Genomic DNA, 71,740 nt, shown 5'->3' with positions numbered 1-71,740 from the left:
TAAGTGTCAAAAACCACACTCAGGTATACCAAAGGTGAGGGAAAAATCCTGGAAGAATCTAGAGGAAAGAAACAGCCTATGTATAGATGAGCAAAAATTCACCTTCTCGTACCCCATACTAGTGAGACAAGTGTATAGTGAAATATTTAAAGGATTAAGAAAACAATCACCAACCTAGAATTTTGTATTCAGTGAAATTAACCCCAAAATAAAGAAGAAGTGAAGAGTTTCTTAGACAGCCAAATAAGGAAGACCTTTATTGCTGATGGGCCTGCCTAGAGAGAAACATTAAAGAAGCTGTTCAGAGAGAAGGAAAAAGGTATAGATCAGAAACTTGGATTCTCATAAAGACTGAAAAAGCATCAAAGAATGAGTAAGTGAAGGCAATATAAAAAGTATTTTCTTAGTTTTAATTGATCTAGCAGATAATTATTTGCTCCCAATAAAAACAGCAATGGTGTATATGATAATATATACCAATGTATATAATTCTGATAAAGGTAAAATAATAAAATGTGTCTTCCCCTTTTAAAAAATGTGCTGTAACAGGATGTCAAAGTATCATTTTCTCAATTTCCCACCAAAAAACTAAAATTGATGGAAAATATGAGATACTACATCAATAAAATATTGAGAGTAGTATTCAAGATATTGCTAGAGTCTTGGGTAGCTAAGCACTGTCCACAATTCCTGTGGAGCCTGCAGTAGTCAGCTCTTGGCAAATCTCACTTCTCCATGCTCTTGAGTCCTCCCTTCAGGTCAAAGTTCACCACAGGTCATGGCTGAACTATGCAGCTCTGTTTCTGTGGCCATGATTAATTGATGTAGTGTGATCCTTAGTCTTTCATCATTGTGGACTGGCTTTTTAGCCACATACATATTTGCACTCATATAATACCAACAATTGCATTATAGTCAACTCTTTCAATATTTTTATAGCTTTGCTGTCATAATTGGAAAACTTTTTCCCAACCCAGAGTTTTGTGGTTTTACATATGTATTCACCTATTGTGATTCTAGTATTTATGCTTGAAATGCATAAATACAAGTCAGTGTATAACATTGACTATTGGTTTGATGGCAATTGCTGAAACAGATCAAGAAAATAGGTTTTCACTTTTTGTTGAAAGCATTTATTGGAAAACATTTTAAGGATAATATAAAACTTGAAGCTTTATTGAATCAAATTGGCTGAATAAAAAAGTAATAACCTATAAAATCAACTTTAGGGGAATTTGATTATGAACTGGATGTTAAGCAATTTGAATATGGGATGTGGGCGTCTTAGTTGCTAGGTCAAGCACCCGATCAGTGTTATCTGTTTTTGCTTTGCTCTCAACGTGTGCTTTCTCAGGCTGGAAGCGATTGATTCAACCATTTACATATTAGTGTATCTTCTGAAAAAATACAACATTTTGTTTATTATTTTGTTTTAAGATTTAATTTTTAATTTATTTGAAAGGCAGAGTTACAGAGAGATCCACACACACACACACACACACACACACACACACAGATCCTCCATCCACTGGTTCACTCCCCAAATGATCACAGGCTGAATCCAGGAGCCCGGAGTTTCCTCTGGGTCTCCCACATGGGTGTAGGGGCCGAAGCACTTCGGCCATCTTTCATTACTCTCCCACACCCATTAGCAAAGAGCTGGATGGGAAGTTGAGTGACTGGGTCTCGAACTGGCACCCATATGGAAATGTAGGAGGTGGCTTAACACACTACGCCACAGTGCAGTCCCTCCCAAAAAAGCCACAGTCTTAATTACCTCCATCTTCTACTACAGAAGAAGGGTAAATGGAAGGAAGTAAAAGGAAAGAAGGCAGAAAGCAAAGAGCAAAGGAATTAGTAATAAATCAAGACACAGGAAAAGAATTCATGTACAAATTCTTTTTTAAAAGATTTTATTGATTTATTTGAAGGGCAGAGTTACAGACAGAAACAGGTAGAGACTGAGAGAAAGGTCTTCCAGCCACTGGTTCGCTCCCCAAATGGCTGCAACTGCCTGAGCTGAGCTGACCTGCAGCTAAGAGCCAGGAGCTTCTTCTGGGTCTCCCATGCTAGTGCAGAGTCAAGAACTTGGACCATTTTCTACTGCTTTCCCAGGCCACAGCAGAGAGCTGGATCGGAAGAGGAGCAGCCAGGACATGAATGGGTGACCATATGGGATGCTAGCATCACAGGTGGAGGCTTAGCTGACAAACCACAGCGCTGTTCCCAGTGTACAATTCTTGAAATCTTTGACTAGTTTTTTAAAACACTAAGAGGGGCCGGCGCCATGGCTCACTTGGCTAATCCTCCGCCTGTGGTGCCGGAATCCCACTGGGCCCTGGGTTCTAGTCCCGGTTGCTCCTCTTCCAGTCCAGCTCTCTGCTGTGGCCGGGGAAGGCAGTGGAGGAAGGCCCAAGTGCTTGGGTGCCTGTACCTGCGTGGGAGACCAGGAAGAAGCACCTGGCTCCTGGCTTCGGATCGGCGTAGTTCTGGCTGTAGCGGCCATTTAGTGGGTGAACAAATGGAAGGAAGACCTTTCTCTCTTTCTCTCCCTCTCACTGTCTGCAACTCTACCTGTCAAATAAATAAATAAAAAAATCTTAAAAAAAAAACACTAAGAAAATTCTTTAGGGGCCAGTGCTGTGGCATAGCAGGTAAAGCTACCTCCTGAAGTGCCGGCATCCCATATGGGCACCAGTTCAAGTCCCGGCTGCTGCACTTCCAATCAAGCTCTCTCTGGGAAAGCAGTAGGAGATGGCCCAAGTCCTTGGGCCCCTGTACCAGCGTGGGAGACCCGAAAGAAGCTCCTGGCTCCTGGCTTCCGATCAGCGCAGCTCTGGCCATTGCTGCCAATTGGGGAGTGAACCAGCAGATGGAAGACCTCTCTCTCTCTTTCTGCCTCTCCTTCTCTCTCTGTGTAACTCTGGCTTTCAAATAAATAAATAAATCTTTTTAAAAAAAGAAAGTTCTTTAAATTTCTGACAAGTTTAATCCTAAAATTAAGGAAGCATGCATGCAAAATTTTAGAAATTAGAAAACAGGCCCAGTCAATGATATGGAGACATTAAAATTATAAATGAATTCCATGTGTAAAAATATTATGCTATTTGGAAAATCTGATTGGTATGAATGATTTTTGATAATATTGATGACTAAAATCAACTATAGGTAATTATAAGGTCAAATAAATAAATAACACTTAAAATGAATGATGATTGATGTTCTATAATGAAATCCAAGACCAGTTTTATAAGAAAATATTACCAAACATTAGAAATTCAAGGATAATTCAGAATTTGAAAATATTCCATTGTAGGGAGCTGGAGTCAGAAGCTGGAGCTAGGCATTGAACCCAGGTACTCTGATGTGAGACACAGGTGTCTTAACCAGCACCTTAACTTCTAGGCTAAACACTTACCTCTAAAAACACTTTGCATTGAAAAACCATCATAAACGAATTAAAGGGAAAATGACTAGGAAGATATTTTCAACCACCATAATAATATGTGTAGTCATGAACCTCCATAAGAAAAGATGAATATAATAGTCAAGATTGGATTTAGTTGCAAGAAACAGCAAAATGTACCACATGGCTTAAGAGATAAAAAGACTGTTTCACTTGGGTCACGAGAAGTCATCTGGGAATCAGTCCTGGGCTGATAGACTGACTCCAAATATCACTCATGTCCCAAGCCTTGGTGCATGCATTCTTAGTCAAGCTTTTACATTTTTTGTTTCAAAATAACTGCGGCATCTCTTGGCAATTGAGGTGGGAAGAAGGCAGAATGGGAGAAGAATGCATCAGAAAACTTATTTCTCATGTCAGCAAGGGAGGGTGAAACATAGAAACTTAAGTTGCACACTCTATAGAATCAAGTGAGTGGGAATCATGTTTCGTGACCAGGTTGGTCAAAAACACAGTGTTGGGGCCAGCACTGTGGCACAGCAGGTGAGGCCGCTGCCTGCAGTGCTGGCGTCCCATTTGAACAACTGGTTCATGTCTTGGCTACTCCACTTCTGATCCAGCTCTCTGCTAATGTGCCCGGGAAATCAGAAGAGGTTGCCCAAGTCTTGGGCTCCTGCACTCATGTGGGAGACCCAGAAGAACCTTCTGGCTTTGGACTGGCCCAGCCCCGGCCATTGCAGCCATTTGGGGAGTGAACCAGTGGATGGAAGACTTCTCTCTCTGTAACTCTGCCTTTCAAATAAATTAAACAAATCTTTAAAAAAAAAAACAGTATCTGTCCATAGACATAGAAGAAAAAAGTCAGGAGATGAGCGATTAAAAGATATAAAAATCATACAAAAGTCGCTCTCCATAGGAATTAAAGTAATTTATGAAGAATTATTTGAAAAGTCCTTTATTCTTTGACCTGTCAGTTTTAATTTCAAGACTCAATTCTAATACAATAAAAACACAAGAGCCAAAGTTGTTGTGTAGCAGGTTAATCCGTTGCTTGTGACACCTGCATGCCATATCGGAGTGCTGGTTCACATTCTGGCTCTTTTGCTTCCGATCCAGCTTCCTCTTAATGTGTCTGGGAAGTCAGCACAAAAAAACCAAAGTACTTGGGCCCCTGCCACCCATGTGGGAGATTGGAATGCAGTTCCTGGCTCCTGGCTTTGGCCTCGCCCACACTAGGCTGTTGAGGCTATTTGGGGAGTGAAAACAGTGGAATGGAAGATCTATCTCTCTGTCTCTCTCTCTCTCTCTGACTTTCAAATAAATAAATACATTTTAAGAAAGAAAAAGAAAACACTGACAAACATTTACTTTAGGCTGGTTATGAATGTTTTTTGTTTTAATTTTATTGGATAGAAAACTTGTATGATTATTTGTCTATGCCAGTTAGCTTCCTTTGGGTTGCAAGGAACAGAAACATCTTCAGGTTGCCTCAGTCTGTGGTTTCTGTTCTAAGACCATACAAAGTAGAGAAAGAGTAAAATAAACTCATCAGCCACAGAGCTGAGAACAGGCAGCTGGGCCTCTCTGAGCACTGAACAGCTGTTCTGAGAAGAGGCGGCTCCCTCCCTCTTGTTGCCTTGGCCCTTAAGAGCCAATGTCTGCTCAGCACAAGGCTCTGCATTCTTGATCGTCAGCTTGGCTTTGCTTCTGCCCTTCTTCCACTTCCAGTTCCACTTCTCTTTCCACTGTGGCTAGCTCAGTGTTTCAGACCATTAGCTTTCCACAGCATTCTACCTCACTGGTCTCTGCTCATTAAAAAAAAAAAAAAAAAAAAAAAAAAAAAAAAAAAAAAAAAAAAAGTGAGAGAGAGCAAGAGCAAGCGAGATAGAAGAAAAACAGACACATATACACCCACACATAGAGCTCTCCTCCACTGGTCCACTCCCCAAATGCCTACAATGGCCTGGGCAGGGCCAGGGCTGAAACTGGGGGCCTGGAACTCATTCCAGGTCTCCCATGTGGGTGGTAGGGATCCAGTTACTGGAACTACCACTGTTTAGCAGGAAGCTGCTTTAGTGGGAAGCTGGATGGAGCTGGGAGCTGGAGCTAGGTATGGAAGCAAGGCACTCCAATGTGGGATGCCGGCATCTGCGCTGCCAGGTGAAAGCCCACTCCTCTCACTCTGATTCAAGGATTGTGTGAAGCTAACACAATAGAGATTGAAATTAACCATGAACAATATTGAAGTGCTTATAAAAGTGCTTACTTCTTATGCATTACAATAAAAAGGAACATTTTAGGCTAAACCAGCCAGAATGATGTAGCAAGATTCTTTATAATTTTATTTCAGTTTGTTCTTAAAGAAGCAGGGTAGGTTAATTGTAGAGCACTTGTGAAATACAGAAAAAGATACAAAGGAATACAATCACCAACACTTTCACAGTCCAAAGGTAACCATTATTTACACTTTAGTGTTTTTCTTAGGACTTTTTATCTGGGATAGTTCTGTTTTCTCCTCCCCACCCCCAATTTTAGGGTGGAAAAACTTCTGTTATTTGAGTAACCAAAGATTAGAGAGAGTATTTATAACCAAATATAAAAATGAAGTAAGTTACATATTTTAGTTGATGCCCAGTGTGTGAGACCAAATATGAACAAAACTCAAACATCAGGTACTGCTAAGTTCTCTCCATTTAAGGCAAAACCTCAGAAATTCAGTCAAGTGCTTTTTATTATTTCTCCATAAGCTGATCTGAAACTTAGCTCTGAAATGCAAATGAAAAAAGGTTGCCAGGCAAATTCCTGGTGTAAACAAAATGACCAAGGACATGTTTGACCTGTGTGAGAGCTCTTAAGGATTTTTAAATAGCTTAACAGAAGTCGTAAGTGCTTCTAGGCACATTAATTACTGGTTTTCAATGAGTCTCATCTGTTCACTAAAGTTTGTCAACTAGAATGGAGAATAGTGAGAGAGGAAATAGGTTTATGTTCCAAAATATGCTTTGAAATCCAAAACCAAAACGTGTAATCCAGCATTTTGTTCCCATTTCTAAGCAGTCCAAATGGTGTCCACCATTACTAAATAAATGTTTGTCCAGTGAAAACAGGCCTTTGAATGTTGGAAGTCACACTTAACAAGAATATAACACATGATTTACCACTTCGGTCTTTTCCTTTAAGGAAAATTTTACATCCCTTGACCATATTTCTCATGTCACCATAGTGACCATAGTCCATTACTTTACTTTTCCTGTAAGCTCTATTCTTACTGCTTTTTCAACTTCTGGCATAATGTTCAGCCCCTACCCAATATTTTTCCAGGAATATTTGTTGGTTGAGTGCATGCACCAACACAGTTTCATGGATACATTACATTTGTTGAGACCCTGTTCTTTGATGCTCAGCTTCCTCAGCACTTACTGATCCCCTTAGAAGAGACGATGATTAGTCTAATGATTATGTAAAGTCACTGAAACAGGCGTAGCAAGAGATTAAAAAGGTCTTAATAGGGAGATATATATGCATATATATATATATGAGTTCTAGAATTTTTTTTTAACTTTTATTTAATGAATATAAATTTCCAAAGTACAGCTTATGGATTACAATGGCTCCCCCCGCCATAACTTCCCTCCCACCCGCAACCCTCCCCTTTCCCACTCCCTCTCCCCTTCCATTCACATCAAGATTCATTTTCGATTCTCTTTATATACAGAAGATCAGTTTAGTACATACTAAGTAAAGATTTCAACAGTTTGCACCCACATAGAAACACAAAGTGAAAAATACTGTTTGAGTACTCGTTATAGCATTAAGTCTCAATGTACAGAACATTAAGGACAGAGATCCTACATGAGGAGTAAGTGCACAGTGACTCCTGTTGTTGATTTTACAAATTGACACTCTTGTTTATGGCCTCAGTAATCTCCCCATGCTCCAGTCATGAGTTTCCAAGGCTATGGAAGCCCCTTGAGTTCACTGACTGATCATATTTATACAAGGTCATAGTCAAAGTGTTGAAACTTAACTGAAAAGTGATCCCTGTTAAATATAAGAGTGGGAATAAGAGAGGGAGGAGATGTACAATTTGGAACATGCTCAAGCTGACTTGCCCCAAACGGTAGAGTTAGAAACATACCAGGGGATTCCAATTCAATCCCATCAAGGTGGCATGTACCAATGCCATCTCACTAGTCCAAGTGATCAATTTCTGTTCACAATTGATCATAATGATAGGACTAAGAGTCAAAGGGATCACATAAACAAGACCAGTGTCTGAAAATACTAACCGATAGAATAAAAAAGGGAGAGAAAGATCCAACATGGGAAGCGGGATACACAGCAGACTCGTAGAATGGCGGATATCCTAAACAGCACTCTGGCCTCAGAATCAGCCCTTAAGGCATTCGGATCCAGCTGAAAAGCCCATGAGAGTATTTCAGGCATGGAAAGCCAAGACACTCTGGAAAAAAAAAAAAAAAAAAAAAAAAAACCCTAAATGAAAGATCTCCACGAGTGAGATCCCAGTGGAAAGAACAGGTCATCAAAGAAGGAGGCACCTTTCTCTGAAGGGAGGAGAGAACTTCCACTTTGACTATGACCTTGTCTAAATATGATCAGAGTCAGTGAGTTCTAGAATTTAAAGGCTGTGTAAGGCAGGAATTTGGTGTAGCAGTTAAGATGCCATTTCTGGTGCCCGTATGCCATATTGGAGTGGTTGGGTTCTAGTCCTGGCTCCAACCCTGATTCCAGCTTCCTATTGATGTACATGCTGGAAGTTGATGGCTCAAGTGGTTGGATCGCTGATGCCCATGTGGGAGGCTTGCATTGTGTTCCAGGCTCCTGGCTTCAACCTTTTCCAGTTCTGGCTGTTGCAGGCATTTAGAGAGTGAACCAGTGGATGAGAGATCTCTTTCTGTCAGTTTGTTTGTCTGTCTCTCTCTCTGCCCATCAAACAAATAAGATACATAAATACAAATTAAAAATATATAAATTGGGAGCCAGCACTGTGGCGTAGTAGGTTAAACCTCCATCTGTGATAGGTATGCTGTATGAGCTCCTTTTCGTGTCCCAGCTGCTCCTCTTCTGACCCAGCTCTCTGCTATGGACTGGGAAAGTAGTAGAAGAAGGTCCAAGCACTTGGGTTCCTGTACCCTGGGAGACCTGGAAGAAGCTCCTGGCTCCTGGATTTGGATCAGCCCAGCTCAGGCCATTGTGATCATTTGGGGCATGAACCAGCAGATGCAAAACCTTTCTCTCTCTGCCTCTGCCTCTTTGTAGTCTGCCTTTCAAATAAATACATAAATCTAAATATGTACATATAAATGGGAAACTGTGAACAAGCTAAAGAAAACCCACATTGTGTCAGTGTTCATTGGCAAAATAGTTTACCATAAGTAAGATTTTAATCTATTTTAAAATATTTTATAAGAAAGACTTATTCTTACTTATAATACTTTTCAATATTTCCTACTGGTAGAATCTTTATGAAGTCAGAAATATAGATTTTTAACAAAGATCTAGCATCTGATAATTTTTTTTTACCATCTAGTCCTTAAATTTTCAATCCATTTCATACTTTTTATTTGGCAGAAACATCATTCTTGCCCTCTCACCTATTTAACTACTTTTTGCTCGAAAGACACCAGAGCCTTCTGGTCCTATAATCTGCAAACTTCCTCAGAGAAATGTTAGGCAGGTCACAAAGCTCCCTGGCTCATAGTGTTCTCGTCTATAAAACAGGAGACCCTTATGTGATCTTTCTGGTTTCTCACAACAATCTCGGCAAGTAACCTTGGCTCCCACTTCCCCAGGAGCTGTTGCTGGACAAGAAGACCTCAACTTCCTGTTTCCGAACCCATATGTTAACCGCATCAACTTGACCTCTTTAGCTGAATTCTACTAAAATTATTCAACCAATCTGGAATGGAAAAACATGGAGTTGGCATGCTCTTCAACAAGGTCTTCAGCCTTACTGGCAAAGTCAAAAGTATGGGGCAAATAGGATTGCCAAAAAAACCCAGCAAGTGCAAGGTTAACTTTTAAACTTCAGTTAAGTTCTAAGAATGCATTCCTAATTTTTATGAAAATCACACCCTTAGGAGCACTGTCCATATTTAAATTAGATAGTAATTGAAGAATGAATACAGATAAATTACATTCATAAACACATATTAATTGTAATTAAACATCTTTGCCCCAAAACAAAAACAGAAAAACAGCTGCATGCTATTAGAACTGAACTGACTAGTCAGTGTACAAATTAGCAAAGAAATGATTATAGTTGACTTGGTTCAAATTCCTTTTTAATGTACTACCACGATGGAACTCTGAATTATGTAGGTTTGAATTCTCTCTGATTTGGGAAAGTCATTTGTAGCACAAAACTATATAATCATCCACCAAATTTTCAGTTTCAGATAGTTGGTTACTCTTCTATTCATATTGAGTATGGATATTATGCAATGTTTTGGTTTAGATTAAATGGTCTGTCAATGATTTCACAAATTTAGAAAGATTCCTAAGACCAGTACAACAACAGCTCTACTTTATCATAGGTATCCAGTAACAGCACAATCACAAAATCATAGCATTTTAAAGCTGGAAGGAACTAGCAAAAACCATTTACTTAGGGCTTGAGTTGTGGCATAGCAGTCAATCTCCCACCTAGGATGCTTGCATCTATATAGACTGCCTGGGTTCAAGTCCCACCTCCGCTTCCAATCAAGGCTCCTACTAACACCCACCCTGGGAAGTAGCACGTGAAGCCTCAAGTACTTGGGTCCCTTCCACCCTTGTGGGAAACCTGGACTGAGTTACTGGCTTCTAGTTTTGTCTTGACCCAGCACTAGTTCTTGTGGACATTTGTGCATTTGTGTAGTGTACCAGCAGTTGGAAGATCTCCCTCTCCCTCTCTCTCTCTCTTTGTATCTCTCTCTTTCTCTGCCTTCACATAAATAAAGCATAAAAAAACCATATACTGTTGTTTCCTTGTTATGAGAAAAGAGAACTGAACTCTAAATTATTTTAGGGAATAGGATCCACTTGCAGTGCAGTGAACTACCTCCTCAATTAGGTGAGTCTGTGACAGGGAGAGTTGGGAAATCCATTAGAATGATGTGGATAAAGTTGTTCTTGGGATCATGGGTGAAAGGAATATCACACATGGCAGTGTGGTGAAGTTGTACACAACTCTCTCCAGTAAAGAGACAGTGGAAGACACTCTCAAACAATACACTGGAAGAAGTTAGAGAGAGAGAGCCAGAGTCTGACCACAGAAATGAGAGTGGACAAGAGGTCTTCAGCTTATTGGCAAAGTCAAAAGTAGAGGCAACATCTAGCAAGCAAGCAGAAAACACAGGTGCAGGTTAACAATGGGTGCACTGGTGGAGGGTTGATTGCTACACAAGGCCATGACTGCAAGGCATTGGCCAGTTTTAATTATTATTATTATTTTACTCACCAGTATTTGGAACTACTTCTTACTTCTGAGTCTTTCCAATCACTCGAGTCTTCATCTCCGGAAACTGAAAAGAACACCTACTCTCTTTCCGAACCCTGTGACAACTCCAGTCTGAACACATGACCCTGCTCTAATTTGTATTTCTTTTTAAAGCAAATCTCTTTGTAAAACATGTCAGCAAAATCTTGGGTTGAGAATTTAAGTGGATGAGGGAGTCATCTTGTGACTACAAACCAGTGTCATGGTTCCTGCTCTACTGCAAAGATCTTCTGAACTCACTCAGGGATTGAGTGGGTCACAGCCTTGCCATGAAGAGGAGGGATTTTTCTAAAACAATACTTCCAGCTCTTCATTTCTCTGACTCCTCACTTGCTTCTCTCAGAGGCTGTGTGTAGGCTTAGCCCCTTGCCATCTCTTGTGGGGATGTGCTGTGTGCAGACAGTGTGTTCTTCCTAGCTCTTGTTCATGCAGTGAGCCAGGGAGCCTGGGACCAATGTTTTGGGAAAAGTCGGTCTATAAGAAGTAGGCAGAAGATTCAGAGATACTGAAGAGAGGCAGACAAACCTGGAATTTTTGATTTCTTGTGATGGGCTGTGTGATTTCTTGGGTGGATTTATGGACAGAAGCATTATCTTGGGCAGCCTGAATGGATCTCCACAGCGATTAGTAAGGGGTATTGTGTATTAAGGTAGACAAAGGTGGCCCATGGCTAACTTAGGTGCATCTGGGCTTTCTCAAGAAATAGTAGCAGTAGATAAGGGCCATTCCAGGGTCTGCCCAGTGACACAAGCCTGGTAGGTTATCTTAATGACTTTGTTTATCCCATAAGGTCTGGGGTAACCATCAGGGTCACCTAAAGGCCATGATGTTTGTCGCAACCAGTATGGCTGGGATTACAACAGGCTCAATCCCTACACCCTGGCTTTGCCTCTGAGTGGTTATTTTAGAAAGGTAACCCAGTTCATTCAATTCAGAGCAGAATTAGCAGGCCCACCAGGCCTGATTTTTAAGGTACTTTCTCTAAATAGTCTCATCAGTATTAAGTGTGATATTTTGATCACCATATTCTCATATATTAATTCTTTTTTGAATTCCGACAGGCAAAGGACATGTTGTACCAATCTATCAACATTTCAACATCTTTGCTAGGTGCACTTTGTATTATTTAAAGTCAGGCATTAGAGTTTTTTCCTGCTTTTGAATGTGTTTCTCAGCTGAACCTGCAGGTGGCAGCTATAAGTTGTACAGGGAGCCACAGTACAGTAAACTAGTTACCGAAAGGCAGTCCTGTAGGAGACCTCCACCGATATCTCCCCAGATCTTCGCATACCGATCTGCATTTTTAACAAGTTCTCCAGGTAGATCTATGTGTGCTATGAGAAGCACAGATTGTGGGACATTTTGTATGAGTTCTTGCACACTGTTCCTAGAGATTGATTCTTCAAACTCTGAGTTGACATCCAAACAACTGCCTTGTCAGTAACATCTGTTGATTCATCAAGAGTCCAGTAAAGCCACTCACTTCACTTGTCTTGGCTTTTAAAATTTTTAATTAATTCATTTGAGAGAGAGAGAGACAGACAAAGATCTCCATATCCAGGTTCTCCAGATATCTCTAGGGATAGGCTGAAACCAGGAGCCAGAAACTCAATCCAAGTCTCCCAAGTTGGTGGCAGGGATCAGCTACTTGAGCCATCATTGCTGCCTTCCATGGTCTGCATTAGCAGGGTACTGGGACTGGGATCTGGACCCAGGTACTCCAGTACTGGGCAGACCCTGGAATGGCCCTTATCTAATGCCTAGAATGATAATATTTCTTGAGAAAGCCCAGATGCACCTAGGTTAGCCATGGGCTACCTTTGTCTACCTTAATACATAATACTGGTATACCAACTTGGCATCTTAACCTCTAGGCCAAACACCTGTTCCTGTGATTCAGTATTGCTCCCAGTGTCCTCAATTCTCCAACGACTATAACCACTGAAAGGCTAATACGCCAAAGGAAGCTTTAATACTCCAAAGGAAGCTTTTTCTTTGGACACGTTTGTTTGATTGCTGCAAGCACATACTATTTAATTTACTCACCATTGGTGAATGGCTCTTCTTGTTTGGTTAACAAATGAGTAACTCAGAAACTGACTTTTAATCTCATTTTCATGTTATATTTTATAAAGGAACTCTGCTGTGATGAGTTATTTCATACTAAATGTTCTCATTTTTTCCTGACCATTGCTTTCCTGAGTTGGAACACCATGATGAGTGCTGAGGATGATAATGTTGATGGATGGTATATTCTTTCAGCTCGGCTATAATGTTGTATTTATTTTTTATTTTTTATTTTTTATTTTTTTGACAGGCAGAGTGGACAGTGAGAGAGAGAGACAGGTGAGAAAGGTCTTCCTTTGCCGTTGGTTCACCCTCCAATGGCCGCCGCGGCCGGCGCGCTGCGGCCGGCGCACCGCGCCGATCCGATGGCAGGAGCCAGGAGCCAGGTGCTTTTCCTGGTCTCCCATGGGGTGCAGGGCCCAAGCACCTGGGCCATCCTCCACTGCACTCCCTGGCCACAGCAGAGGGCTGGCCTGGAAGAGGGGCAACCGGGACAGAATCTGGCGCCCCGACCGGGACTAGAACCCGGGGTGCCGGCGCCGCTAGGCGGAGGATTAGCCTAGTGAGCCGCGGCGCCGGCCCTATAATGTTGTATTAAATACTCTTTGCTACCTAGCAACAATGTGTTAATCCTCACTCCATGAACCTTAGAAGTGTGGTATTTGTTGAACACAGTGGTTAAGACATTACATGGGGCCGGCGCCGCGGCTCAATAGGCTAATCCTCCACCTTGCAGTGCCGGCACACTGGGTTCTAGTCCCAGTCGGGGCACTGGATTCTGTCCCGGTTGCCCCTCTTCCAGGCCAGCTCTCTGCTATGGCCCTGGAGTGCAGTGGAGGATGGCCCAAGTGCTTGGGCCCTGCACCCCATGGGAGACCAGGAGGAAGTACCTGGCTCCTGCCTTCGGATCAGCATGGTGCGCCAGCCGCGGCGGCCATTGGAGGGTGAACCAACGGCAAAGGAAGACCTTTCTCTCTGTCTCTCTCTCTCACTGTCCACTCTGCCTGTCAAAAAAATAAACAAAACAAGACAAAACAAAACAACAACAACAAAAAACGACATTACATGGGATGCTCGGGCCCATATTGGGGTTTGAGTCCTGGCTTCATTTCTGATTCAAGGCTCCTGCTGATGTGCACCCTGGGATGGAGGAGGTGAGGGCTCAGGTAGTTGGGATTCCTACTACCCACATGGGAGACCAGGATTGAATTGTTGGATCCTTGATTCAGCCTGGCCCAGCCTTGGGAAAGCAGGCATTTGGAAAGTGATTCAGCAGATAGAAGCTCTCTGTGTGCCTTTCTCTCTGACTTTCAAATAAATAAAAATAAGTGAATAGCACAATTTTAAAAAAAGATTTATTGATATATTTGAAAGGCAGAGTTACAGAGAGGCAGAGGCAGTGGCAGAGAGAGAGAGAGAAAGAGAGAGGAGAGAGGAGAGAGGAGAGAGGTCTTCCATCTGCTGATTCATTCCCCAAATGGCCACAATGGCAGGAGCTGGGCCAATCCAAAGCCAGGATCCAGAAGCTTCTTCTAGGTCTCTCATTTGGGTTCAGGGGCACAAGGACTTGGGCCATCTTCTTTTGCTTTCGCAGGCCATAGCAGGGAGCTGGATCAGAAGTGGTGGAGCCGGGACTTGAACTGGCACTCATATGGGATCCGGGCACTGCAGGAAGTGCCAGCCCCAATAGCACATTTAAAAAGAAAAAGAAAAATGGAAGCTTTTAAAAGGTGTTCTTTTTTTCTTCTCTTTCTTGTTTTGACATGGGTATGCACCAGTATTTAAAATAAAATAAAATGTCATGGTTTGGTACTATGTGTAGCCCTCAAAACACTGTCCAGTTTTAGCTGTGACACTGAGATCTACAGTGCACTGAATAGTAGTGTGGAGTGATGAGAGTACCCCGTAGAATCTGTCACAACTGCTCCACTCTGTGGGTATAGTTCCAAAGAAACCACAGAGGCTGGTGCCTTTGGTGCAGTGAGTTAGGCCACTGCTTGGGACATCTGCATCCCATATCAGAGTGCCTGGGATCAAGTCCTGTCTCCACATACAATCCAGCTCCAAGCTAACATGCCTGGGAGGTACAAGTACTTGGGTTCCTGCCACCCAGACAATTTTGCAGCCATCTGAGTGGTAAACCAGTGGTCGAAAGGTCTCTCTGTGTCTCTGTCACTCTGCCTTTCAAATAAACAAATAAATCTTTAAAAAAAAATCTGCTTTCCTTCTCTACTAACCAGGCCGCAACACCTATAAAAGGAACTGCAATGGACAAATCCCAACTGAATGTCTATGTTTTCTCTAGAGTGGCGCCAAGATCCAAGGCGTGGCTCTGTTCCGGGATGCTCTTTAGCGAGCTGACACTCATGGCAAGATTCTTTTTTTGACTCTTAAGCAAAAATGGCAACTTATTGTCTCCTTCCTGTTTAAGAGAGTTTTTTGAGGTCCAGACTTTGTAAACATGCTAAGCCTGCCCTCTCCTCCTATGCCTCAGTGGTGGTTTATTCTCTCAATATTACATCCACAGACTCTTTCTACAGCAAGGACAAAAACCCACACAGTTTCCCAGAAGTTGTAGTCCTAGACATTTATCCAAATGGACTGAAAGCTTGTGTTCACACAAAAACCTGCACGTAAATGTTTACAGCAGCTTTATTCATAATCTCTAAAACCTGGAAGCAACCAAAATGTCCTTCAGTAGGTGAATGCATAAACAAATTGTATATTATCTGTTCAGTGGAATACTGTGCAGCTACAAAAAGAATGTACTATTGATTCACGCAAGATGGTTGATCTTAAAGGCACTTCGCTAAGTGAGAGAAATCAGACCCCAAAGGCTACATATTCTATGAGTCCATCCATACAACATTCCAGAAAGAACAACACTATAGCGATGGAAATCTGGTGTCAGGAGTTGCTGGAGGAGGGTGGTAGTGGTTGTAAGTGGTGGATGCAAAGAGGATTCATGGAGTACTTTCGGGGTGATGGAACTGTTCTGTGTGATAATGGGATGCTGGGTGTATAGTTCTGTATTTGTCAAAATCCATAGGACCACATATCACAAAGAGGGAAATTAATGGTATACAATTTAAAAAATCAACTGGAATGTTGGGGTATATTAGAGTGGAATGCAGATTTTGACAAATGTCTCTAATTGTATGGCATAACACCACTGAAGAGCAGTGGGGAGAACACTTGGAAACTATTGCTTTGACTTGTAATTATAAAGCTAAAGACAAAAGGAACTGAACATTACAATGAGCACCAATTGGTAAATTTTTTTCTCATGAGGATACAGGTTCACAGTTCTGAAGCTGCTTTACACATACAGTGTGTAGTAATTGGCAAACAAATCAATGGATGGTGAATAGTGGGGGCAGGCCTTCTGTTGTTGGGGAGGAAAGTTACAGATAAGCACAGGGAGATGGCTAGAAGGAAGCCTTTGGTGCTGGCTTAGAGTCAAAGACATCAGCATGAATTCTTACTTAACCAGATAGCTACACAGCTGGCCCTCTACTTCCATGGTTCTAGGACCTCTGAGGATACCAAACTCTGCAGATGCTCAAGTCCCCGTATAAAATGATACAGTGTGTACATATATCCTATCTACCTATATATTTAAGTCTTCTCTATATTACTTGTGACACGTAATACAATGTAAACACTGTGTAAACAGTTATATCATTTAGGGAATAATGACAAGAAAAAAACCTGTACCTGTTCAATGTGGACACCATTTTTCTTTTCCTTGCTTGATGGAATTGGTGGACATGGAACCCCTAGGTATGGAGGGCTAATTACCTCTCTGTCTATCTATGTAATTATAGATATCTCTCTATATAATTATAGATATGTGTGTTTTCATAAATCTAAATGTGTTGGGACAGGTGATGTAGTAGAACAGGCTAAGCTGCTACTTGCCATGCCGGCATCCTATATCAGAGAACTGGTTTGGGTCCTGGGGAGCTTCAATAACCTGCTAATGTGCCTGGGAAGGCAGCAGAAGATGGCTCAAGTACCGGGGGCCCCTGTAACCACATGAAAGACCTGGATGAAATTGCTGGCTCCTGTCTTTGGCCTGGCCCAGCTCTGGCTGTTTGCAGCCATCTGGGGATTGAACCATCAGATGCAGGATGTCTCTGTCTCTCCCTCTCTCCATCACTCTGCATTCCAAATAAATCTTTTAAAAAATAGATGTGTTTACATAAACATACACACACATGTATCTCCTAGCTCTGTCTTACAGCCTGGAAACACAGACACCCAGTTTAAGGTTTCCACAAGATGTACACAAGATGTACAGTTAACTCTACACACACAACACACCCGCAAGCCTACAACTGAGTAAACTCTTTACAAGAGTACTTAAGAAAGGTGGGGCGAGGTGGCCCTGGGGTGGGAGAAGATTCACTTTCATCATGTACCCTCGCACTGTGTTTCCTATTCATAGAGTAAGAGTAAACTTCTTAACAGAAATTAGAAAGTAAAACCCTGTATTAACTTAGTAAGTCCAAATATTTTGCAGGAATAGGTGAAAGGTCAGGTCTGAACAACTTTGTAAAATATCACTGCCTTTTAGCAAAACCGTTTGCACGTCAAATGGTTGTTTGATCTCCAAACAGAGATGGTTCTCCAGGAGCAGGTCCCGTCTGCCTTCTGCTGGACAGCTGGGGTCCCAGGGGACCCGTACAATTCTCCCCTCCCTCTTCTTCCATGTGTGGGGGAAGGGATACTTAGGTACTGTCTGGGAGGAGGAACAAGAGGATGTACTCCCGGGAACAATGGCTGCTTCTCATTTTAGTCAAAGTCTCCTGCATCAGAGAAGTGAGATTGTCTTTCTCTGCTGTGACACAAGAAAATCCTTTAATTAAATCTAGTCTGTGTCCATCATCTCCAGGCCAGCCCGAGAGAGATGCTCTAAATGATTAAGAGAAAACTTAAAAAAAGTTTAAACGGAGGCGATAATTAACTTGTGCAATTCACTTGTAAATGCATTCAGTCTTCATCTGCGTGAGAATGGTCCCCACAACAATGCAGCCGGCTGAAGCTTCCCAGGTCTCTGAAGGCAAAGGGTAATTGGCAAAGAATGCTGAAGTCCGGAAGGAATTCCTCCCACTGAGCTGGTGCAAGACAATGCTGGATGGGAGCCCTGGGAGAAGTGGCAGGGAACCTTGGGCTGTCACCAGCTACACTGATAAGAGAGAGTGAATAGCACAACAAAACTTCTCTTTTGGTTTAGCTTTGGCCAAGATAAAAAACCCAGCTTTGGCTCTTGTCTACAGAACTGATGGGTCTGGGACGTCATAGGGAGACGAAGTAGGACAGCCCAGCTCTCTCTCCTGGTCTAGATCACTGGATGTGGAGCATGGTTCTTGCTTTCTTTCTGCCTGGAAGGGACCCATGCTGTCCTGGTGAGAGACTTCTATGGGAGGACAACAGCTTGAGTGTGCTAGGGAAGGCTGGAGAGCATCAGTCACACTTCCTTACCACCGCCTGGTTTCCTGAACTGCAGACATAACGGCGAAAGAGTGAACTTCATGAAGGCTTTGGGAAATGTTTTAGATATCATTTTCCGCAGTGACGACTCCCTCCTTTGCTCTCTTATGTGAACAGACAGCTTCCTAATTGCGTGGTCAGATCCAACTATCGTGATAAGGGTGAGTAAATCCACATCCTTCTTTACTTTGCAGATAAGAAGAAAAACGTGAGAAAGAAAACTCTCTCCCCGTGTAGCTCACATATCTCTCATCTGCACTATCGCTTGGTATTCGGCATAGTGGTTAACCCACCGATGCTGATATGGGTGCTGCAAGGCAGCAGTGATGGCTCAAGTGACTGAGTCCTTGCCATCCATGTGGGAGCCTGGGTTAGGATCCTGGCTCCTGGCATTTGGAGAGTGAACCAGCAGATGGGAGTTCTGTCCGTATGTCTATCTCTGCCTTTCAGGTAAATTTTTGTACAACTTGAAAACAATTAAAACAAAAAGAGCAAGTTGTTGACACTGTGGTGAGCTTGAGCCTAAGTCCTAAGTTGTATTTCTCTGGTTTGGGCTGGGGAGAAGGAAGGTTGCCCTGTAGTCACTGTATTGCCTTTCTTAGTGCAGCTCTGTGTCATGGCTTTCATCTGATTTTCCTTTCACTTGTTATGGATCAGGGAAATCATGCAGCATTGCACTATTGGTAGCAAGTGATGGTTCTACTGTGCAGTTCCCTAGGAGATGCTTCTGTGTCAGGTGAAAAAGAAATGACAGGGGCCTGTGTTGTAGTGTAGTATGTAAAGCCATAGCCTGCATCACTGGCATCCCATGTTGGCGCCAGTTTGTGTCCTGGCTACTCCACTTCCAACCCAACTCCTGCTAATGGCATGGGAAATCAGTGGAAGATGGTCCAAGTGTTTGGGCTCCTGCCACTTATGTGGAAGACACAGATGGAGTTTCCAGCTCTTGGCTTTGGCCTTGGTCCAGCCTCAGACATTATGGCCATTTTAGTGAACCAGTGGATGGTGGATCTCTCTCTCCCCCTCTTTCTGTAACTGGTAGCTTTGGGATCCGCATGGAGGAAAGGCCTATACTTCCGGGAATGGAAAATCCCTACCTGTACTTCTGGGGAAGAAAAGTCCTTGTCAAGGTCCCTGCGGGTGCCTAAAGGTCAACCAATGGGGGTCAGACCCACCTCAACCTTTAACCCCCATGCCCTGAATCTATAAAAGGAGCTCTCCCAATCTCTGACGCGCGACTCCCCGGCCCCTGCTCTGTTGCTCTGTTGGGACTGGGGAACCTCGCCCGGGAGCGGAACCCCAATAAAAGCCTGTGAATTAATTGATTCGTCTGCCTGGGAAGATTTGTTACGCGCCAGACACTTTGCAGTAACTCTTTCAAATAAATAAATCAATTTAAAAAAAAGTAGTAGAAGCTGGGCAGGGGCAGAAGATGATCCAAGTCCTTGGGCCCCTGCACCCATGTGGGAGACCCAGATGAAGCTCCTGGCTCCTGGCTTTGGCCTGACACAGTCCAGCCCATGTGGCCCTGTGGGGAGTGAACCAGTGGAGGGAAGGCACCTATCTCTCTCTCTCTCTCACTCTTTTTCTCTCTCTCTCACTCTGCCTTTCAAATAAATGAATCTTAAAAAGAAATGGTAAGCATAATTGGGGGAGGACAAAGAACAGCTTTAAGGAAGATGGAGGGAGCTGTCCCGTAGCTTCATGATGACTCACCTGTGAGTGTGTCTACCTTCCATGCGAAGACTTAGTCAATCACGCATGATCCCTCCAGGATGTGCTGCAAAGAACTGCACTTGAAATCAAGTGATCTGGCTTTGAGTTCTTGCTTTGCCACTGAATTATGAGTACAAGTTACTTAATGCATTAAGATTTTGTTTTATTATCTATAAAATATTATTAATACAATTATTTAAAGATATGATAAGGAATAAAGGAATTAAAATTCCTGCCAAATATTTTCTCTGTTTGTTGAATATGAATAATATGGAGATATACAAAATATTCCAGAGTCTCGTGGGTCTTCATCATCATCATCGTCGTCGTCCCTAAGTATCTACATTTATTTTAGAAATATATAGTGAGTCTCTCAAAGACAGAGTGTCTGACAAGTAAGGATTGGCAGGGAGAGGGAATACCCTGCAGGGTGCTGAAGTCAGTTTACAAAGAGTTAAAATATTCAGCAGGAAACTTCAGTGGTAAAAGAAAAAGATTATTCAGGGGCACAAGGTATGTCACTCATTATACATATGTCTTGTAAACACTTACTAAATAATCAGTTCAACAGGTTGTCATGCTTCTGTGTTTAATAAGTGGTAGAATTAATTTATAAACATACAAAAAGGACACAAAATAGCGGCAGCATTGTGTCAGTGGGCTAAGCCTCCACCTGCGAAGCCAGCATCCTGTGTGAGTGCCGGTTCAAGTTCCAGCTGCCAGGCTTCTGATTTTCACAGGGCCCAGCCCTGGATGTTGCCACCATTTGGAGAGTGAACCACAGAATGGAGGGTCTCTCCCTTTCTCTGTAGCTCTTTCAAATAAATAAAATAATTCTTTTAATACACAAAATAAGAATTTTTCCATCTACTTAAAGCTTGACATTTTTATTCTCACCCATTTGACCTCTCTTACAAGAGTTTTATTTTCAAAATCAAAACTATTTCTGCAGGTTTCAAGGATTTCTCTCCATATCTACGTGACTGACTAGGATTTCCTTTCTGCCAAAACAGTATTCCCTTTAACGTAGTTAGCTAAAAGCAGGTGGAGTGCTAACCAAGTTTCACTTCATTCACACAGAAAATCGTACAAGATTTGCACATTTTGGGTTAAAGAACCTTGGGATTTGCTAAGGAGGAGAACAAAAAATGTGTGCAGCTTTCCCTTTGGTCGGACTTCCTCATCACTAGTTTCCTACCCAGAGATCAACAATGTAAGAACATGATTGCCTGTGGGAGGCAGTTTCTCTCCTTTCTTACCTATAAGGCTGCCTCAAAAAGTTCATGGAAAATGGAATTAAAAGATAAGTTCATTTTGGTGCAAATTTTTCTGAAATCCAAGTACTTTTTAAAAATAATAGATATTCTTTCCATGAACTATAGCGTGATGGGGCGGGGGGAGAGGGAGAGATATCTTCCATCTACCAGTTCACTCTCCAAATGGTCCCCAATATCCAAGGCTGGGGCCTGCCAAAGCCAAGAGCCAAGAACTCTATCCTGGTCTCCCTTGTGGATGGATGGTAGAGGCCCAAATACTTGAGCCAACTTCTGCTGCTCTCCCAGGTGCATTTACAGGGAGCTGGATCAGAAGCAGAGCAACTGGGACTCAAAGTCACACTTCGATATGAGATGCCAGAACCACAAGTGATGGCTTAATCCACTGTGCCACAACACCAACCCCTTTCATGAACTTTTTGAAGACTTCTCTATACATGGATTTCCATTTTTTGGCACCAAAATAAATTTGCTCTTTAATTTCAGTTGCCATTAGCTTGCTAAAGCGTCATCATACTAGCCTTGTTGCATCAAGCACAGGGTAATCTCCCCACTGCTGCTTTGTTGGCTTCATGCTTTGGCACCACCTCCTTTTGTAGTGTGCAAGTATGAACATGGGTTCCATCTAGTGGTCACTACTCAAACAATCTAAAAGTTGGGAACATTTTGAATATGAGAGAGAGAGAGAGAGAGAGAGATAACTCCCACTTTACTCCCCAAATACCTGCACAGCTGGGGCTGGACAAGGCACAAGCTGGGAACCAGAAACTCATTTTAGTGCAGCCCATCCTGTGGAAGACAGGCAACCGACTGCTTTAACCACCACCTGCTGCCGCCAGGGTGCGCACTAGCGGGAGGCTGGAAATGGGAGCAGAGCCAGGACTCACATCTGGGTACTCTGATGTGGGATGTGGTTGTCCCAACTTGTGTCTGAATTGCTAAGCCACTTGACCACACCCATCCCTTTTATGACGTATGGGGCTATTCAGACCTGATGAGGTGAAGTGAGGCACCCGTGTATCGTAACTCCTTACAGTAAAGCTGTGTGATGCTCCCGCTTTGCTGACACATCTACAGTTCTCCCTCCTGCCCTGATTTTCCTGAAGCTGCACTGCTCCATAACACCCTACTCCCCAAGGACTTCAACCTCATTACTCACGCTAGTGTACAGGAAAATGAACCACTGAAGTGACGACAGAGTGAGCAATGGAAAAGATTACATACTTCCATTGTATGTATATAATAATAATCGCTGGATGAATGAAAGGTGAATCAATCGCAGTGGAAAAGAGTCAACGAAAGAGACAGAGACCTGCGGCCTTCTTGAATATGAAGGAGTGGGTCAGATGGAAAAAGTTCCTGGCAAAGAGTGTTCCAGGAATATGGAAAAGCTTGGCAAAAAGTATCCATATGACAAAGAGATTGGTTGGATTCCCTGGGCAAATATCAGGCATTGTAAAAAATAATTACTTCATGTTGCTTACTTGTTAACTGTTGTAAAAAGTGTATAATAGAACAAATTTTGAATTACGTTTGCCCCAGGCAAGTCACTGAACAATCAAGATAGTGAACAAATCCTGGGCCCCCAAAGTTTCCTTTTGCTTTTTTGTAATCTTAATTGCTCTCTCTGATCTCCCCCAATTCAGACAATCAGTGGTTTCCTTTCAGTTATTACAGACAAGTTCGCGTTTTCAAGAACAGCAATCCTTTTTCATTTTTCAGTCTGAGACAATTTCAAACTTGTAGAAAAGTCGCAAGAATCACAGAACTTCTATACATCTTCATCCAGCTTCCCCAACCTTTAACATCTTACTCCATGTCTTTTCATTCTTTCTACATATTTATATGTATTACAGCTGTTGTCTTTTATGATGTAATAGTAGCTGTAAATATAATACCTCATTAGCTTTTACCACTTTAGTGTGTATTTCCTTAAGACAAGGACATTTATGTAACCAGAATGCAGCCAGCAAGATCAGGAAATTAACATTGCTGTAATACTGCTGTCTAATTCACAGACCCATGAAAATCTCACCAACCCTTCTAATAATGTTCTTTATAATTTCAGAATCCAATCCAGGATCATGCGTTCTATTTAGCCATTATGTCTTTTCAGTCTCCCTTAATCTGGAACATCTCCCCATTTTTTTCTTGTTTTTTTTTTTTTTTTTTTTTTTTTTCACAACTTTGACATTTCTTAAGAGAATAAACTAATTGCTTTGTAGACTATCCTGTAGTATGTGCTTATCTGATACTTCCTCATTGTTAGTTTTCTGTAATGCAATTAAAAACAAAGAATTATTTAATTATATGAAAGGCAGAATGATAGGGGTTGGAGGGGGGAGAGAGAGAGAGAGAGCGAGCTTCCATCCCAATGGTTCTCTCTCAAATGCCTACAACAGCCAGGCCTTGGGCCAGGCCAAAACCAGGAGCCCAGAACTCCATCTGAGCCTCCTACGTGGATGACAAGGATCCACATATTTGGACTTTTTCATCCTCCTTAGCCCCGGGCAATACTTGGGCAATGCTCCCAACAAGAAAGGCTGGCGAGTTGACCCAAAGGCACAATTCTTGTTTGTCCTGCCTGCACCTGACTCTGTTCAGGGGAGGAGGAACCTGCTTTGTGACTTTCTTGGATGAGCTGACTGTGCAACTGAGCTGTGTGCATTCCTGGACTGTATCTATATACTTAGAGTTGATCTCTAGAGAGTAGCACTTGGACATTCAGTATGGAGCTTCCTAGGTAAAGCACAATGACTTCGTAACCGTCCAGAACTAGACAAGTCCTTTTGTAGGAGATCTGCATAACCAATGTGTTTGACGTTGTAAAGAATGAACTGGGGGCAGGAATTTGGCCTAGAAGTCAAGATGCCTGATGGAACTCCCACAGTCCATGTTGGAGTTGTGGGTTTAAATCACAACTTTGGCTCTTTGACTCCAGCTTCCTGCTAAGGGAGATCTGGGAGGCAGCACTGATAACCAAGTAGTTGCATCTGCCACTCACTTGGGAGACCTGGGTTGCGTTCCCAGCCCTCAGCTTTGGCCTGACCACAGGCATTCCGGAGTGGACAACTGGACAGACTGTCTAAACAGGAGTGTTTGCAAGAACATCAGCTTATGCTTACTTGGACGGAGGGGAGATGCAGGGTAAAAATGTCCCCATGCTTCTTTCCTGTGCAGGCCACAGACCCTGGCCCCAAGAGTGACCTTGCACCCCACGCTAGCCAGACTGTCTTTCATGCATCCTGTCACTGACCTGTGCCCTGTCCCACTCGTTGGGGTGCTCCACTCTGCACACCTTTTGGAGAACCCTTACCTCTCCTCCCTGGTGCTCCTACAAGTCACAGAAACTTTCATGCAGACTTTATCCACAGGGCTATGACGGCTTCTTCCTATGAAATTTATTTTCCTCTTAATCTCATTCCTTCTACCCTGTTTTCACCAGGATGAAAGCCAATATTATTTACCCAGGAAAATTTATAGTAATCAGAAGAGTACAGTTCTAGGAGTCACATGATCTGCTGACTAAAGTTCTGCTTAGTCAGGGCAGTGGGGTGGGATGGAAGGCAAGTCCTATACATAAACCATCAGAGCATCTTAGAGCCATTTGAAGATGAAGATCAACATTGTTACCATCTCAGGAGTTCAAAGAGAAAACATTTGCAAATTAAAATTTTTACATGGGCAGGCATTTGGTGTAGAGGTTAAGCTGCTGCTTGGGTTGCTTGCATTTCCTATCAGAGTGCCTGGGTTCAAGTCTTAAGTCCTGATTCTACTTCTGATTCCAGCTTTATGCTAATGCACACCCTAGGGAGCAAGTGGAAGATGGTCCAAGTTCGTGGGCCCTTCCCATCCACCTGGGAGGCCTGGGTGGAGTTTCTGGCTCCTGGTTTCAGCCTGGCCCAGCCCTGGTCATTGCAGGATTTGAGGCGTGAATGAGCAGATGGAGATCTCTCTCTCTCTGCCCGAGATTGTAACATTAGAATTTTAATGGACCACATGGCCACACAGAATCCTGACTGCATTTGTTAGTTTTCCAGAAGTTTGATGCGAGCACCTCATCACATTCTGGATAATGGCAAATGCCCCTAAGTGGAAAAGAGAGTCATAACTTCCAGGCTGTGCTCTTAAAAAGGAAGAACTGTGCCATCAGGTTTCTCCCCTTCTCCCTGATAGCTAGAATGGAAAGGTGATGGTGGGATTTAGAACTCAGACTAGGATGGGGGATCATGTTTAGAGTATTGTAGAGTAATGAGACAGAGGGAGGTGGGCCAGCAGCAACGGCTCTACAGACAAGACCTGCCAGACACACTGGAGCTTTTACATGAAGGAGACACCATCTTCAGCCTTGATCTAGTCATTGCTGATTTTGGTCTTTGTTATTATAGCCCGACTATGCTCTGTTTATTAAGTCACAGAAGTTAGCTTCTCCTGCTGCCTGGACCCAAGACACTGGGCCGGATGACTGTCTCCAAGTCAGGTAGCAGCAGCAATATCCTAACACAGGAGACGCCCCTTGATCAAACTGTCCAAGCAGTGAGATGGCTGCTGTGCCTCCCCACCCTGACTTTGCCTCTGCCTGTTTCCAAGCCCCATCTCCCATCTTGATGCACCTTCTTCTGATCTGTTCTCTATGTTGCTGCCTGAGTGACATTTATAGACACAATGTAATCCTATATGTTCCCTATTTAATACTCACCAGTGACTCCCCAGGATAACCTCCACGTACTGCATGGGGTACCTTCCATGACCCAACCTGCTTTGTCTTTCTTGGTACCCATGCCTCCTCTAGCAGTTCAGCCTTCCTAAATCGCTGCAGGCACAAGGTCTCCACTTTGTCTCTCCTCTAATTCCTAACCCTCCCTTTTCACATATGCTTGTTAAATTTAACTCACCAGATGGCTTGGGGTTCCTTGCCTCAAAAAGGCTTTCCTAACTGTCCCCACCAACAACACAGGCCCATTGCCAGTCACCCCCTTGTAGACACCTCTGTGTTTTGGGTGCACTCTGCCATCTCATCAGGATTTCACCTCTTCCTTCCCCATTTTGTGTTATTTTCTGTTTCTAGCGTCTCACATTTAAAACATGCACGATGCTTTGCAATGCATATATTAAATAAAATATACCATTTTGCTGTGAAACATTTGAGAAATTTCAGAATCTATCAGTAGGTGGCAGTAGAGTCCTTTAGTTAAAACCAGTCTTTGCAGATCCAGATTTTTCTTTCTTTTTATTTATTTATTTTTTGACAGGCAGAGTGGACAGTGAGAGAGAGAGACAAAGGTCTTCCTTTTCCGTTGGTTCACCCTCCAATGGCGGCCGCGGCCGGCGTGCTGCGGCCGGTGCACCGCGCTGATCTGATGGCAGGAGCCAGGTACTTATCCTGGTCTCCCATGAGGTGCAGGGCCCAAGCACTTGGGCCATCCTCCACTGCCTTCCCTGGCCACAGCAGAGAGCTGGCCTGGAAGAGGGGCAACCGGGACAGAATCCGGCACCCCGACCGGGACTAGAACCCGGTGTGCCGGCGCCGCAAGGCAGAGGATTAGCCTAGTGAGCTGCGGCGCCGGCGGATTTTTCTTTCTTTTTTTAACCCACATGAGCCAGCAGGTGGTGCCTTCTGGTCTGTCTGAAATGCTCCAAAATTCAATTTTTTGATCATCAACCTGATGTCACAAGTGGAAAATACTACACCTGATCTCATGTGGTGGGATGCAGTCAAAATGCAGGTGCATTAAAAAGATTGTATAATAGTAACATTCAGGCCATGTATTTCAGGTGTATATGAAACACAGATAAACTTTGTGTTTAGTCTGGATCCCATTCCCTTTATACCAGGGTAATTCACAAAGGTCATGGAAATGGAATTAAATGGTAAGTTTATTTAGTTTATTTTGGTTCAAAAAATTTTTAAACTCATTCATATAGTGAATGGATCTTCAAAATGTTTATGAATTTAAAAAATTTATCAGATGTATGGATTAAACTGTTTTTGATATTTATTTTATTTATTTGAAAGATAAAGTTACAGAGAGAGGCAGAGACAGAAAGGTTGTCCATTTGCTGGTTCACTCCCCAAATGGCCACAATGTCCAGGGTTAGGCCAAACTGCCAAAGCCAAGAGCCAGGAGTTTCTTTTGGGTCTCTCACGTGGGTGTAGCTACACATGCACTTGGGCCATCCTCCTGCCACTTTCTCAGGTGCATTAACAGGAAGCTAGACCAGAAGTGGAGCAGCTGGGACTTGAGCTGGCAACCACATAGGATGCTCCATTGCAGGCAGTGACTCAACCCAAGCACTGTAACTGCTTGCCCCCACTTTCATTTTAAACAGACCTGCTGTTAGAGGATGGGTGGGTTTATGTATAAATATTTGAGGAAACATGTATGAAAAGACGTCAAAAGTTCATGGAAAATTGAGTGAAAAGATAAGTTTATATGGTGCAAAAACTTTGAAATCCATGCATAATTTTTCATAATATGCATTTTTCATAGACTTTTTGAAGAATCCTCATATGAATGGATTTCAAAATTTTTTCACCTCATTTGAAAATGAAATTGGACTCAGAGTTCTAAGATTCCATGGAATGGGCATCTGTGTGTGGCTTCAGCCCAGGATTGTCTTTTTTTTTTTTTTTAAAGGATTTATTTGAAAGGCAGAGAGGAAGGGAGAGAACAAGAGGAAGAGGTCGTCTACCTGCTGGTTTAATCTTCAGATGGCTGCAACGGCTGGAACCAGGCTGATCTGAAGCCAGAAGCCAGACACTTCTTCTGGATCACCCACATTGACACAGGGCCCAAGCACTTGGTCTACCATCTGCTGCTTGGTACAGCTGCACCTCACATCAGAGTGCCAGGGTTACAGACTCAGCTCTGTTTTCAATTCTGCCTTCCTGTTAATGAAGACATGGCTCAAATATTTGGGTCTCTGCCAAACTGAGTTCCAGGCTCCACAACTCCTTGTGGGGATTTTTTTGTTTTTAAGGATTTATTTATTTATTTGAAAGAGTTACACAGAAAGAGGAGAGGCAGAGAGAGAGACACAGAGAGAGGTTTTCCATTCGCTGGTTCACTCCCCAGTTGGCCGCAATGGCCATAGCCCCGCCGATCCGAAGGCAGGAACCAGGAGCTTCTTCTGGGTCTCCCTTGTAGGTGCAGGGGCCCAAGGACTTGGGCCAACTTCTGCTGCTTTCCCAGGCCATAGCAGAGAGCTGGATTGGAATTGGAGCATCCAGGTCTCGAACTGGCTCTCATATGGGATGCCGGCACTGCAGGCAGCAGTTTTACCTGCTAGGCCTCCTTGTGGGGATTTGGAGAGAGAATTGGCAGATGGAAGATCTTTATCTCTCTGCCTTTCAAATAAATAAGATTTTTTTAATAAATTAACTGATTCAGAAGAACTCCTAAAAGTAAACTCACCATTCTGGGCAAGAACAAAGAGCTGGAAAAATGAAAAGAAAGGGACTGGTGCTGTCATGCCATGGTTAAACCTCTGCCTGCAAAGCTCACATCCCATATGAGCTATGCAGGTTGGCGTCTGATCCAGCTCCAGGCTGATATGCTAGAAGGCAACAGAAGATGGAAGATCCAAGTGCCTGGGCCCCTGCCTCGTGGGAGACCCAGATGGAGTTTCTGGCTCTTGGCTTTGCCCTGACTGTCGTGGCCATTTGGGAAGTGAAGATCTCTCTTTCGCTCTCTGCCTTTCAAATAAATAAATAAATCTTTATAAAAATGTTTTAAGAAAAGAACAAGAAAAGTAAAAACAAGGAACTAGAGAAAAGAGAATGGTTTGAAGCCAGCAGTAGTGGGAGCCAGTGTGCAGAGGAAAGCCAGGTGTCATCAAAAACAAAGAAAGTCCTCGGAGAATTACAAGACGAGGCTAACGAACCTGGAGGCTCTACTGGGAGCTATGCTTACCTGATACCTATGTTTGCAAGAGAGATTTCACCATTGTTCTGAGAGGAAAGGATGGAAGCACAAATGCAGGAAGTTCAACTGGAGTGAACTCAAAAGCCAAACAGGTGTAGGGTCCAGATGACCTCTATGTGATGATTATACACTGGGCACAAGTAGGCACAACAGGATCTGAAGTGACCAACACATTAAGCAACATAGGAAATGCAATTTGCAAGCATTTTACTTTCCTTACAAAAATGCTCCACCATAGTTGGGGTTTAATTAAACAGGTACCATTGTAAGAAGGTTCAAAGACTTTAGGATTTCCTCTTTTCCTGTAAACTTTGTGAAAATTTTATTTTTAACTCTTTGTATAATTTTAAGCATTTTCCCTGAAAACATTTTTAAAAAAATAATTCTGCTTAATCAACAGGATGAACATGTTGCCAGGATTGCCATGTGTTTATTATCGGCTTTGTCCATGGTATATTGTTTCATTATTGCTAGTGTTTCTAGAAATGCAAAGCCAATTCATAATCAAAATGAACTCTTTGAAGTTAATATTTCTATGCCTTCCGAACCATAGATGTAGGTGTCTATAGATTGGGGAACATTTGTGTTTTTTAGTTTGTTTGTTTTGGTAAGCTGTTGAGAAAACTGATATAGCAAAATTGAAAATTATAGTAAGGGGCCGGCACTGTGGTGCAATGAGTTAAAGTCCCAGCCTGCAGTGCCAGCATCCCATATGGGCGCCGGTTCGTGATCCAGTTGCTCCGTTTCCAATACAGCTCTCTGCTATGGCCTGAGACAGCAGTAGAGGATGGCCCAAGTCATCAGCCCCCGTGCCTGCATGGGAGACCTGGAAGACGCTCTTGGCTCCTGGCTTCGGATCAGCTCAACTCTGGCCATTGTGGTCATTTGAGGAGTGAACCAGCAGAATGGAAGACCTCTCTCGCTCTCTCTTCCTCTCCTCTCTCTGTGTAACTCTGACTTTTTTTTTTTAAAGATTTATTTATTTATTTGAAATTCAGACTTACAGAGAGAGAGGAGAGGCAGGGAGAGAGAGAGAGAGGTCTTTCATCCACTGGTTCACTCCCCAGTTGGCCGCAATGGCCAGAGCTGCGCCGATCCGAAGCCAGGAGCCAGGAGCTTCTTCCAGATCTCCCACAAGGGTGCAGAGGCCCAAGACTTGGGCCATCTTCTACTGATTTCCCAGGCCATAGCAGAGAGCTGGATTGGAAGTGGAGCAGCTGGGTATCGAACCGGCGCCCATATGTGATGCTGGCGCTTTAGGCCAGGGCATTAATCTGCTGCACCACAGCACTGGCCCCTCTGACTTTCAAAGAAATAAAACAATTCTAAAAAAAAAAAGAAAATTATGGTAAAAAATTTTAATTTTTAAAGTTTTGTACATTTGGAACTTTTGTGTTAAAAGCTAAGAGAAAAGCACACCCCTTAGCCATGGCCTACACAGGGTCAAGATCATCAGCATCACTGTTTTCCACCTGCACATCTTATCCCCTGGGAAGGTTTTCAGGGGTGATAACGAGGGTGGAGCTATCATCTCCTGTGATAACAATGCCTTCCACTAGACATATATGGAAGGGTCTACCTAAGGCTCTTCTTAAGGAGAAGTCACTCTCTTTATTAATATGTCCTTGGTGGTTTGCATTTTCTTGAAAAAAGATAATGCATGAGGAACATGCCCCTTTATTGATGGGATCCTTTCAGTATTGGGGTCCATGCTTGCAAACTTTGTTTTTTTTTGACAGGCAGAGTGGACAGTGAGAGAGAGAGACAGAGAGAAAGGTCTTCCTTCCGTTGGTTCACCCCCCAATGGCCGCTGTGGCTGGAGCATCGTGCTGATCCAAAGCCAGGAGCCAGGTGCTTCCTCCTGGTCTCCCACGCAGGTGCAGGGCCCAAGTACTTGGGCCATCCTCCACTGCACTCCCGGGCCACAGCAGAGAGCTGGACTAGAAGAGGGGCAACAGGGACAGAATCCGGCACCCCAACCAGGACTAGAACCCAGTGTGCCGGCGCCGCAGGCAGAGGATTAGCCTATTGAGCCACAGCGCAGGCCAATGCTTGCAAACTTTAAGAAGCCTGTTGAGGTCAGCAAAAACTTCTCTTTAAGCCCATCATTATGACTTTTCCTGGGAGGATTTCTCCTGCAATTTCTTTTTTCTCCTGATTTTTCAGCTGTATGTTCACTAGGTGATAGGATTTTCTCAGCTCTGTCATAATCTTGTAGAACTGCCATTATGTGTGCCCCATTATGATGTCCGAAATGTCATCATCATGCAGAGCAAGACTGGACTCTCAAAAGCCAGGCAGGTGGAGGGGTCCCTTCACCTTCTCTGGTGCATCTGCTAGACTATTCTTTTGTGAATGGTTTTTGAAGTTTTCCTCAACGTTCATTTCAAAATAGTTCATTGGTAAACAAAGGAGAAAAGCTTCATGACATTGGATTTGGCATTTCTTGGATATAACACTGAAGGTAAAGGCAACAAAAGCAGATAATTGAAAATGGGACTATATTTAAGTGAAAAGCCCCTGTGCCTTAAGGAAAATACTCAATAGAATGAGAAGCAGGGGCCAGCGCTGCAGCACAGTGGGTTAGTGCCCTGGCCTGAAACCGGCATCCCATATGGGCGCCGGTTTGAGTCCCCGCTGCTCCACTTCTGATCCAGCTCTCTGCTATGGCCTGGGAAAGCAGCAGAAGATGGCCCAAGTCCTTGGGCCCTTGCACCAGCATGGGAGACCCGGAAGAAGCTCCTGGCTCCTGGTTTCAGATCGGCGCAGCTCCAGCCATTGTTGGCCGTCCTGGGAGTGAACCAGTGGATGGAAGACCTCTCTCTCTGTCTCTCTCTGCCTCTCCTCTCTCTGTGTAACTCTTTCAAATAAATAAATAAGTCTTTAAAAAAAGAATGAAAAGAAATCTATAGAATGGAAGAAACTATATTTGCAAACCAAGTATTGGATAAAACATAATATGTATGAGTATATAAACACACATTCCCACATATGAGAGAGATCTTCAAAACTTTTGTAAGGTGTGTATTATGAAAAAACCATGTGTGAATTTCAAAAAACAAATTTTTAGTCAATAAACTTACATTTGAATTCAACTTCCCACAAACTTTTTGAAGTACCCTGGTGTGTGTGTGTGTGTCTGTGTGTCTGTGTGTATATGGAAGATGGTTATCAAAGGCTAGAGACAAAGAGAAAGGGAATTAGTGTTTAGTGGATAGAAAGTTCCAGTTTTGCAAGATGAAACATTTTCGGTTTCTGTTGCACAACTTTGTGAAGATATTTAGCATTACTGAGCTGTACACTTAGAAGAGACCAAAAGAGATCAAGATGATAAAGCTAATGTCACATGTTCTTCACCATCATTTCTTTGAAAAAGGAAATGTGTAGGGAATACCTCACTGATGTCTTTAAAATATTGTTTAAATTTTTAAAAATATTTGAAATGTAACTATATTTTCCTGAGTCTTAAAAAAGAATTAATAGGAGAAAACTTGATGTGGAGTTACATTCCTGCACTGAGTAGAGGTAAAGAAGGTGGTTGGTGGAGGAGAGCTTGTCGAAGATCTGTGTTTGATAGGAAAAGCGTGCCTAATCATTCAGTGAGTAAGAATGTAATGCCAGAGACACTGAGATACAAGGACCATACTCATGGTAGCCGAACCCTTATTCTCATCCCCCAGGTATTTCAATTATTCAATGCATACTATGGACTAGGAACTGGAAGTGGAATTGTGAGACAGGAGAGAATTTCTAAGAAAATACAAAGGAACCCCACTTGGAGGGATGTGTGGATCTCTCTTGGTGGGCCAAGGAGATCTTCCTGGAAAAAAAAAATGGCATCTAAACAGAGTGGAATGTGGTAAACTGAAGGAAGGTGAAGGGTGAGGAGAAGCAAAAGCGAACAACGTTGTGTGTTGGACAATTGCAAATAGCTCCGTGATTGCACTTCAGATCGTGTGTTTACGGGGAGTGGGTGCTGTGATTATGGTGGGAGAGGGCTGAAAAGATTTCATAACAGGCTTGGGAAAGTATCCAAGGTGTGTGTTGTAAAAGTCTGGATTTTACCCTGAGGGCATTGAAGGAGTCACTGAAAGGTTTTTAAGTGGGCACAGAGGCAAAAAAGGGTTAGCTCTTTAGAAAAAAAATACATATCCCACTCTACACTGTGGTCACTAAACTGGAGGGGCAAGACTCAATGAAGAGGTTGCTTCCGGGAAAGCATGATAGCATTCCAACTGGAATGGAAAGAAGGCATGGATTTAAGAACTGCCTAAGAAATGGAATCAAAAGGATTTCGTTGATCACATCTGTGGAATAAGAGAGACAAAGGAGACCAGGTGACACAGACGAATTTAGGGACTGGATAAGATTAGCAGTGGAGGTTAGTAGAGAGGTAGAGATGACTGGAAATAGGGGGCGAGGCGGTAGGGGGATAGGCTTTGCAGGAAGATGATTCTTGTTTTCATCTTGCTTGATTTGAAGCTCTCGTAGAAGAACCAATTGCCCATTAGATATTTGGGGGCATACATCTGGAATTTACTGATTTGATTTAAAGATATAAAAGCCTTATTAGAGTATGACCTTGTTATTGAACCAAATTGAAGCTCTCTTCCTTATACTGTAGATAATTTTTTATACATTATTAATGCTTTAGTTGTTAATGTTTTGGGTGGAAGATATATGAAAACTTACCTTAGTGCACTCAGGAATTGGACACCAGTGAGGATCAATGGTACACTATGGGGAAATGTATACTTTTTTTTAAATAAAGATTTATTTATTTTATTTGAAAGAGTTACAGGGAGAGAGTGACAAAGAGAGAGAGAGAGACTCTTCCATTTGATGGTTCACTTCCCAGATGGCTGCAATGGCTGGGACTAGGCCAGGCCAAAGCCAGGAGCCAGGAGCTTCTTCCAGGTCTCCCTCATGGGCAGCAGGGGTGCAAGAACTTGAGGCATCTTCCATTGTCTCTCCCAAGCTATTAGCAGGGAGCTGGATCAGAAGAGGAGCATCTGGGACATGAGCCGTTGCCCATATGGGATGCTGGCTGCGCAGGCAGAGGGTTTACCTGTGAAGCCACAATGTCAGTGCTGGAGATGTACACTCTTCATGTGCAGAACCCCCCCCCCCCCCCACCAGAAGAGTGGGTCATGACAACTTTATGAAAAATGAAATCCATGGAGTCAGTTTAATTGCTTATATTCCCAGTCTTTCATAGATTTTTTCTAAACCTAGTCCCCCCCCCCCCCCCATTCTTTGGCTAAGACCACAGAGAAAATGATTTATTGTACATGTATTAACCTTGGCCACAACTGAAAATAGAACTGCTGACTTTAAAATAAAATAAATAAATCTTAAAAATAAAAAAGTACAGGTGATATTAATAAGAAACAAATTTAGAAAAGAAGACAGAGACTAGATTGAGTTGAATGCTGCAGTTTATGTTGGCTTTTGGTCTCATTCCAGGGGACGATAGAAAGCCATCAAAGAGGGGGAGTGTCATGATTGGACTCAGTTCTAGGCCCAGTTCTAGGAATGACCTTTCTTCTTTCCAGACACTCCTACCATCTGTGCTTGAAGATTTGGTAGGGGGGAGCTACTGGCTATGGTCAGAGGAGGAGTAATTAACCTACTGATAATGTATACTGGGATAGGCATGGTCTTTCCTTCTTAATGATGAAAATGGTTTTGAACTAGTACACAGTTAGATGTGACACACAAGCACACACACAAGCACACATGCACAGTGTGTATGTATGTAACATTTTCCTCCCATGCTGAAACATTTTCAAAGACTCTCCCACCTCTTATCCTAACCCTACCAAACTTCAGTGCAGTTGAGAATCTCCTGGGGAAGTTATTAAACATGTAGATTCCTAGGGCCCATTCTCTGGAGCATGGCCCAGAAATTAATATTTTTAGCAAGTCAGCCTGTTGATCTGAAGCAAGGGGTGTTTGCCCATTGAGTTACAGGATGAAACCTGAGCTCCTCAACAAGATGTTCAAGGCCCTGAACTCCCTCTTGAGCGTCCAGTCCTGAAATGTAAGCTCTTCCTCATCAAACTCACATCTTGGTTTTAATCCTACCCAGCATTATAGTTCACATGCCTCCTTATGCATACATCCTAATCCTTATTGAGAAATCTCCTGTAAAGTGAGTTTCAGGTCAGGATCTCTTTTGCTTCCTTCCCTGGCCCTGGCCCAATACTGGCCATTATGGGCATCTGGGATATGAATCAACAGATGGGAGCTCTCCATCTTTCTGTTTGTCTCTCTCAAATAAATTAATTTAATTCTAAAATGAGTTTCATGACCTTTTTGACGACTCCCTCATATGCATGGACTTCAAAAACTTTTGCACCAAAGTTAATTTCTTTTAATTTTATTTTCTACAAACTTTTTGAAGTACCTGTATTTCTTTCTCCCAGTTTCTTTTGAAATCTGGGAAGGGAGAAATTCTGTGACTTTAATCTTGTTATAGACATTGTTTAGCACCGTGACTGGCAGCTCACATGTGCTCAGTGCATGATCAATGAATGAGGACTGATGGAACGCTCCCAGGGTCAGAGAAAAGTGACTGAATTAAGAAAAACATTTGTTCCCATGTTGTAGGAAAAAGACCCAGAATAGAACGTGTGTTCCTCATCAGCAGGAGCCCTTCTGCAGTTCCTGTCTCAGGGCATGAGGGACAAGGAAGACTCCTGGGGCCAGCATCGTGGCCCAGTGGGTTAAGCCCCTGTCTGTGATGCATGCATTCCCCTGACTCCAATTCAGCTTCTTGCTAATAGCCTGGGAAAAGCAGTGGAAGATGGCTCAAGTGCTTGGAACCCTGCTGTGTAGGAGACCCTGTAGGAGTTCCAAGCTCTGGTCTTCACCTTGTGGCCATTTGGGAAGTGAACCAGCAGGTGGAAGATTTCTCTCTCTCTCTTTGCTCCCCACACCCCATTCCTGTAAGTTTTTCAAATAATTTTTTAAAAAGGTCTTTATCTCTTCACTGGAATCCTTTCAGAGTTATTGGCAAGAGGAGAAAACCTCAGCAGATCTAAATCTCTCCTGGGTGTGTTTTCTTAGTGTCAACTTTAAAAGTCTGGTGAAACTGGACACAGGGTTTCTGGCTCAGAATACCCGTTTCACCTCTAATTTCCTAATCTTTTAAGGTTCAAGCCAAGTGCTACCTTTCCAATTGCAAGTTCCAATTTCACTCAGATGCCCTCCTCATACAGCATTGTTCTCATATAGCATTGTTCCTTTCATGATTTTTTCCTTTTTTTACACACATGTCTCTTAAAACTAGATTGTAAAAATCAAGAACTAAGATTGTAAAAATCAAAATCGTATTCCTCCCTTGGTCCATCTTCCACTGCTTTCCCAGGCACATTAACAGGGAACTGGATGGGAAGTGGAGCAGCCTGGTCTTGAACTGGAGTCCTCATGTGATGCTGGTGTCTTAGGCGATAACTTAACCTGCTATGCCACAGTGCCGGCCCCTACGTTTTATTCTTTAAAAACCAAAGCATCATGTGTTTGTCCTGATCATTTGATCATGAACTCATTGAGGGTAGAGAAGATGAGCCATAACACTTTGGTGGCTAGGACAATGCCTGGCTTGTGTCGTACTCAATCAATTGTATGCAAATGTATCAGACATCATAAAGAACATGTATTTTTCTTTTTCCTCTTCCTCTCATCCTTGTCATCACCATCTATATATTTTTATGGCACTAATACATAAACAGAGGTAAAAGTATGTGCCTGTCCTGATGGAGATTTTTAAATTTTTTTAAAAAATTGTATTTAAGAAGTGCAAACTTCACTCATTTAATATATTCAAATTTGGGAACATGGTGATCCCCCCCCCATCCATACTTCCACACTTCTTTCTCCTTCCTCTCCCTTTCTCATTCTTATTTTTTACAAAGGTCAGTTGAATTTAGTTTTGGAAAGGGATGATTAAAAAATAAAGAAAAACAACAAGCTAAGTGCCAAGATCATGATACAAACTGCAAGTTTTTTTTTTTTTTAATATATATTTTTAGAAGTTTGGCTTCCTTGATGGGGGGGAGGCAGGGAGAGAGAGATTCCATCTGCTGGTTCACTCTCCAAGTGCAGGTAACAATTGGGGCTGGGCCAGACTGAAGCCAGCAGCCCAGAACTCAATCTGGGTCTCCCATGTGGACAGCAAGTACTCAAGTATCTGCTGCCTACCAGGGTGTTTGTTAGCAGGAAGCTGGAATCACAAGCAGAGCTGAGACTCAACCCAGACACTCTGGTGTGGTATGGCATCACAAGCATTAACTGCTGTGCTAAACACTTGTCCCTGTAAACTAAGTTCTTGAGGAAGAACACATTTTGGGCTTGGCAATTAGAAATCGTTTCCTGGGGCTTGGCAGACATACAGGACATAGGCAAAGGGAAGGTAGAGGGGCAGGGGTCACGGTGTTGTGTTCCAAGGCCCACAGCAGGGCTACGCTGCTCCAAAGGCAGCCTGGGTTCAGGTACTGGCTCTGAGCCCATTGGACATTGGGCAAGCAGCAAGGGCTCATGTGTCTTTCAGGAGTGTCTGGAGCATGTCCCTGGAAAATGTCCAGCTCAAGGTGACACAGGATGAAAAATAGGTTGAGGAGATGGGCGAGGTTGAAACAGTTGAAACAGTAGACCAAGCCCACTGATTCGGCCTGATTCCTGTAACTGGTGGTGGGGTGCTCTGCCGCAGAGCTGAACCCTAACCCCACAGTGCTTGAGAATTGCAAGCTACTCCTGGAGCCCTGTGGAGCACAGCCCTCAGGGAAGCTTACGGACTTGTCAGTGCAGAGGTCCAGCAGCAAAAGAAGTGTCTGGTGAGCCCTGTGCTGTGGAAACCATCATGTGGTCCCAGCTCTTGCCAAGAGGCATAAGGCATGGGTGGTCAACAGTATAATTATGGAAATAAGGAAGATGCTGGTCCTTTCTGCTTTCTATTGGCCCTCCAGGTCTGCTTTCCCAAACGACCTGATGTGTGCGGCTGACTCAGTATCTGATAGCTCTTGCTACTTAAATGCGCTTTCAGATTTCAGATCACATGCATTTGATGTGCGCTTAAGAAAAACTATTTTCACTTTAAATAAAGTGATGATAGAGATAGAGAGAAGTCTTCCATTTGTTGGTTCACTCCTCAAATGCCTGCAACAGCCAGGCCAGGACCATGGTGAAGCCAGGAGCCAGAAACTCAATCCAGGTCTCCCATGTGGGGTGGCAGAGACCTAAGTATTTGGGCCATCACCTGCTGCCTCCCAGGGTACATACACATTAGCAGGAAGTGGAGCTGAAACTTGAACCCAGGTACTCCAATATGGGGTGTGGGCATTTCCAGGGGAATCTTAATTGCTGTGCCAAATGCTTGCCCCTGTTGTCATGGTGGTTTCAGAGAAATGGCTGATGATCTCCTAATCTTGAAATTCTCTTACTCTGGAATTTCCCTAATTCTCGTCTTCTAACTTCTTTAAAAAAATTCCATTCCTACATTTTATATTTTGTCTAATCAATATTATTGCAACCTTTAGCTCTGACCTGTGGGGCTGGCATTGTTCTGGGCTGGAGACAATGTTCTTGAAGACTTCTGGCCCAGGAGCCTGTGCCAAGCAGGCAATTCTCTTATTTCCTCTACAATCTCCCATTTTCCTAGCTCCTACTCGTTCCTCTGAGTTTGTCAAAACAGAATGGAGATCAACCAAGAGCACTTCTTTGCTTCATATCACCAGGGTCCTGTTTGTTTCTATATTGATCCTCTTCGCCAGATCCCCTTAATACTGACTGGGAGAGTTTGGAGTGAGGGAAAGAAAATTTGTTTGAAGATTGTAAGCTGAGCTCTGTTCTGGTTTATAAGCCTTGAATCAGCTTTGGATGAAGCTGACTGTTGGAGTTGTTAATGGATATTTCACAGCCCTTGAATATGCCATTAGCCAGCTGTATGCTGTGACAGGTTACTTCACCTCTGTGTGGGTCACCTAGCTTGTCCTGCCTGGGTCACGGTAAAGACTTTTTTTTTTTAAGATTTATTCATTTATATGAAATTCAGAGTTACACAGAGAGAGGAGAGGCAGGGAGAGAGAAAAGTCTTCTGTCCGATGGTTCACTCCCCAGATGGCTGCAACGGCCGGAGCTGTGCTGACCTGAAGCCAGGAGCCAGGAGTTTCTTCTGGGTCTCCCATGCGGGTGCAGGAGCCCAAGGACTTGGGCCATCTTCTTTCCCAGGCCATAGCAGAGAGCTGGATCAGAAATGGAGCAGCCGGGACTAGAACTGGTGCCCATATGGGATGCCGGCGCTTCAGGCCAGGGCGTCAACCTGCTGCGCCACAGCGCCGGCCCCACGGTAAAGACGTTCATCTTGCTACTTTGCAGAGTTTCTTCATGCTTGCTGCTTCTTTTCATCCTTTTACATTTTTTCAAGGTAGACCTACTTCCCATGGAAATTTCCCCCTTTGCTTTCTTCCTTTCCTTCCAGTGCTGGTTTATGCAGCCAGATTTCTAATCTTCCTTTCATGTTCACCCTTCCATCCTCTAACTATTTTGTTAATTCAGAGAAAGAAGTTTTAAAACCTAACCCAAAAGAGAGAAAATGATGTTGGTAGCACCCGTGTGTTTCCAGCACATGACTTGCTGCTACAGAACGTGTTTTGTATTTGGATTTCTTTTTCTTCAAGTTCCATTTTTTTTTTTTTAATTTCTTCTGAGTGTTTCAATTACAGGTCCTGGTAATAATGATCTTGTATTGGTCTCTGATGTTTTGTACTTTCTTGAATTTGTAAACTAATCATCTCTGCTCAATTTCTAGCAGGTGCTCAATACATTTAAAAAACTATCATGGCCATATTTAGTGTGATTCTAAGTTATTTTCTATTTTTTTAAAATTTATTTATTGATTTATTTGAAAGGTAAAGTTACAGACAGGGAGAGACAGAGAGAAGGATCCTCAATCTGCTGGCTCACTCCCCAAATGGCCACAAAAGCTGGAACTGGGCCTCACCGAAGCCAGGAGCTTCTTCTGGGTCTCCCATGCAGGTGAACCGGTGGCCATATGGGATATCTGCACCGCAGGTGGAGGCTTAGCCCACTACACCACAGCGCCGGCCCCTCCAAGTTACTTTCAATGTATTGTGCTCCTCCTTCTACCTTGCTTAGAAATCTCTGACTTGGCTTCTTCTGTGCAATAACTCCTACCAATTCAGCTCCCAGTGACCATCCCAATAGAATTCAGTGGGTCAGATACCAGTTCTCCTCCTATCATATGGAGATTGCAAAGTGGGGAAAGTCCAGGGCCTGGTTTTTGCCTTAGCTGAGAACCACTGACCTCTGTGTACTTCTCTGTTTTGTTTCTCAGTCTGCTTCCAGTGCAGACAGAAGACTTCCCAGCACCAGAAAGGCAAGCTGTACTGTCCCATGCCTTCTGCCTCAAGGGAGCCTGGTGCCAAGCCAAGGTAACACAGTTACTTTCTGGGCTCTCATGGGCTCTGCTTTCTTGTTGTTTCCTCTGCTCCAGCATGACCAGCTTATTATCACAGCTTATCCCTTTCGGTAATACTTGCTGATTATTGCCTAGGTATTTGAATCAGGTGCATAGGAAATCATGGAGACAGCCCTCTTTCCTGGTTGATGCCTTTCTCACTCGCCTGATCCTTGAGGAGGTTTCCATGAATTCCATGCCATATTAGTGTGAGTGGTCTTTTTGATCTGTTTCTCACAACTTTAATAATTTCAATCATAAAAGAAATTTTTTGGGGCATCTGCACTGTGTAAGACACAGACTGATTAAACAAAGTCTGCCAGGATCATATTGGTGAGTTATAGAGAAAAGGTCTTGGAAGAATAGGGAAAACTTAGGAAATACTATTTTTTGATCTGCCATTCAAGATGCTGTCAACCTAGAGGAGGTGATGAGCAGTTTTTTTTTTCCTTCCCAAAGAAGTGCAAACTCAAGCTGTTTGAGGGCTACGAAGAATAAAAACAGCAATAAATATTTTTGCATCTTTTCCCCTGTAGATTAGCATATCACTTCTGGAAGAAAGCATATCTTGCTTCTTTTTCTTCCAAGAGGAAAATGAGCTTAAGGTTATAGCACCTGGCAAAACCACGAAGGAGCCCAAGTCCTGACTGCTTAGCTAGTGAGAGTCCCTGACCTCTGCCCTTGGACAGGTGAGCTGAGAGGCAGGCCAGCCAGTATAAATAGAGATAAAGCTGTTGTGGGAATGACTAAGGACTCTTAGATCATAGAGATAAAGAGAAAATGGATCCTAATATACATTCTTCTTTAACTTACCTAGATACCTCACTTGGCTCTCCAATGCTCTTAATAACTATATTCTAATGAATGATAGTTTCTCTGAGTGACATGGCAAAGTGAGAGTGTGCACAAGAAAGACACAAAGTGTTCTATTGGAATGATTATTCCAACAGTATCTTTTTCTTTTTTTAAATTAATTAATTAATTAATTATTTTTGACAGGCAGAGTGGACAGTGAGAGAGAGAGACAGAGAGAAAGGTCTTCCTTTGCCGTTGGTTCACCCTCCAATGGCCGCTGTGGCCAGCGCACCACGCTGATCTGAAGCCAGGAGCCAGGTGCTTCTCCTGGTCTCCCATGCGGGTGCAGGGCCCAAGGACTTGGGCCATCCTCCACTGCCCTCCTGGGCCACAGCAGAGAGCTGAACTGGAAGAAGAGCAACCGGGACAGAATCCGGCACCCTGACTGGAACTAGAACCCGGGGTGCTGGCGCCACAGGCGGAGGATTAGCCTATTGAGCCACGGTGCCGGCCAACAGTATCTTTTTCTAATATCACTTGGTTGGGTCTGTGGAAAGAAGACCATAAGAATGGTTTTATGGGAATGACTCAGTCTATGTTTGTGCTACTGAAATTCAAAACAGCTCAGTTATTGGTACATTTTCCCCAAGGAATTCTCTTTTCTCAACAAAGTATATTAGATGGGAAAATTAGCAGAGAACAGGTATCTATGTTATAAAGTATAAGAAGTAGGCGTCTCTGTCACAAAAGAAATGTGGTGAAGACTGTGTTGTCCACCAGCAACAGGTAACTAGAAAAATTAAAATAATTGAAAGCAAACAAAATTAAGAACTCAAGGGCTTACCAACTACTCATGACTAGAGACTGGTGTCTATCGTATCAGGCAGTGCAGAGACAGAACATGTCCATCACTGTAGAGATGACTGAGAATTGTAGGTGTGCTGTCCTCTCTCTTCCTGGGATCAGGCAGGCGGGAAAGATGGCGCCGGCACACCGGGTTCTAGTCCCGGTCGGGGCGCCGGATTCTGTCCCGGTTGCCCCTCTTCCAGGCCAGCTCTCTGCTGTGGCCAGGGAGTGCAGTGGAGGATGGCCCAAGTGCTTGGGCCCTGCACCCCATGGGAGACCAGGATAAGTACCTGGCTCCTGCCATCGGATCAGCGCAGTGCGCCGGCCGCGGTGGCCATTGGAGGGTGAACCAACGGCAAAGGAAGACCTTTCTCTCTGTCTCTCTCTCTCACTGTCCACTCTGCCTGTAAAAAATGAAAATAATAAAAAAAAGATATTTATGGCAGACATTGCTTTGGCTGCTGAAATATTCAGTATCTTTTGCTTTCGTTTGCTCTGTGCCTTTTATTTAGTGTCTTCTACATGGAATGATGTCTATGGACTAGGAAATAGCGGTGGAGAATTCAGAGACATTTTGGAACATGATTTCAGTTGGGAATTTATCGAGAGTTCAATTGAACCATTTGATGAAAACCCCAAAAAAGAACCCATTGTGGAATCTAAACAGAAAAAGCCATCAGGAGAAAATCCCCAGGTTAATGCAGTGAGGACTCTGGCTGGGCAGGCCATCCTGGCTGTCAACAGCAGTGGGACCGGAGCAGCCTACTTAGGAATTTGGTCGATAAGGAGAACACAACAAGATAGTGGCAAGTAAATTTTTCTTTCGATTGCCATCTGAGGAGTCTAGGACTTTCCCTGTAATTTTAGAGTGATTTTTTTAGTCTCCCTTTATGGTCTTTACTGGGATTACAACACCTTGGGGCTCTAACTCTGCTGACACTGGGTTCCATATCAAGGCTCTTCCTGATTATGGGGCAGCTGGAGAATTTGATCTTTATCCTGCCTTTTACTGTAGTCCCACAGTCTGGGAAGGGCTACAAGGCCAGCATCACGTATACCAAGCTATAGGGTGACTGGGACTTCTTGAGGGAGGTATGTGGTCTGCAGGCTCTGCTATCTGATTTTATTCTCCTGGGGCACTCTACATTCATCTGGGATCCTAATGCCTTCATGGACAAATAAGTCTTATGATCACGTTAATATTTATTACATGAATGCTTTGCCCCATCATATTTCTCCCTGCTCTTTGTCAAGCTATGAGAATTTATTATATTCCTGACTTCTGTCTAAGCATTGGGGAAATGCTGAGGAGTTGGATTGATCTTCTCCAGGTATCTCCACTCTACCTTCACAAGACTTTATTCTACATGCTTTGGTGGCGGAATATTTCTGGGATGCTATGGCTGGATTTTCACTCGGTAAGACTCTCTTTAATGGTTCTGGCTGTTTTGTCAGTCTTCTAGTGTGCTCTATCTTGGAATATGTATTATTCAGAAATGTCTGGCCTTGTGATGAAATTAGCCAATTCTATTATTAAACCTGGAAGTTTATTTTACTTTGTCTGCAATAACTCTGAAATACTAGACTTTCTAGTTTTTTTCTATTCCTTTCCTCTCCTTTTACACATAGAGGACACTGGGAAATCAGTCACTGAAAATATTAAAGTACTTCAAAAACTTCATGGAATGGTTGGCACTATAGTGTAGTAGGTTAAGCCTCTGCCTGCAGCACCAGCATCCCAAATGGGTATTGGTTCGAGTCCCAGCTGCTGCTCTTCCAATCCAGCTCTCTGCTATGGCCTGGGAAGGGAGTAGAAGATGGCCCAAGTGCTTGGGCCCCGCCTCCATGTAGGAGACCTGGAAGAAGCTCCTGGCTCCTGGCTTCAGACTGGCCTAGCTCTGGCTGTTGCAGCCATTTGGGTAGTCAACTAGCTGATGGAAGACCTTTGTGTCTCCTCTCTCTGTCTGTAACTCTACCTCTCAAATAAATAAATAAATCTTTAAAAATAAGTTCATGGAAAAATGGAATTAAAAGGTAAGTTTGGAGTGGCCATTTGGTACAGTGGTTAATATATACTTGGAGTCCCCACATCTCATATTTGAATGCCAGGGTTCAAGTTCCAGCTCTTCTGTTTCCATGTTCATTTCCTGCTAATGCTCACTTTGAGAGACAGCAGTGATGGCTCAAGTGCATGAGTCCTTTCTATCCATGTTGGGGACCCAGTCCAAGATCTCAACTTATGACTTGGGCCTGACCCAGCCCTGGCTATTGCAGACATTTAGGGATTGAACCAGCAGATGAAAGATCTGTTTTCCTCTCTGCCCCTGTCGCTGTCTCTGTCTCTCTGCCTTTCAAATAAAAAATAAATAACAATGATGCTTATTTTGGTGTAAAAAACATGAAATCCATGTGTACTTTTTCCATAATATTTATTTCTACGAACTTTTTTGAAAACTCTTGTATGAATGGATTTCAACATTTTTTACACCTAAGTAAACTTATATTTTAGTTCTATTTTCCATGAATTTTTTGAAGTACCCTCATAGAGAGGGAGGGTTACACATTCTTCAACTTACCCCGTCACTGTAATGACCATTGTTTTTTTCTGTAGCTCATGCCTGAAACTGTAACTAATAAAGATTCCAAGTCATCTGAGATTGTGTCTGAGAACCTAGGGAAGATAACAAACTGAGCCCACATTTCTTGGATACCTGTTGCCTCAGGGTTGATCTGAATCTAGTTCCTGTTCTACGTTTAAATGTAGAGAACAGGAATTCACTGCCAATGTCTTTGATACTTCAAAGAAAACCAAAGTGCTCTTCTACAGAAATCAATGTTCTGTTGGGAGGAAAATATCAGATTTAGAGTCAAATTTTAGCTTCAACTCTTCTCTGAGTACCTAGTAAATGACAACAGTGATTATAGCATCAGTTATTCATTGAATACTTAGCTTACTAAGTACTCAGTACTTACTAAGTAAAGGGACTCTCCTAATCTTTACCACAGCCTTTTGAGATGAGTATTATTATTTTCATATTATATATAGGAAAAATGTGGCATAGAGATGTTAAGAGAGTTGCTAAAAAGCAGTGTTGGGATTGGAACTCAGACAATATTATCTAGGGGCAGGTACTGTGGCACAGTAGCTTTAAGCTTCTGCCTGCCATACGGGCATCCCATATGGGCACTGGTTCAAATCCTGACTTCTCCAATTCTAATCCAGCTTCTGGCTAAGAAAGCAGCAGATGATGACCTAGTCCTTGGGCCCCTGCACCAAATAGGAGACCCTGATGGAGTTCCAGGCTCCTGGCTTCAGCCTGGCCCAGCCCTGGTTGTTGCCACTATTTGGGTAGTGAACCAGCAGACAGGAAATTCTCTCTCTCTCTCTCAGACTCTGCCTTTCTAATATGAAAAAAATATTAAAAATAAAATAAAATATTATCCAATCTTTCTGAATTTCTTTTTCTCAGTAAAATGAAAGTTTGGGGCTTATTTTTAAGCTTATTCTATTTGAACGATCTTAAGTTTATTTGTAAGTTGATGCTCTTCATGTTTATTTCCATTCTAAGACCCTGTTACAAAGTCTGTTATTTCAGAGATAGGGATGTTAGGATGCTTTGCTTTCATGTAGAAGGTTAGGAACCCTGGGTAACTGCTTTTATCAGTACTACAGAAACCTTTCTTTCCTTCCTCCCATTTTTCTTGGTTTTTGCTTTTGGAGTTGGAAGGTGATATCAATTGAAACAAGGGTGGCACTATCTGCTTCTTACAGGAAAGCCTGAATCAGCCCATTTTTATCACCTTTAAAGAATGAATATCTGGGGGCTGGCACTGTGGCACAGCAGCGCAGAGGTTAAAGCTCTGGTCTGCAGCACCAGCATACCATACGGGCTCCAGTCCAAGTCCCAGCTGCTCCACTTCTGATCCAGCTCCCTGTTAATGCACCTGGGAAGACAGTGGGGAATGGCCCAAGCCCTTGGGACCCTTCACTCCTGTAAGGAGACTCAGAAGAAGCTCCTGGCTCCTGGCTTTGGATCTGCTCAGCTTTGGCCATTGTGGGCATTTGGGGAGTGAACCAGCAGATGGAAGACTTCTCTCTCTCTACCTCTCTCTGTAACTCTGTCTTTCAAAGAAAGAGAGAAATAAAGAAAGGAAGAAAGAAAGAAAAAGAAAGGAGGAAAGAAAGAAAGAAGGAAAGAAAAAAGAATGAATATCAGTCTCTGAAAGATATTCAATAAGATTTGGATAATGGCTACCCTACATGGCTGTTGTGAGGCTTAAATAAGGTAACGGTTGGGAACTATTCTGTAACTTAGGTTCTGTATAAAGGCAAAGACATATTGGCATTGTCCAATAACTCTGATTCACAACTAAGAAACTGGAGAAACTAGTTTTCTTATTAGATTGCAAATTGCACTTTAGGAAGCCTGCACAGATGTTGTGCTTGCTTTGGTCCATGCCTGTGCTAATTAAGGTGCAAGATACCCTCAGCTTTATTCTCACTCTGCTGGAGGTAAGACACAGGCACCTTCACGAAGAGCCCTCCAGTAAGCTTGCTCACTACCCAGAGTTCTCAGGCACCCATGCTCCAATGTTTTCTATTAAATTTCTCTAACTGGTTAAAAATAAAAATTTTTTAGGAAGCACAAAATTTCTTATAATTACATCTCAAATGCTGCTTGTTTTGTGATTTTGAATTGTGCTCATTCCCAGACTTTTCATTCCCATCCTCATCACTCATTTCTTCAGTTTATTGACTTTATTATTCAATATTTGTTGAATTGAATTCCCACTATTTGAAGACTATGACTGGAGATGGAGTTAAAGGGATTGCCTTCCCTTGGAGAGACCTGTATCCTACAAGAGGAATGAGCGCTGAGCAGCCTAACAGTGAACAGGCTGCAGCTTGTTGTCCCCATTGCTGCCCTTCACTCCATCAGGAGCCTCCTAAGGGAAACAGGGGCCCTGAGGAAGACCATGCGGGGGTTAGGTCCTGTTCTTCCCAAGGATAGAAGAGTATCACACATCAGCCCTGCTCTGTCACTAGACCAGGAAGGTAAGAAGCTCATCACAGAAGTCAGGTTTAACAAAACCCATGGGATTACCAGAGGTTAAGTAGTGTAGATGTGCAGTTGGTGTTTGTTGTGTGGATAAACCAACAGTAACTGAGACTGGGTCAGCAATCTGGTTTTATACAGCCGTGGGTGATGGAGAGGTGATGTCGGTGGAGGAACTGTGAGCAGCCCAACTTCGAGAAAGATCAGGGAAATTCTTACGGATGGGGGAGAGGGGCCGAGATTTTGATGACTGAGAAGTTTTGGAAAGTTTGGAAATTTTCTATAACCCTTGGGCGCACTGGGATTTGCACTCTGAAGCTATGTTGGGAATTGGAGGGACAGCACTACAAGTTTCCTTTGTCATTGATTTATTTGTCCTTGAGACACTGCTCAAGCAAAGGCACCAAGCAAAGACATCTTACAGAATCACAAAGCTCTGGAAGGCAAAACAAAAAATAACACCCCCCCCCCCCAAAAAAAAAATCTGCCTTTCAGTCTCCTGGAAATTCCCATGATTATGCAATTAGTGGATTCTTGCTGTTGTTCTTAAAGACCACTTTTGTGGCTTAAATGTCAAATATTAATTATATGTCCTAAAGGAGCGAAGGCTGAACTTAACATGCTTGCTGTAAGACTCCCTAGCTAACAATACAGAAGGAAGATGAACCCAGTGTTCACTATGACAGGGAGGGCCTGCGTTTCATGGAAGCAAAGAGTGGAATAAATGGAGAATGTGTTAATCTAAGCTGCTTAAAAGAATTTTCCTTTTGCTGTCTGCCACTGTCAGTGTAAAACAAACTATCAGCAGGTGCTTGCCTGTATTTCTCTCTAAATGATGGTGAAAATAATGCCAATCTTGAGACATTTGTTGCTTCAGACAGAATATACTGGGAATTGGACGCCTCCTTGTATTTCCAGAGAAACCTTATCCTAAATAGAATCAAAACACTCCCCCGAAGTCATTGTCCATTAGGTCTGGAATGTGAGATGAAAGAATTCTAGAGGCCCTGGTTCTACCTCCCCAGGTTATGACCTTGTGCAAGTCATTTACTACCTTGGATTCCCATTTGCCTTATTTGGCACTTACTAGTTAACTATTTGTGGAAGCAATAATGCTCTGGGAGCTCACTTATAAAATGAGATTAATATGTGCATTGGGGTAGGCAATGTGGCTCCGTGGCTAAGCTGCAGCTTGGGATGACCATATGTCATATATGAGAGTTCAGAATTGATTTTTGCCTCCGTTTCCAATTTAGCTTCATGCTAAGGTGCTTGGGAGGCAGTAGGCTCAAGTACTAGAGTTCCTGCCATGTATGTGGGAGACCTGGATGGACTTCCTACCTCTTGGCTTTGCCTTGAACCAACGCAGGCTATTGGGGACATATGAGAAGTGAACCCACAGATGGAAGATCAATCTTGTTCTCTCTCTCTCTTTCACTCTACCTTTCAAGTAGATCAAAATTAATAAAAACTTGAAAAGAATATGTGCTCTGCCAATCTTTCACAACTGGAATCAAATACAGATTTGAAAACCCTTTGAAACATTTATAAACCTCACACATCTCAGAACAAAAGGCTGAAAATCAGAGAGAAATTCTTGATCATTTAAGATTAGACGTCTTATAACATGCCTTCAATTAAGTTAATGGCAGACTGAGGTGAGATCAAATTGGAGATTTTGGTCATAGCAATCCTGAATTGGCATAAGAAATGGAAACACAGAGAGCAAAAACATATGTGTTGACACATTCACAGCACATTTTGTAAAAAGACTTATTTATTTGAAAGGCAGAGTTACAGAGAAGCAGAGGCAGAGAGAGACAGACAGATGTCTTCTATCCACTGGTTCACTCCTCATATGGCCAGAATGGCTGGAGCTGAGGTGATCTGAAGCCAGGAGCCAGGAGCTTACTCTGAGTCTCTGACATGGATGCAGGGGCCCAAGGAATTAGGCCATTTTCCACTGCTTTCCCAGGCCATAGCAAAGAGCTGCATTGGAAGTAGAGCAGCCAGGACTCAAATGGTTCCTGTATGTGATGTGGCCCTACAGGCGGCAGCTTTACTGGCTACATCACAGTGCTGGTCCTCTTTCTCTTTGTGCCTTCCCAGGCACATTAGCAAGGAGCTGGATGGGAAGTGAAACTCCAGTAGAGGCTCTAGAATGGGACAGCCAACCTACCGCACCACAACGCTTGCCCCAGCAAAGTTTCTTTGATTCCTTGAGTCCTGCTGTTACAGCCTATATTGAAGCCCAGGGACTTCTATTGACGGTGAAGTATGAGGCAGATGAACAAACCAACACTCCTGAGACCGGTCACAGACAATTCCAGCCACCCGCCGTTCGTGACCTTGATGGCAGAGCCTGCTTTCTCCTGACTAATCAGTGAGATTCCTTATGCCTCTTTTATTGTCATACTTGCTTTCTAGCTCCGGCCAGTTTCCCAGCTCAGCTAATTACCCGAGGGGCCCTTTTGTTCCCTGCCTTTTTACCACTCCTGCTGTGACTCCTTTCACCCTTGTGTTGCCAGGTAACCAAAGGCCACCCTCCTGACCTTGTAGTCACCCCCAGCCTCAGCTGTCTGCCTAAGTCTAACCCAACCCAGCTCGCTTCCTCTACCTCTATCACTGCCAGCATCTTTTTTTTTTTTTTTTTTTTTTTTGACAGGCAGAGTGGACAGTGAGAGAGAGAGACAGAGAGAAAGGTCTTCCTTTTGCCATTGGTTCACCCTCCAATGGCCGCCGCAGCTGGCACACCGTGCTGATCCAAAGCCAGGAGCCAGGTGCTTCTCCTGGTCTCCCATGAGGTGCAGGGCCCAAGCACTTGGGCCATCCTCCACTGCACTCCCTGGCCACAGCAGAGAGCTGGCCTGGAAGAGGGGCAACCGGGACAGAATCCAGCGCCCCGACTGGGACTAGAACCCGGTGTGCCGGCGCCGCAAGGCAGAGGATTAACCTAGTAAGCTGTGGCGCCGGCAGTAACTGCCAGCATCTTAACTATCTTTTTATTGACCCAGATCTTAGCAATCTTTTCCTTCCTCTCCTTCAACAAATAGAGATGTGCTAGGTGCTGGGATGTGGCTGATTCAGGGTAGGAGACACTGACAATGTACGCTTCACCAATGGTGTCTTAAGCAGGAATGACTTGGTATGGTGGCTTTTTCCTGCCACTTCGAGAGAACGCAAGATCCTTTCTTTATGCCTTCCCTGCTGTCCCTGTGCCCATCTCCTGCAGTGGCAAAGAGGAGGTGAAAGATTCTCTTCCCTTTGAGGATGAACTCCATAGGTTGCACATGTCGGTTTTGTTCATATCCTCTTGAAGGCTGAGAAATGCAGTCTTCACTGGGTAGCTGAGTGTCCCCACAAATCATCAGAGATTCTGTTGCTCTGAGACAGAAGGGGAAATGGACAACAGGGATAACAAGCAATTGGGGAAACAAACATGAATGACACTTGGTGCCTCCCAAAGAGTTGCTTACTTTGGTGGGAGAAAGCAGAAGTCTAAGTCGGTAATTAAACGGATGTTATGCAACCCTGTGTCGTCATTTATCTCAGTATTTTTTTTTTTTTGGACAGGCAGAGTTAGACAGTGAGAGAGAGAGAGAAACAGAGAGAAAGGTCTTCCTTTTCCCTTGGTTCACCTCCCCCAATGGCTGCTACGGCTGGCACGCTGGGGCCGGTGCGCTCCGCGGATCCGAAGCCAGGAGCTACTTCCTCCTGGTCTCCCATGCGGGTGCAGGGCCCAAGGACCTGGGCCATCCTCCACTGCACTCCCAGGCCACAGCAGAGAGCTGGACTGGAAGAGGAGCAACCGGGACAGAATCCGCGCCCCGACTGGGACTAGAACCTGGTGTGCTGGCGCCACATGTGGAGGATTAGCCAAGTGAGCCGTGGCGCCAGCCTATCTCAGCATTTTTGCCATCAACACTCTCACTTTCTTATTCCACATTGTTCCTTTTCCTTTTGACCAAACTGTACTTTGCTATCTTAAAGAACAAGGGTAGGCATTGGCGCAGTGAATAAGATGGTACTTGGGATGTCCATGACCCATGTCGGAGTGCCTGGGTTCAAATCTCACCTCCGCTCCCAACTCTAGCTCCTTGCTAATGTGCATACAGGGAGGCAGCAGTGATGACTCAAATAATTGGGTCCCTGCCACCTATGTAGGAGACTCAGATTGAGTTCTAGGCTCCTGGCTTTGGCCTATCCCAATCCCAGCTGTTGCAGGCTAGTGATCCAGGGGATGGTAGATCTCTTTCTGTGTCTGGTCTGTGTCTTTCTGCCTTACAAATAAAATCAAATAAAAAAATAAAATTTGAAAGACCCAAATAACCATCTCTCAAAAGAAAAGAAAAAAGAAAAAGAGAAAAAAACCCTCATTTTTTTCCTTGACTTTATTCCCTTTACTTCCTTCCCCCTTTGTCTTTGTGACTCATCTTTTTCTGACACTGTAAACTATATCTTGGAACTCCTCCCTCTCCTTGTCTTCTGTAGCATTCTGATTTTCCTACTTCTCTAAATTCTCTTTTTGTTTCTAAGTTTTCTTCCATCTCGCTAAATATGAGAATTTCCCTAGACCAAGGTTTTGTCTGGCTAGGCAGGGGCTGTTTCCCCTGCTTTTCTCCAACTCTTTCTTGGAGCCATATCTGCTACTTTGGTGGCAGTTAGCACTTCTAATCAATGGAGAGGTCTTCTGTCCGCTGGTTCACTTCCCAAATGGCCTCAATGGCTGGAGTTGAGCCCATACAAAGCCAAGATCCAGTAGCTTCTTCTGGGTCTCTCATATGAGTGCAGGAGTCCAAGGACTTGGGTCATCCTTCACTGCTTTCCTAGGCACATTAGCAGGGAGCTGGATCGGAAGTGGAGTAGCTAGGACTTGAACCAGCACCCACATGGGATGCCAGTGCTGCAGGCTGGGACTTTAACGCACTGAGCTACAGCACTGGCCCCTCTATTGACTCTTAACCTTTCTCTGAAAAACCATTATTGTCCTTGATTGGATCTCCTTAGACTTGTTCTCTGCTGCCCGTAGGGTATTTCCATCAAGATTATCTCTTTCTTTCCCTCCGTCTCTCTCTTTAAAAGATTTTATTTATTTATATGAGAGGTACAGCTACAGACAAAGGGAGAGATGGAAAGAAAGGCTTTCCATCTGCTGGTTCACTCCCCAGATGGCTGCAATGGCCAGAGCTGAACCGATCTAAAGCCAAGAGCCAGGAGCTTCTTCTGGGTCTCCCATGGGAGTGCAGGGGCCCAAGTGCTTGGGGCATCCTCCACTGCTTTCCCAGGCCATAGCAGAGAGCTGGATCAGAAGAGGAGCAGCTGGGACTAGAACCAGTGACCATGTGGGATGCTGGTGCCACAGGCGGAGGATTAACCTACTGCACTACAACGCCAGCACCCACCACATGCATTTTGCAGATGAGGAAGACTGAAGAACTGAGCAAATTCCAGGTCTCACAAGGATTTGTATTCATATCCAGACAATCTGAGCCTAGATCCCAAGTTCTTGAATACCGTTCTGCTCAAATGGTGAATTTCATAGTGCCTCCTCCTCTACCCCATGTTAGAAATCAATATAGGCCAGCGCCACAGCTCAATAGGCTAATCCTCTGTTTGTGGCGCCGGCACCCCATTCTAGTCCTGGTTGGGGCGCTGGATTCTGTCCCGGCTGCCCCTTTTCCAGCCCAGCTCTCTGCTGTGGCTCGGGAGGGCAGTGGAGGATGGCCCAAGTACTTGGGCCCTGCACCCCATAGGAGACCAGGAGAAGCACTTGGCTCCTGGCTTAGGATCAGCCCGGTGCGCCGGCCGCAGCGGCCACTGGAGAGTGAACCAACGGTAAAGGAAGACCTTTCTCTCTCTCTCTCTCTCTCTCTCTCTCTCTCTCTCTCTCACACTGTCCACTCTGCCTGTCAAAAAAAAGAAATCAATATAAATAAATAATATATATTTTTGGTACTTGCTATGCGTAAAATATTATAATAGACTCTGCAAGAATGGGGCAATGCAAAGTTGCTTACTATGATTCCAGCTTTCAGTGGTTTGTAATTTAGGAATTAATATGTTCTTTTTCTATGTTCTTAAATTTATTTAGTTCACATGACATGATATTTCAAACATCACTTTTTATCCATATTTTTTATCTCCTCCAATGCATTGTTAGTTTCTTTTGCCTGGAAATATTTTGGTCTCTTCATAAGCCTAGAGATACAGTTATTGAATTCAAATGAATCTTATTCTCACTTCAACTTGTTCCGTCTTCACCATGGAACTTTCCAAGATAATACTCCTTCATGTTCCCACCATAAAATATTGTTATCAACTCAGTGGGGACCTGTGTTTTTTCCATGGGCAGCACCCAATAATAACTGCTAGTTTTTTTTTTTTATCATGTGCTTTCTTTATTTGAGGCATGTTGTATGAGTTCATTAATTTAATTCTCACAGCAACCCAACACAGTAAAATCTATTTTTTTTTTAATCTTTTATTTAATGAATATAAATTTCCAAAGTACGACTCATGTGTTACAATGGCTTCCCCCCCATACCGTCCCTCCCACCCACAACCCTCCCCTTTCCCACTCCCTCTCCCCTTCCATTCACATCAAGATTCATTTTCGATTATCTTAATATACAGAAGATCAGCTTAGTATACCTTAAGTAAGTATTTCAACAGTTTGCTCCCACACAGAAACATAAAGTGAAAAATAATAGATGATTTTTTTTAAATGATGATGAAATCAGATCAGACCTATTGTCATGTTTAATCCCAGTGAGAGTCAAGTTGGGAATTGATAATTTCTTTCTTTCTTTCTTTCTTTTTTTTTTTTTTTTTACAGAAGATCAGTTTAGTGTACATTAAGTAAAGATTTCAGTCGTTTGCACCCCCATAGAAACACAAAGTGAAATATACTGTTTGAGTACTCGTTATAGCATTAAGCCTCAGTGTACAGCACATTAAAGTAAAATCTATTTTAATCTGTACAACCTAGAAGAGAAAATTGAAGTTTCTTGAGTTAAGTAACTTGTACATGGTCACCTAACTATTTCTGCAGAACCAGGATTTGTAGTCAGACTGTTAACCTCAGAGCCTGCAAATTTAACTTCCTGGCTTTGTGCCTTTTCCACTTTAGCCATTGTACTGTACAGTCAGTCTGTAAACATTTGTTGCGTAAATAGGTTTTTTTGTACTACTGGCACCTGATGTGATATTTTAGCATCTTGCTATGAACTGGCTTTGTATTATAAATATTCTTACTCTGTGGTTATAATTTTAAAAAAGGAATCAATATGGGGGCTTTTTTGAAATTGCTCAAGGTTGTGCTTTGTATAAGAGTTGAGTCAGCCACTTGCAAAATGCTTGATATGACCATAGAAGGCTGAGTCAGTCCTTATCTCTATCCAGTCTGCAAGGACAGATGGCTCCTGTCATAATATCTTTCTCTCACTCTGGGCTCCCTCTACCCAGGGGCAATGTGGGTCTTGGTCTGTGGAAACTGCTCCCTCAGCAGTGGTGGTGGGAGGCTGATGGTTGGGCTTTTTGGGGGATGAAGGAGGCACCTTGCCCTAGGTCAGATGCCTGCCTGGCTGCTCCCAGCTGCTTCAGAGCCTGGATCTGCTGGGGGTGGGAGTTGGGAGAGACAGGGACAAAACTGAGGGCTCAACTCTCTTCCCCAAACTGCTCTCACTCTGGAGGAGGCAGGTGCGGAAGTTTGAGCCCCTTTGGTGCTGTCAGGAAAACTTCCCTACTCTCTGCCAGGTCTACCCTGTGTTAATGTAGAAAGTAATATAATATAATATAATATAATTAATAGCACATATTGCTCAGAAAGAAGGATAGTGGGACTTTTTTTGTTTTACTGCCCTGTGATATTTTGTTTTAACTCTAGTGCTTCCTTTTATTTATTTATTTAATTTTTTAAGACTTATTTATTTATTTGAAAGTCAGAGTTACAGAGAGAGAGAGAGAGAGAGAGAGAGAGAGAGAAAGTCTTCCATCCAATGGTTCGACCCCCAATTGGCTGCAACGGCTGGAGCTGCACCGATCCGAAGCCAGGAGCCAGGAGCATCTTTCAGGTCTCCCACGTGGGTGTAGAGGCCCAAGGACTTGGGCCATCCTCTACTGCTTTCCCAGGCCATAGCAGAGAGCTGGATTGGAAGTGGAGCAGCTGGGTCTCGAATGAGTGCCCATATGGGATGCCGGAGCTTCAGGCCAGGGCATTAATCCGCTGTGCCACAGCGCCGGCTCCTATTTATTTATTTTTTAAGATTTATTTTATTTATTTGAAAAGCAGTGAGAGAGAGAGAGAGAGAGAGAGAGAGATCTTCCATCTGCTGGTTCACTCCCAAAATGACTGCAATGACCATGGCTGAGTCAAACTGAAGCCAGGAGCCTGGAACTCCATGCAGATCTCCCACATGTGTGGCAGGGCCCAAGCACTTGAGTCATCCTCTGCTGCTTTTCCAGGACATTATCAGGGAGCTGGATCAGAAGTGCAGCAGCTGGGACTTGAACCGTCACTCTGATATGGGATGCCACAGCACTGCAGTGCCAGCCCCTGTGATGCTTCTTTTGTGAAGACAGTAGACAAATGAGATCACAGACTAGTGGCCAGGAAACATATGGTCCTTAATTTAGTAATAACTTTTTAAACATTATTTCTTATGTGCTGGCCACTGTGTTACGTACTGGAGAAATATCAGGGGAAAAGATAGGAGCGAACTTATCCTTAACTCCTTTTAGGATGGGGAAGAAATTAAAAAATAAAGTGAAAGCTGCCTTTGACATCTGAAGAGGGAAGAAAGACCTAATTTGATATATATAGCCTCCAAGAATAGAACTGGGCAAATAAGCCAAAATTAGCAAAAAGCATATTTCATCAACTGGAAGAAATACTTGTCCTGAAAGGGACTATTCATCTCAAGGTAGTGAGTTTCCCATCACCAGGGATGATAGGGGCTTGATAGGTATGTTACCTGAGGGAAAGATGCCCTCTATTTACTTATTTTAAAGATTTATTTATTTATTTGAGAGGGAGAGAGAGAGAGAGGGAGAAAGTCTTTCATTCACTGGTTCATTTCCCAAACGGCCTCAATGGCTGGAGCTGGACCAATCTGAAGTCAGGACCAGGAGCTTCTTCTAGGGCTCCCAGGTGGGTGCAGGGTCCCAAGCACTTCGGCCATCCTCCGCTGCTTTCCCAGGGGGCATTAACAGGGAGCTGGATATAAAGTGGAGTAGCCAGGACATGAACCAGTGCCAATATGGAATGCTGGAGTCTCAGGCGGAAGCTTAACCTACTATACCACAGCACTGGCTCCAAGATGCCTTTTGTTTAACAAAGAAACCTTGGATATTTGATTGAGCTGGACACAATTTAAGATACCTTCAAACAGGGAGATTAAGTAATTCTATAACATTTGGTAGCAAATGTAAAAAGCCAATAGAGGCAGAGCTGAGAAATAGAACCAAACTAACTGGTGACCATCATCTGATGAATGGCTATAAAAAGAGTTGTATATAAGCACAATGGAATAATATCCAGCCGTGCAAAAGGTGAAATTCTGTCATTTGCAGCAGCATATATTGAACTGTAAGACATTATCTTAAGTGCAGTAGCGTCAGGTACAAAAAGACAAATACTGCATACATGTGTGGGATCTAAAAATATTGATTTCACAGACAATAGTAGAGTAGCGTTTAACCAGACGCTGGCGAGCACAACTGGGAGGAAAGTCAGGAAAGGTCCGTCAGCAGGAATATTTAGCAGAAGTAAGTTCTGGTGCTCTGCCACCCTGTTGGGTGACAATTTATAGTGATGAGGTACCGTGCATTTCAAAACAGTCGGAAGAAGGGGTATTGAATGTTTTCATCACAAAGACATACTAAATGTTTGGGAGGAGAGATAAACTCACCCTGATTTGAATATTATATGATGTAGCCACATATTGAAATATCACATGGTGTCCCATAAATCTGCACAATTCTTATGTCTCAATCTAAAAAAAACCCTTTTGTCTTTAATATAAAAACAAAACTACAGTCCCTTTAAATAAGAAGTTTGTAATGATAGCCCTACAATTTCATTAGATCGCTCTTCAGCGTGAGGCCTGTCGTCCACTGTGGACTCACTGTGTCTGTGACCTGACAACATTCCTGGGGTGACAAAGAGTGACTCCATCTCCAGGATGGACAGCAATGATCTTCAAGTTTCCATGAAGGGTCAGCAGGTGGCCTCTTTCCCCGAATCTGGTGGGAGCTGAGATACATAAATATGGAAACATGACCTTTGCAAGGATGTCTAAAATGCGTCCCTACTTTTAGATGGCTGGGAGCAAGTCAAAGTTCCTAGAGCTGGGTGGGTGCTGTGGCACAGCAGGTTAAGCTGCCTCTTGTGATCCATATCCCTTATGGAAATTCTGGTTGAAGTCCTGGATGCTTTGCTTCTGATGCAGCTCTCCACAAATGTGCCTGGGAAGCAGCAGAAGGCAGCTTGAGTACTTGAGTACCTGCCACCCATGGAGGAGACCTAGATGGAGTTCCTGGCTCCTGGCTTTGACCTGCTCCAGCTCTAGCTGTTGTGGCCATTTAGGAAGTGAACCTGAGGATGGATGATCTTTATTTTTCTCTCTGTGTGCTACTCCATTTTTAAATAAATTAGTAAATAAACCTTAAAACTTCCAAAGCAAGTAACTTGCTCCTGACCCCTTCCATAATTTTTTCATTCCTTAGCAAACTTGAAGTTCATGTTCTATTTTCCGGTGGCAGGAAATAGTCTCCTATCAGACCCAATGTAAGTAACACAGTAACACGTCCTCTTCTTCCACTGGCCCATGACTTATTGGGTTATTGTGTGTGAGTCCCATTGTTTGCCAGTGTTATTTGCCTTATTTGCCAGCGAGTTTTTCTGCATTTCTAGATCCCCAAGCTCCTGACCATTGTGTTTGGGCTACACTTCATTGGACTGGGCTTGCCAAGGAAACAAAACAATGCCGTCCAGGTGTGTACGTACCCTTCATTAGCGTGAAGCCTTGTACAGTGAGTGCCACACTTTATGGGACAAAGCCAGCAATGAGAAGGTCTGAGGGATAACTGGGCTGGGGGAACAAAAAAGAGGGTACCTTGAGAAGTTCATGGGGAATAAAATTCAAAGACAGGTTTATTTTGTTGCAAAAATTTTTTAATTTCATGTATAACTTTTTTCATCACATGCGTTTTCTGTGAACTTTTTGAAGCCCTCTTACATGCAGGGATTTCAAAATTTTGGGGGATGGAAATAAACTTATTTTTAAATTGCATATTTTTTTTTCCTTCATGAAGTACCCCCACAGGAAAGTGGCTAAGAAAACAGGCTGTAGTTTCAGATTGCCAATGCGTTTGTCTCCTGGCTGTATAACATTTATTGGATGACTTTTCTTAAGCTTACGAAGCTTTCTGTGCCATGGCTTCCTTGTCTAGTGAAGGGGAATGATAAGATTACCACAGTGTTAGGATCAACTAAGTCTATGGTGCATAGTCAGACACTCAGCAATAGTGAATTATTATTTTTTCAATGATATCATCCATCCCTTGGTTTCTGGGGAATGGTTATATAGTGTCATCCTCTAGGTAAAGAAAACTGAAATGTAGAGAAAACTTATGGCAGTTTGACTGAAGGGATGGGAGTCCTGCCTATCTGTTAAAGTCCTACTTTTCAGGGAGGAGTGGTGATGAGGGTGCCTATGAGTTGGTCCCTTACCCTTGCATTTTCTTAAGTCCTTTTTCATCTCTCTGTGGATTAATGAGAAGGTACTACAGCAGGGGACGCAGGGCAGCTTACTCCCAGAAGACAGGGAAAGTCACTAGCAGGAGTGAGGTCCACAGAGCCAGAGTACTCAATGTCACTGCTGCAGGGTGAATATGGAATAATTCAATCTCTCAGCCTCAAGGTTCCTACAGAACAATGGGGATGATAATACCTCTCATATAGGATTATGGTAAGAAATATATGAGATAGGGGCTGGTGCTGTGGCGTAGCCAGTAAAGCCAACGCCTGCAATGCCAGCATCCCATGTGGGCGCCGGTTTAAGTCCCAGCTGCTTCACTTCCAATCCAGCTCTCTGCTATGGCCTGGGAAAGCAGTAGAAGATGGCCCAAGTCCTTGGGCCCCTGCAGCCATGTGGGAGACCTGGAAGAAGCTCCTGGCTCCTGGCTTCGGGCTGGCACAGCTCTGGCCATTGCAGCCATCTGGGGAATGAACCAGCAGATGGAAGACCTTTCTCTCTCTCTCTCTCTGCCTCTCCTTCTCTCTCTGTGTAACTCTGACTTTCAAGTAAATAAATAAATCTTTAAAAAAAGAAAGAAAGAAATGAGATAATAGCCCAAGTAGAATCACAAGGTTCTTCACACTTTTGTGCTTACATAATGTAGTAATAGTTACTGTCAACATCCAGTTCTCTTTCAGGGATTTGCCAGGGTTGACAATAGGAGGTCACAGTTGGCAATGCAGGTTGGGGTTGGGGGGTTCCCTGGGAGTCCAAGGAGCCCACAGGCTCTGATGTGGGATGCGGGGTCCTGACCTCTGATGGAAGCAACATCTAGGAGGTTCTGTAGAGCTGTCTCTGGCTCCAGTCAGGCCTGGAGGGGAGTTGCCTGCCTGATCTGGCAGGACAGGAATTTCTCCCCTGACCCCGGTGAAGCAGGTAACCCGCGTAACTGCAGTGGGGCAATGCAACCTCATTTCTCCAAGGACCTTATCAGAGTTTCCTGCAAGCATCATCCTGGCTGCTCCCAACCCCCAGTTCTCTTTTCCTACCTTCCCTCCAGGGGCATTCTCCTGTGTGGGCGAGGCTTCTTCCTTTTTCTTTCTTTCTTTTTTTTTTTTTTTCCCCAGCCACCCAGGAATGAAGGAACTGGGGGCTGAGGGCTCTATAAAAGTGCAGTGGAGCTGTAGCCGTGGTACTTGTCTACCTGCCCTCACCGGTCTCCTGCCCTCCCTGCCACAGGGATCATGCTCAGGACGGCCCTGATCCTCTCTGCCCTGTGTGGCCTGGCCGTGGCTTTCCCGGCTCTGCCCTCCGGTAAGAGGACTGCTGGCAAATGGAGCTAAACTTCTTTTGGGATGTGCTTGTGTGTTTGAGTGTGTGTGGAAGGAGATGGGGTAGGGGGTGGCAGAGAGAAACAGAGACTGAGAGAGACAAAGAGACATCTGCTATGAAGTTCATAAAATCAGTCTGAGCAAAATTTATATTGACTTGGTCTTAAGGTGGGTATGGCCAGGCGAGCTCTGGGGCCTTGGGTAGTTAAGTGGCTAAGCTGAGATTTGGATGATGGGGTTTCAATTGGTCTCTAGGCTGGGCCTTATGAAAGGTAGGGAAAGAACTAAGGCTTTCCTGCGGGTCCCATTCACTACTGGCTGCTTCAGAGGCGTCATTCTATTTCATTCAGGCGAGAAAGTCCTCCTAGGCACTTCTGCTTACAGTGGATTTTAGTAGATTTCAGGTTGTGGAATCAGAGGGTCTGGAAAGGAAATTTCGAGTCACGTTGAGGAAGGAAGGAAGTCGGGGTCCCCTGAGCCAGAGGGGAAGGAGCCCTTCCCCCAGCTTTCTTTGCCAGTTCTTCCTGCAATCAGGCCTGACCCTCAGTGGGATGGCAGCTTGCTAGCTTGCATAAAAATGGCTGCTTTCCCTGCCCAGTTCCTCCCAGCTCTTGCCCTGGCAGCTCTCAATGTCTGCTCTGCCAGCTTTGGGCTTCTTTCTGATAAGTGCAATGACTATGCCAGAGAGCTAAGGACTCTGCTGTTGTGGGCGGGTTCCCCGGGGCGGAAACAGTGGCTGCAGATGCGTGTTCACTGTGGCCTGAGGAGGCCCTGCCCGCTCCGCAGACCTAACAGACAGGGTGCCTCGGGCTCAGCAAGCCCCAGCAGGCCTGGGTGGTGTGTTCTGCGGGCACGCTGAAAACTGCTGTCCTACACAGCAGCCGTGAAATGAGATAGTGGTAGGAGTAGCCCGAGTGACAGCTGCCCCCATCCTGGCTCCCACTTCTTAGAAATGGCTGTCTCCCTGCTCCTTGACTCCTCCCGGGTTCTGTTGTCAGCTTCCAGGAACTGGAAGGATTACAAAGGGCGTCTGGGAATTCTTCTCCTGCTCCAGTCTGATCAACACTGTGTGGAGGCACAGTGTCTCCAGCCCCACCCTGAGCTGACCCTCGCCGGAGAGGGGATGGAGGGGCCCTGTGCACAGCCCTGGGCAGCCTCGGTCCCTTGGCTTTCTAGCAGTGGCAGAGGACAGCCTGTGGGGAGACCACGCTGGACTCAGTCTCCCACTTTATGTTCCGTGCTCTCCCCAGAGAGAGATGCAGCTGGGAATGGAAGGGTGTGGAAATGGAAGACACAGTCCCACTGGAAAGTCCATGAGCTGTTCTTTCCTTTTTGGCTGCTCTAGAATTAACTGCTGACATACCAGAATGGATCTCTGATCTAGAGCTGACCACTGGCGCAGACTTAACCACAGACCTAGCGGCAGTCACAGATGGAGTCTCCACCACGGAGCTGGACCCGACTGGGGACACAGAGTCCACCACAGCTGAGTATCGGGAGAGCACACAGACTGTCGGTGAGTAGGGGTGTGGCCTCACGGGTGGCGAGTCATGCATTGCTGGGCCCCATCTCTTGCATTCCCGCTTCGCTCCCCCCAGCCCCTGTTGTACTGGAATCCCACCATTGGCTGTGACCACACCCATCTTCTGTGTTGCATTCCAGAATCTGCTACTTTCGAGGAGTCAGCCACCTCCAGCCTTGTGGGAGAAGCTACTGAGACCACAGGTAGAAGTTCTGTCTTCAGACAGCAGCGTGTTCTCCTCCTCCTTGCTATGTCTCACAGCTCAGGATGCTCTGTGGTTTGGGGATAGTTTTGTTGCTTTGTTCTCTCAGGCAGAGTAGACTTTGGCCAAAGGTTCTTTGAAATTTGGGGGGAATTTAAGCACTTTCCCAGAGTGTTGTCATGAGAAGGAATCTGCTGGAAGCTGACATGGCCCAGCCCTGGGGTCCACCTCGACTGATCCCTGGGAGCAGCCTCTGGGCTTCTGTAAAAAGGACGAGCTCCCGGTGTCTCCATGGGCTGATGGGCGTGGTGGGGAGAATGTGGTGAACAACTTCCTTTTCTTTTCCAGTTTACTACGACACTTTTCAGACAGAGAGCTTTGTGACTGATGACCATGGTAAGTGTAAATGTTGTTTGGATTTAGACTGAACAGAAGAAAAAGGATTTTAAGAGCTTCAGGAATCAAATAAGGGTCCTATCTCTACTGACTCCCTCTGACAAGCCCTCCATTTTTTTTTTTTTAAGATTTTATTTATTTGATAGGTAGAGTTACAGACAATGAGAGGGAGAGATAGAGAGAAAGGTCTTCTATCCACTGGTTCACTCCCCAAATGGCTTCAATGGCTGGAGCTGAGCTGATCTGAATCCAGGAGCTTCTTCCAGGTATCCCATGTGGGTGCAGAGACCCAAGCACTTGTGCCATCTTCTACTGCTTTTCCAGGTCATAGCAGAGAGCTGGATAGGAAGAGGAGCAGCGGGGACTAGAACCGGCGCCCATAGGGGATGCTGGCACTGCAGGCGGTGGATTAACCTACTGCACCACAGCGCCAGCCCCCTCTATGTGTTTTTCACTTTTCTGTCTGCCACTTAAAGAAGGGATCAAGGGATTTCAAAGCCTTCTGTCTCCCCACGCAGATGCCAGTAGTCGGAGAGATGCTTTGAAGGTTTCAGTGCAGTTGAGCTTAGAGCCTTACCTGAAAGCTACATTTTAAGTATTCTCATTATGTCTACAAATAATAGCTGGCTGAAATCTAGCACTGCTCTAAGACTGTGAGAGGACTGCAATTGGCAGTTTGAAGAACCTAGAAACTATTTTTGTGGAGCTGGAATGATCTATTAAAATGGGGTGGGTCATGTGACCTTACATTTTGAGACCATCTTTACAGAACATCTCATCTGTGTAATGGAGCTCTGCCTCAGTATTGTAGTCTATCTTACCTGTAGTAATTGATTAGTGAATTATCAGTGTTCCCTGTTCTGCAACCCACTGAATACCAAGAAAATTCTCATGATTGAAAAGCGAGAAGCAGCAACACGGCTGTCCTGCACCTCCCTGTTTCTATACCTATCTGCTAAGAGATTTCTAGCTATGGCAATTACCAATACAATCAGAAACTTCTGTTATAAGTAGGAAGAGAAAAATTCAGAGAGTTTTAACTTTTTAAATTCAGAAATTTACTCCCTTATTTCTTGTAGGTTTTAATTATTCTGATGAGCAGGGTGAAGCAACTGGTAAGGACAAAGATCTTTGCTTTAATTCTCTATTCTTGGCCTTTGAGGGGTGTCTATTCTCGTAAGTCATTCCTGGACAGACACAATGGCTCGCTGCCCCATTTTCTGCCTTTCTTATGTAGGTACCATGCTTGCTCAGTTGAGTCCTCTCTTGGGAGGGAGAGATAAGTGGTGCCAGCACAGGCAGGCCTATCTGGTTTGAGTGCTGCTCCTGGGAACTTCTGAGTGGAAGTGGAGACAAAACCTTCAACCAAATATTTTTCATGGGGTGCATTTCATTCCATGTCCACTGGCTACATGTCAGCCCTGGAAGAGTGCCTTGGCGATTGGGACAAGAAGTGTTTTGGTGCCATTGACTTCGTTGAGTTCACTTTAATGAACGCTTTGAAGCTGTTTAACAGAATGCTAGACGTGTTGTGAGTGTTATTTATTTGCAGATGAATAAAACCATTTCTTATTTGCAGATCAGAACAACAGCTCTGAAGAAAGCGATGAATCCTTCTAAATGGATATTTGTAAGTTTCTTCTGTTTGTCCCTGGTGTCTTTCTAGCGATTTGATACTATTTCTGATGCTGGTTTAAACTTACTGGAAAAAGATTCCAAATTTAACACTTTCCAGGTGCTGCTATTAGCTATGAAATCTAGCGATGAAATCTAGCTATGAAATCCTTCTTGGGGTTTATCTTCCCAGCTCAGTTGACTGGGTTTTCTGTAACCAAAGAGGCATGGGGTGAACGAAGACTCCCCGCAGAGTTCTTTAAGATTCCTTTCTTTCTGTTTTGGATATGAACTCCAATTTAGTCAAAGGAATCTTAACCAAGAGTCTGAAGAGAAGCCTGCGGATTTCTGATGCATAGGACACACAATCCACTTAAAAACTCCAAAGCTTGGGGCTCTGAATCAGGAGGGTGAGTTTAATACTTCACTCTCGGCTTCTTTGGAAGAGCCTGAAGTATGTGACTATCTCACCAGAGACTCGAGTGGAGGGAAGGAGGCTGAGGAATTACACTTAAAGACATTTATAGCCATGTCCAGGGGCCCAGTGGCAAATCAGAAAAGATGAGGCTGATCTTTTGAGCACTGGTAATTACTCTTGCTAATGCTTATTTTTGTTTGTTTGTTTAGAAAACGAAGTATATTCTTCATGAGATCTGAAGCTCACTCTTCTGTCTAGCACTTTCTAAGAAGATTCTGAGCTGTAGAACAAGCCTAGTGTCAGCAGATAGGAGATGGCACAAATGTAGAACGCTGGTGAACCCAAGTATGCCCAGCTGAGGAGAAGCAGCAAAGCACTGCTCCTGGGTGGGTGTGGTGAATTCTACACAACCGGGGGAGGAGCACTTTGTAGTTGTGTGCCTTTTAATATGGGCTCAATAAATGTTAATCTGAATTTAATTTTCAGAGTGGTGTTTATTTTGTGAGGGAAGAGATTGCTTTGTGATAATACCCATAATCATGGTTTTCCTCTGATGCTTTATAAACACACTCCAGCACTTATCTGGGGTTACAGGACAATATGAAATGAACATGTGGGAGTGTATTGGTATCCCTGCTGTTGCTGTGAAAAATTACCCCAAATAATGGCTTAAAACAACACAAATTTATTATCTTATAGTTCGGCGGCCCAGAAGTCTGACATGGGGCTCACTGGGTTAGATCTATGTGTTGGCCAAGTTCAGGAGGTTCTGGGGAAGAACCCTGTTTTCTTTCCCACATCCCTTGGCCCTTGCCCATCTTCAAAGCCAACAGTGACCAGTGGAGAAGTCACATCCCCTTCAACGGACTTCTGCCTCCATTTACATTTAACAACTTTGCAATGGCATCATTGGGCTTGTTTCTATAATACAACAACATCTTTCTATTTTAGGTGAATTGTTTACCAATCTTAATTCCCCTTTATCATGCAAATTTACATCCTTGTTGCTTCTGGCAATTAGCAGGTGTGTGTCTTTGGGAGGCTGTTATTCTCATATCATAGGATGGATGTCTTACTTCTGCATATGGGTTGGTTCAGGGTGAGTGGAAACAGCCTTTTTCATAGATTTACACTAGATTTTTGTAAAAGGATATATATGAGTTTATGTAAAATTAGTTGGTATTAGACATCTGTACTTTGCAGGATTTATATGCAATAGTGTGAATGACAAACTACTTTTGGCAGAAATTTATTTTGACTTTTTCTGCTTTGTAAGTTGAGGGTGGTAGACCCTTCTGAGGGGTGTTCAAACTTGGGGTGGATTCTCATAGTAACTCTCACTGACTTTGGTCGGTCTTTTAAGAAACTCTACTTCCTTTTATAAAATGAATCAGTTTTACCAAGACAATTTGAAAGTCCATTTCTGTTCTTTAGTATATGTCACAAATAATGCATCAGTCTTTGGAGTCATTAACTTACAGAATTACTGACTCATTAGCTTGCCTCTCAGAGAAATATTCTAATTCACTAGTGGATTTCATGCAATATGTAACAAGTCCCTTGTACTTATTCCCCTTATAATGAACTTGTGTGAGATAACATCAGATTTTATATTGGCTCCATCAGGCCTTGACTCAGTGCTTTCTTCTAAACAGAAAGTAGTCTTTTTTAAAAAGACCAAAATCATTTCTAATCTGCCAGCTAGTATTAACTCTTTTCCTTTACTATTTTCTTTCCAATAGCAAGTTGATTTCTTTTATTTTATTTTTTTGACAGGCAGAGTAGACAGTGAGAGAGAGAGAGAGACAGAGAGAAAGGTCTTCCTTTGCCGTTGGTTCACCCTCCAATGGCCGCCACGGCCAGTGCGCTGTGGCCGGCGCACCGTGCTGATCCGATGGCAGGAGCCAGGTACTTATCCTGGTCTCCCATGGGGTGCAGGGCCCAAGCACTTGGGCCATCCTCCACTGCACTCCTGGGCCACAGCAGAGAGCTGGCCTGGAAGAGGGGCAACCGGGACAGAATCCGGCGCCCCGACCGGGACTGGAACCCAGTGTGCCGGCGCCGCAAGGCGGAGGATTAGCCTATTGAGCCATGGCGCCGGCCCAATAGCAAGTTGATTTCAACATGGAATTTTATGTTGGGCTGTTACAATGATTTATGAAATTGAGACAAGACAAAATAGTAGGGCACACAAGATGCACTCATTAGCAGAGAAGTCCTAAATGTTCAGGAAAATGTGCATTTCAAAAAAAGAGGCGAAACGACAGACAGAAAGGGAGACACACAGAGAGAAAGAAATCTTCCATTCACTGGATTGTTCCCTGAATCGTCCCAATGGCCTGGAATGGGGACAAGCTGAACTCACGAGGCTGAAACTCCATCTGGGTCTCACATGTGGGTGGCAGGGGACCAAGCACTTGGGAGCATCTATCACTGCTTTCCCTGCATTAGCAAGGAGCTGGATCAGAAGCAGAACAAAGTGGCCAGTGTTGTGGCATGCAGGTAAAGCAACCGCCTGTGACCCCAGCACAGGTTCAAATCCCGGCTGTTCCACTTCCCATCCAGCTCCCTGCTAATGGCCTGGGAAATGCAACAGAAGATAGTCCAAGTGCTTGGGCCCCTGCAACCCAGCTGGGAGACCCAGACGAAGCTCCTGGCTCCTGGCCCGGCCCCTGCCATTGCAGCCATCTGAGGAGTGAACCAGTAGATGGAAATTCTCTCTCTCTCCCTCTCTCTGTAACTCTGACTTTCAAATAAATAAATAAATAATTTTTTTTTAAAAGAAGGAAGTGGAGCAGCTGGGACTTGAACTGGTGCTCATATGGATGCCAACATTGCAGGTGATGGCTTAAACTTAAAAGTCCCTATGGACTGGCCGGCGCCGCAGCTCACTAGGCTAATCCTCCGCCTAGCGGCGTTGGCACACCGGGTTCTAGTCCCGGTCGGGGCGCCGGATTCTGTCCCGGTTGCCCCTCTTCCAGGCCAGCTCTCTGCTGTGGCCCAGGAGTGCAGTGGAGGATGGCCCAAGTGCTTGGGCCCTGCACCCCATGGGAGACCAGGAAAAGCACCTGGCTCCTGGCTCCTGCCATCGGATCAGTGCAGTGCGCCGGCCGCAGCGCGCCGGCCGTGGCGGCCATTGGAGGGTGAACCAAAGGCAAAGGAAGACCTTTCTCTCTGTCTCTCTCTCTCACTGTCCACTCTGCCTGTCAAAAAAAGTCCCTATGGACTTTTTGAAACCTCCAGATTTTACTTCAAGTTCTAATGGATCAATTAAAAGTTGCTGTCTATTCCATTGAGGAACAGTTTTTTCTCTTCATACTATTTGCTGAACTCTTTTACTTAATGTAGGGCTAACTTTACATTCATTAAGTAAACTGAAAATACATCTTTGTAAAAGGAATGAGAGAGGGAGGAGGAAGACGGGTTGGAGGGTGGGCTGGAGGGAGGGTGGGGTGGGAAGTATCACTTTGTTCCTAAATCTGTATATAAGAAATACATGAAACTTGTATAACAAATAAAATTAAAAACAAACAAAAAGTGGCTCTCTAGAGTCATGAGGAGGACACCAAACTCAAGTTGCTTGGAAGAGGGAATTGTAGCCCCTGGACCATTCACGTACCTGGCATTGAGGTAAGTGGCAGGTGAAGCCATGGGCTTAGGTTAGGACACTTGGGAATAGTGTAGGTATCAGGAAGACTAAGGTACTTGAGACACCCTGTGGGAATCTACACATGGAGCAAATGACAAGGAGCCCCATCCATTACCGTCCTCAGACTAGCAGCCACCAGAGAAAGCTTACTGTGCCAGCAAAGGACTGAGCCAAGAGATTTACATGGGTTTATTATAATATGTACATTTAAAAAACAATTTAATTAACTGTATAAAATTAATTTGTAGCCAAATCAATTGTATAAAATATTAATTAAATAATATAAAATCTGTACAATTTCTATATCAATATAAATATTGAGTCCATTTTGGTAGTGGAATTGGCTAATCTATGTCTACTTGGAAACTGCAGTTTTCAAGCATTTGTTTTACTTGAGACAATTTAAAGTTCATGATGTTTTTGATATGTTGGGGCTTAGCCCTGCTATTTTACTTCATGTTTTCTACTTATCTTGTCTATTTCCTAGGCCTATTTACTTGTCTATATTCTAGGTTTTGCATTCCTGTATGTTTCTTAAACATTTTTTTTGGTCTTAACTACAGTGGTTTTGAGTGTATCTCTGTGCAGATTTTTTTCAGTGAATGCTGTAGGTTTTATATTACATATATATAGCTTACCACTTACATAAATTATATAACTTACAACTATTACTTTAGTTTAAAGGGTAAAGAAATGCACTCTAATGGAACTTCCTTTCATGATGTAAATATTCGATATCTGCTATCCCACATGGTAGCCACCAAAAATGTGGCTATCAAGTGCTTAAAAAGTGAACAGTGTGAATGAAAAACTGAATTCTGCATTTTGTTTAATTTTAACCCAATTATATTTCAGCAGGCACATGTGGCTTGTGGCTTCTATATTGGACAGTTTGGGTCTAGAGAAAATAGGGCTATACATCAAATAAGTGTACTAATGGGTACATAATTACAAATTAAGTTGAGAACTCAGAAAGAAATGAGCTTGACTCCATGCAAGGTTATAGCAGAGGAATTTGATTAGGAGTCAATAGGCAAAGGGGAGGTGGGGTGGGAGCGGAGCACTCTAGGGTGTGGGACAAGAGTACTGGAGGTGAGTAGAGGGAGCAGGAAGGTCAGAAGGTTGGTCTACAATGGTGAGTGAAAGGGAAGGATCTGAGATGTGCCTGGAGAGGGTGAAAGTGTCAGGTCCTGCTGGTCTTAAGACCACTCTCAGCATACAGGATCCTTGTTACAGGGAATTTTAAAACCATAGTGAGCAGAGGATTTTTATGGGATGACGTGTGGTATGGAAATATTACTCTGACAGCAGGCTAATGCTTGGAGAATTTGGAGGGAAATCTAGACTGGTAGTTACATGACCACCCTGCAAGGAGGATATTGCTGTTAGTAGGTAAGAGTGACAGTAGAGACAGGGACATGTGGGTAAGATGGAGAAATATTTAGAAAACTAGAAATGGGGACAAAATTGGTGGTAGAATTTATGTTGCGTAAGACAGGCAAAGCTGTAGGTGTTATGTTACATGAATGGTTGAGGGGTGGTCACTGGCATTATGGTACCAGATTCAGTTTTGTTTTGGAAATATCAGGGGACTTCGAAAAGTTAATAGAAAAATGGAATAGTAAGATAATGTGCATTCTGCATAAACTTTTCAAAGTTCCCTCCGATTGAGTAGTGCCTTTAAAATACTGAGATGGAGATGTCAAGTAGATAAAGGTTTGAACTTGTAGTCTTGGCAAGAGAGAACTTTGTGCCTTGGTACACAGATCATAATTAAGGAAGGATGGGTCTCTAAGGAGATAAAGATAGTATATGGTGATAAAAGACAAGCAATGCATTTCATGATTTTGTCGCTAGGTGGAAGCAGATGCATCTGCAAGGACATACAGGGTTTTGGCTCAGGGATGGTGGGGACTGTGATTTTGTATTCATCATCCATTCTAAACTCCTTGAAAATTTCCTAGCATGGAGAAGGCACTCAGCAAATATTTGACAAATTAAATAGGTAAGGAGTGAAGCCACCAGAGAATGAGTACCTGTGATGCTCTAATATATAAAATAAGTACAGTGTAGTACATGTAAAACAAGTACATATATATAGCATCATGCAACCCAAGGAAGAATGTTTTTTAAGTAGGGCAGATTGTAAACAATGTTTGTCATTGTTGAGAAGCAAGATAAGATGAAGACTGAGAAATTTCCGTGGAATTTTGCGAGCTGAAAGTCACTGATAGTCTGGTATAAGCCGCTTCCATGTAATGATGGGGATAGAGGCCATGGTTTGTAAGTTTTCAGCAGGCTTGTTTCATTCTTTAGCTTGTTGGCAAATAGTTTTCCTAAAATATTCCTGAGCTTAACAGAGTTCTTGTAGTAAAGGCATTTTTAAAATCTTTCTTCTCTAAGACCAGCCCCAAACAAAAACAAGAAGAAACCAAAGTGCAAATATCTTCAGTCTTAAAGGGTAATTACAAGCCACCCTATGTGAAGATGGGAAAGAGGAATGGTTAATGGCATTGCAGACAGGACAAAGTAATACCCACATACTGTGGAAGTGTGGTTGGGGGCAAAATGGTACCCAGAAAAAAGGAGGCAGACGGGTCTCAAAGCAGCAAGACTCAAGAACTGGAGCTCTGAGGATTAGGCTGGAGGGGCAGGGTTTGGCGGTGGTGAGACAAGTGGCAGTAAAGAACTGTGTTCACATCCTCACTTAGTCCACCAGGAGACAGGAGGTTTATTTAGAAAACTGAAACAAAAAGCTTCTGAAATTGGGGGCAACAGGCACGGACAAAAGCAAGAGGGAAATGTTATACTGAAGTCAAGTGAAAGCCTGGCAAGCGAACGGAGAGCTGTCCCACCTCTTGGCCCAGCCAGCTCCAAATGCCAGCAATGAGGATTGTGCTTGCAGGGCACACGGTGGGAGGTTCTTCTGAGAACAGAGCTGCTGCCCAGCAACACCTGGAGCTCTTCAACAAAACAGCCCCAGGCCGGCAGTGGCCAGAGGCACAGGGTTCTCCAAAAGTCTTACAATGCATATACAGCTTTTTGATCATCTTAGTGCCCAACTTTGAAGTAGGAACTGAAAGCAAAGGAGCACTAGACATTTCATGAAAATCTCCATAAGAGTCCAAGAAACAGAAAATGGGGAATTGTGTGGAGACAGAATATGTTTAAGGAAAGATAATATGCTTAAGAAAAGATAATTATATATTCTGATAAATAAGAATGGATGCAACTGTAAACCATTATGCTTACTGAAATAAGCCGGTCCCATAAAGATAAATACCATATATTATCTCTGATCTGTGGTA

The 71,740-nt window shown here is 43.7% G+C and overlaps 1 protein-coding gene across 4 annotated transcripts; it reads left to right on the top strand.

Annotated features, from left to right (window-relative positions):
• Positions 1-18,141: 18,141 nt before the first annotated feature.
• Positions 18,142-65,262, top strand: LOC127492064 (uncharacterized). 4 transcript variants are annotated; one of them, XM_070049393.1, is made up of 11 exons: positions 18,143-18,631; positions 40,742-40,838; positions 43,837-43,923; positions 58,475-58,555; positions 60,540-60,614; positions 61,977-62,147; positions 62,294-62,356; positions 62,704-62,751; positions 63,831-63,866; positions 64,331-64,381; positions 64,993-65,262. In XM_070049393.1, the coding sequence occupies exons 3-10, from the start codon at positions 43,905-43,907 to the stop codon at positions 64,369-64,371; spliced, it is 534 nt and encodes a 177-aa protein (XP_069905494.1). In that variant the 5' UTR covers positions 18,143-18,631; positions 40,742-40,838; positions 43,837-43,904; the 3' UTR covers positions 64,372-64,381; positions 64,993-65,262. The 4 variants fall into 4 exon arrangements, with proteins under 4 accessions (XP_069905495.1, XP_069905494.1, XP_069905497.1 ...); XM_070049394.1 differs by lacking the exon at positions 60,540-60,614 and having other exon boundaries at positions 18,142-18,631; XM_070049395.1 differs by lacking the exon at positions 43,837-43,923 and having other exon boundaries at positions 18,151-18,631.
• The last annotated feature ends 6,478 nt before the right edge of the window (positions 65,263-71,740 follow it).

Source organism: Oryctolagus cuniculus, chromosome 9 (assembly GCF_964237555.1).
Source record: "Oryctolagus cuniculus chromosome 9, mOryCun1.1, whole genome shotgun sequence".
Lineage (NCBI taxonomy): Eukaryota > Metazoa > Chordata > Mammalia > Lagomorpha > Leporidae > Oryctolagus > Oryctolagus cuniculus.
This window is presented reverse-complemented; position numbering and strand designations above follow the sequence as displayed.

Excerpts from the sequence above, each read along its gene's own strand:
- LOC127492064 (XM_070049393.1), top strand. Across the intron at positions 62,148-62,293 it reads GGAGAGCACACAGACTGTCG|AATCTGCTACTTTCGAGGAG; the intron begins GTGAGTAGGGGT and ends GTTGCATTCCAG. Across the intron at positions 63,867-64,330 it reads TGAGCAGGGTGAAGCAACTG|ATCAGAACAACAGCTCTGAA; the intron begins GTAAGGACAAAG and ends TCTTATTTGCAG.